We start from the raw sequence: 60,948 nt of genomic DNA, 5'->3' as shown, positions 1-60,948 counted from the left end.
TGGGAGCAAATTTACTATGCACTGTGTAAATAAGGATTTTATTTTGTCCAACATCCAGCTTCATTGGACGGGGCCAAGTCCTGATGTTATGAGAAAGAGAGAACCTCTCTCTATCGACTTTCACCAAACCATGCGCAGGTGGTGCTGTGCTCTAAACCACCGAGCCTCTTGGGCTTGCCGATCAGAAGGTCAGCGGTTTGAATCCCCACAAAAGGGTGAGCTCCCGTTGCTTTGTCCCTGCTCCTGCCAACCTAGCAGTTCGAAAGCAGCCCAGTGCAAGTAGATAAATAGGTACCATTGTGGTGGGAAGGTAAACGGCATTTCTGTGCACTCTGGCTTCTGTCACAGTGTCCCGTTGCACCAAAAGTGGTTTAGTCATGCTGGCCACATGACCCGGAAAGCTGTCTGTGGACAAACGCCGGCTCCCTCGGCCTGAAAGCGAGATGAGCACCGCACTCTCATAGTCGCCTTTGACTGGACTTAACCGTCCAGGGGTCTTTTACCTTTTACCTTACCTTGCATCATGTCCCGCTTTACATTTTCTCTAAATTAAAAAGGCCCCCAAATTGCAATCTTTCCTCGTGGGGGAGTTGCTCCAGCCCCTCAATCATTTTGGTTGCCCTTGTTTGAACCTTTTCCAGCTCTATATCCTTTTCCAGGCAAGACAACCAGAACTAGACACAGTATTGCAGGTGCGACTGCATCATAGATTTTAATAATGGCATTATGATATTGGCAGTTTTATTTCAATGACTGCGTCACAGAATTCACCTTGTTTCACAGCTACCACTCAGTGACACAACATTTTTGTTGACTTTCACAACCCAATACCTCTTTCCTTGCCAATTCAGGCACCCTAAATGCAGTGCTTCTCTCCCTGATGGTATGCCGCAGTACAGAACCTATAATATATAAACCACACAATCCTCTTCCTCTTGTTATGTTTTATTATTGACTCAGTAAATCACATAGTTGTATCCAGTGCTTTTTTTCCTGGGGGTACTCAAGGATACGCAGTACTGGCATATTTTTTCTAGAAGAAAAGCACTGGCTGAATCCTATATTTCTTTACTGGTAGTTGTGACGCCTTTTTTTTTTTTTTTTTTAAAGCATGCAATCCTTTTTCCTTCTTACCACTTTGAGCAATCTGATGTCATAATACATAGTTTACGTGCTACTTGTTTTGACATGTTAGGAAAGCATAACAGCTGCAGCAGAAGCTACAAACAGAATATCAAAGGAGACTATTAGCATCAGTGAATACCTGAGCCAAAATCATGATATCAGACACTCCTCAGTGAAGACTGCACTTGTTTTACAAATGGTTGAGTTTTAGCAGCTGTTATCGGAAACAAGACAACCCCTAGTCACTAGAAATGGGCAAACTCTTCCTGGGTTGACTTGGGAATGGAAGTCTCTCATAGTCTGCTGACTCCCAGCATGCTGTCAGCTAGTATATTGAGCTGATGTAGAAGAGGGAAGGAATAATAAAATCTTCCTCTTGCAGGGAGCGTCAGGATAACAGCATTACGAAACATCAAGCAAAGCAACATGTAAAGAACGCAACATTAATTATGTCTAATCTACGGACAAGAATGTGCTGTGAACAAATGCAGCTCACATTTGCTTCAAAGAATTCCATTCCTAAACACTGAGAGAACGCGGGAACTGAGAGAATTTCTGTATCTGCATCCACTTAGTTCCCCGACAACCGGGCTTCTATCACATTTTTTATTTCAGAATATATGCTTTCCCCCTTAGGACTCTTCCTGTTATCTCTTAGCTCAGTTGTGCTAATCACAGGCAACGGTGAGGTCGTGTAGAAGTGGGTTGTTTCGTGTCAGAGTCAGCAGCTGAGGGAGACAGAATATCTCCTTACTGTAAAAGAAAAAGACTGAAGTTAAAGGATGCTAACAAATCCAGTGATAGGGTTGGGAGGTGGGGAGGTTTTTTGGTAAAGGTCTATTAAATCAGCCAACATGGTGACTAGAAGATTAGACAACAGTTCTCATCGTACAACTTTTATTGGCCCTTTTGAGAATTGCAGTCCAACATCTGCAGCCCATCAAGCTGGTCACCCACTGCACATCTGTCCTGCGCAAGTCCAGAGCCACAGTCCCTCAGGGGCAAGGGGAAGCGGCCACCTCAGGATTGTTCAGGCTGTTTTGTCAGCCTGCCAACCTTCATTTTCATTTTCATTTCACTTTTAATTTGTATACCTCTTTTCTATATTACTATAGAAAAGGCGATTTACAAGCTGAAGAAACAACAAAACAGATAGATCACGCACCTTATAATAATCTGATCCAATACCAAAAAGTCATAATACAAACATAACTTTAAAATATACTACTTGTATCAAATAAAGCAATATTCAGTTGGAATATAATAGTAAACAGTAGAATTATATGTCAGCCAATAATGAACAGTTTACAATAAAGAATTACTAAACTATAATCAATAAAAATAATGGAAGGTCACAATGCATAAAATACCACAAAACATCCAAAACCATGTAAAAGGGTGGGACATGCAAGGCAGCTGTAGTGACAGGTCTAGGTTTTTATATTACCAGTTTCTCCCACACAAGTGGGCATTGTTTGGCCTTTGAGAGCAACCCCTAATGAAAAGGGAAGAAATCCCTCACGTTAACCTCTTGATTATCTGCATGAACCCCAAACACCATAAAATAAAGACAAAAGGGCTTTCCGTTCCTCACTCGGTAAAGTTGCCGGTTGAGTCCTTAGAAATCATGCATCTTGGTTACCTGGTGTCGACAGGCAGGGGAGCAGTACAGAACTGGCCCCAAACAGGAGTCTCCTCTTTATTCCTCCTCCAGGTCTTGTGACGATGCTGCAGCATCACGCTTTTCATCTGGCACAGCGGGGCAGAGTGGGGCAGGAGGCCTTTGCCCGCGGTCTGCTGCTTGGGTCTGCCAAACACAACAAGGGGGTGCGAGGGAGCAACAGGGACTTCTTGTACATGCCCCATTCACATATTTTGGGAATGATAATAATAATAATTTATTATTTATACCCCACCCATCTGGCTGGGTTTCCCCAGCCACTCTGGGCTGCTCCCAACAGAATATTAAAAACACGACAAAAGAACAAACTTTAAAAACTTCCCTAAACAGGGTTGCCTTCAGATGTCTTCTAAACATCAGGTGGTTGTTTATTTCTTTAAAATCTGATGGGAGGGCGTTCCACAGGACAGGTGCCACTACCAAGAAGGCCCTCTGCCTGGTTCCCTGTAGCTCCACTTCTTGCACTGACTGAGGGAACCGCCAGAAGGCCCTCGGAGCTGGACCTCAGTGTCCACACAATATTACCAGCCTTCTGTAAACAGCTCATGTTTCCCCAGCTGTTGTTCCATGTTTCCCCCCTATCCCATTTACCCTGGGGGTGCCCAAACTTTTTTCAAAGAGGGGCAGATTTGATGAAGTGAACATGTGTGAGGGCCGACCACAGGGTCCGGATTGAACCTGCCGGTGGGCTGGATTAGGCCTTCAAAACGGGCTGTGGACATGCCTGATTTACCCCCACCCCGAGCCCACTAGGAAATAGTAGCATAAACTCTGCCAGTGTGCATGCCCTATATTTCTACTTTCCAGTCCTTTGATGGGTGTTTAGTCTTTTGCACGTGCAAGGAGATTCTGGGAGGTTCATCCCTGCACCTCTTCACGTCCTTCCTGGGTGCACCTTCCCTCAGAACCCATTTGTTTGTTTATTTGTTTGTATGTATTTGTGTGTCCCTTCCTCTTTTTTTGACTGTTTAGAGTTTCCTAAGCTATACAAAAGGGAAGAGTAAAAAAAAAAAAGGGAGGTGGGGGAGTAGCAAGGTTTCCTCCTGGGTGCAAAAAGAGGGTGAAATTGCCCAAGATTATTTCCTGGCATGTTTGGGAAGTCCCATCACCTTCCCTTTCGGTAAAATGAGAGAAGTTGCTCCACAATCTTTTGCTCTGTCAGGTTTAGCATAGTAAACAAGCCTGCAAGGATGGCAGCTGGCAGCTGAAGAGCTCTTCTCTCTTGTGGCAGAAAGAACAAAGGAGTCAGATGACAAGCCTCCTGCAGGAAAGAGGGATGTTGCTTGCCTTCCCTCAACAATCTTTATATATATATATATTGCACACATTAACAACAACTACAGCAACAATTTACAGTCCCATGTTTACAGCTCTAAGCAAGAGAGGGTGGCCCCAATAATCAAGAAAGACAACAAGACTGAACCAGAAAAATGTAAACTAATCTCCCTATTCTCAGCAATGAGCAAACAGTGAAATGTTCTGATAGGGAACTGCAAAACTATTCGCCCACCTCTAGGGGTGGACAACTAGGTGGTTTGTTGGGACGCGGGTGGCGCTGTGGTCTATACCACTGAGCCTCTTGGGCTTGCCAATCGGAAGGCCGGTGGTTCGAATCCCCGCAACGGAGTGAGCTCCTGTTTACTCTGTTCCAGCTCCTGCCAACCTAGCAATTCGAAAAATAGGTACCACTGTGGCGGGAAGGTAAATGGCATTTCTATGCACTCTGGTTTCTGTCACGGTGTTCTGTTGCGCCAGAAGCGGTTTAGTCATGCTGGCCACATGACTTGGAAAGCTGTCTGTGGACAAAGGCCGGCTCCCTCGGCCCGAGATAAGCACCGCCACCCCATAGTCGCCTTTGACTGGACTTAACCTTCCAGGGGTCCTTTACCTTCACCTTTTTTTACCTGTTGGTGCCCCCTACTGTTCAATTTGTACTTTAGCAATATTGCAACTACCCCTATCCAGTGCTGCTCATAGTCTAAGGTGTCCTGGGGACAGGGCAGTTTCTCTCCTGCTGCATGCCAATGGGAGTGTTTTTCTTTATTTCAAAGAAAATGCAATCTCACACATTTGTTATTAACATAAATTGAAAACGCGTCTCAGAGAACTTACGAGTGAAGTGCCTGGCCCTGACTGTCAAGGGCAAGCAGATGTGGATGCCATGGGCTGTTTCAGGGATGTGCATGCCAGTGTTTTGAGAAAGAACCACCATCTTCAGACTGGGCCACCCCTTTTGCTGAAAAGCTGGAGGTTGACGCCCACTTCTCTGACTCTGTGGTGCTCAATGTCCCCATGTGGCCCCTTATCCTTGCCAATCAGGCATTCTCCTGGCAGGATGCTACTAGCTGGCAAGTAACACTTTCAAGTACGATGGTTGCAGTCCCTGGGAAGGAATCGCTGCTTGCTTTCACCTGCCAAACTAATGAATAATAAAGACGTGTCTTTGGTCTGTGTGTTCCTTGGCTGAGTTTGGTGGAAATATGGGAGGACTGGGCTGATAAGGGAAGTGGTTCATAATACAATAATGTGCTTCTAGGTGAATGATCTCAGTGGGTGGATCTTCCCCAGGAAATTGACAAAGGTTCAAAGTAATAACCCTCTGTTATTTAGGGGAAGGGGAAGGGTAAAGGGTCTACTCTTGGGTGGAAGTTTGTGCTGCTGTTATATTCCACAAATGTGACTGTGGCAGAGAGTCTTGTGAAGATACCTAGGCTGCAATCCTGTACACATTCACCTTGGAGTAAGTCACATTGGACTTAATGGGCCTTACTTTTGAACAACCATGCAGAGGACTGCACGGTCAGCTAAGCAAATCTTGAGAGGAAAGGGGGACAGAGAGAATCGTGAGAAGCACCTCAAAATTGTCCGTTGTTACTTACATGATGATGCTGGTGCTGAATGAGGAGTTGCTGCTGAGAAAGGAGATCTCAATGTTGGTGTCCGAAGTCCTCCTCGTCTGCAGGCGAAATTCTACCAGGCTATGATACACTAGGCAACAGAGATCACATTTTGGGCAAAAAGCACTGAATATCTTTAGACTCCGGCTTTAACAGAAGATGGCTGCTAATCTTTTGCAAAGCCATCCATAATTTACCCCTCTTCAAACCTGTAGCAGGAAACCCCCCCCCCCCAATCATTCAGTTTGTACAAACTTCACACACACTCACACACTACATACGCTACGCTTCTGTTATAAATTCATAGAAAATCAACCATACATCGGATTTGCACTGTTCCACTTTTATTTTACTCCATGAAGGAAGGACTACAAAATGGGTAAGGTTTGATACAGGCCAGCCATAATCCCTTGAACATCCCAGCACATCCACAGGAGCCCTGCCCAGTTGCTATGCCAACCCTGATGGTCTCAGACAGAAGACCATCAACAACACAAGGGACTGCATACACGAGTGGATTCAACACGGACTATAACAAAAGAACAGTGATTGGATTCCCCCTCAGGGGGCAGGAAACTGCGACTATCTTTTGTCTTCTGAAAATGACTCATGGGGAGGGGGAAAGGGGGAACCAGCCAGGTGACAGGACACTCAGGTTACCACCACCACCACCCCTCCCTCAACCCCTCCTTTCTGTGATGTATGCATGATGTTTCTGGGGGTGGGCTTGACCTACAGCAGGGGTCTGCAACCTTTAAGACAAAAAGAGCCACTTGGACCCGTTTCCGAAGGGAAAAAAACTGGGTGCCGCAAAACCATTGCGACATTTAAAACAAATATATCTCCGGAGCCGCGATCTGACAGCGGGCAGGAAGGTGACGTTGGGACGGTGCGTGACTAACGCACGCACCGCCCCCATGCGACGTCAGAGCCAGTACAGCGCACGCCACAGTGGGGAGTGTCAGGGCGCACAATGTGCCTCCTCCCCTCGCTAGTATCCACCCCGGAGCCACGGCAAAGGTGTAAAAGAGCCACATGCGGCTCCGGAGCCGCGGGTTGCTGACCCCTGACCTACAGGATGGGAATTTCAAAAGTCTTTATAAGACCTGGCACACCATTTTTTCTCTGTCTTTCCTCTCTCCTGCAAGTGAGGGGAACACCCTGTTGCAACAGTTCAATAAAGGCCAAGCCTACAGGCTGCTGATTTGCTCCAAGTTATCCTGGTTGGTGTCTTTGTTTTTTTGTCCAAGGGAGCCCTCGGATTTTTCCGTTAACAAACCATTTAACTGCTCCTTTGTTAAAAGTTAGAGTTAGGAACGGACATAATCCACAGCTCTGGATGCATTTTACAATTTTTTCGGAGCTGGTTCCTCAGCATCAGAGACCTTAACACTACAGACTGAACTGTTCTATCTCTGACCATGAATGTTTTTTACTGGAGCCAATTCACACATTCAATTCCAGCCATCAAGTGTAGAGAAATCAATTCACGCAGCCAGCATTAGTGAAGCATTCGCCCCCACGAGCCCCTTTCAGATCTTTCAATCGTACATGCTACATGTGCAGGGGGGAGTAGGATCATAGCAGCTGTTTCCACCCCTGACCTACACGTTTATCTGAAGATCTGCATAGATCAGGGGTTGCCAGCATGGAATCAGCATGACTGAATGTACCTCTTACGGGGCCTGCGAATGGTCTCAGTAAATATACCCTCCAAATCCATAATGCATTAGACTGTTTGCTCCTCCTGCTAAATTCCTGTTTGCATTGGCTCAGCCTCTCCTACGGTGAACATGCCCCCTTCAACCTACCCACAGTTCATTGGATTCTAGGACAGGACACCTGTTTTAATTTCCATTCTGAACAGAAAAGAGGTGCAAATAGCATCTATCTGTAAGTATGCCAATGGCTGGCATAGGTTTTTTTCCCTTTGGGGACCAATGGGAAGGGGATGCCCCCACGTTTTGTGGCCCCATCTATTTTTCTTTTCTTTTAAGATGTGGAAGCCATTTTCTTTTATGCTGCACCCTCCCTCCTGCCATTTTGTGTTAGGCCGTGGCACTGTGGCAGCCATTTTGTACGACTAACACCCAATGCGCTTTCCTCAAAATTCCAAAAGTGCTCGCTCTGGCCCCCCAAAGATTGGTAGTAGATCATGGCATTGTGCTCCACCCATGCCCTGCAAGTTTATTTGGTAGTAGATCATGGCATTGTGCTCCACCCATGCCCTGCACAAAGCCTAGATATGTGCTCTGGGTGTCTAGAGGTCTCCCATGTGACTGTGAAAAAACACAGCTCCCAATCATATGGAGAGAGATGCGCATGGGCAGGCTCTATGCAGGCCTTCAAACAAATGTGCACAAGTCAGATGTGTGAGAAGAGTGCATGAGAGCCCATTCCTTACACTACATCTGTAAGGGGCTCTCTGTGGGATTTTGATATTCTCTGCTGTTGCCTTGAAATAGCAAGAAAATCTCAGCCCTCTGGATGCACTCACCACAGTATGGAGCTGATGCAGCTGTGGTCAGGTAAACCTTTACCTCTGTCGATAGTTTCCCCACGTGGACTCCTCCATTGTCTAGCAGTCCTAAAACAAGAATAAATGAAGTTTCTAGTCCTTATGTCAGTGAAATACGTGACCTGGTGAAATTCAATATGTGAGAGGAAGGCTGAATAAGATACCCAGCAGTCAAAGGGGGGGGGAGAGATTTTCAGTCCTCAGCATAGCATAGCTAGCAGATGTAGAATATACGGTATGTGAAATGAGAAAAGACATCTCTCTTGTTTCGCTAATTGTGCATGGGTATACAAGCTGTCAAACGCATCTCTTAGAAGAACTTGGGTTTAGGGTATTTGGTTTGAGAGAAAGAAACAGAGCCTTTGCAGACATGTACGCTGTATCTATGTATGCGTCACGATGGGCGGGGTATAAATAAATAAATAAATAAATAAATAAATAAATAAATCATCATCATCATCATCACCACTGAAGATATTTCTGTCACTTTGTATTAAGCATAAGCAAGATCAGAATCTAGATCACAAAACAAGACCATCTCTCGGCTCGTTTCTCAGACATCCCTTTGGTGATTTTATTTTCCATTGTCTGAGCAAAGAGAGGGAATGAGAACAAAGCAGTTTTGTTACTAAGAGACTGTTATGGTCACATTTGCAGCTCAGGGCAGCACACATGAATTTCCTCTCCTTTTATCCTCACAACAACCCTCTGAAGTAAGGAGACGGACCAAACGGTGACCTCTGAGCTTCGTGGATACGCTGGGAATTGTGGCCAGGTCTCCTCAGCATAGCACAAGACTGGCTCACGGAGGAAGTATATGTAGAAGCTTCATAATTTTGAAGGTAAAAATACCAACTGGGATCAGGGGAGGTGTTTTGCTACTCCTCTTCTTTGGTGTTAGCTGTCACCACAAGTAAGAGACTGTTTGCTTGAGCTGACACCCGGCACCTTGCCAAGGGCTGCCTCCTGGTCCAAACCAGGAAAGGTCTGTGATTAGTGAAGCAAAAACCAGCACAGAGCCTAAGGCCTGGCTGCTTCTTTGAAGAAGAGGAAGTGGTAAACTCTTTCCTCCGAACTACTGTTCCGCAATGTGAAGCAACCCATCTCTCTCAAACAGAGAGACCTGCTGGTAGCTCTGCGAAGAAAAACAAAAACACCCCAAGAACAGTATATCTGAAGGAGCGTCTCCACCCCCATCGTTCAGCCCAGACACTGAGGTCTAGCACCGAGGGCCTTCTGGTGGTTCCCTCAATTGAGAGAAGCCAAGTTACAGGGAACCAGCCAGAGGGCCTTCTCGGTGGTGGCGCCTGCCCTCCCACCAGATGTCAAAAAGAACAACAACTACCAGACTTTTAGAAGACATCTGAAGGCAGCCCTGTTTAGGGAAGCTTTTCATGTTTGATGTATTACAGTATTTTAATTTTTTTGGAAGCCGCCCAGAGTGGCTGGGGAAGCCCAGCCAGATGGGCGGGGTATAAATAATAAATTATTATTATTATTATTATTATTATTATTATTATTATTATTATTATTATTATTATTAGAACAGCACCTGTACCTGCGTTTCCCCCTCTCCTTACAGACCTAAGAACAGCTGGGGTGGAGGCTGGGAGGTCTGGTTCTCTCCAAGCCTTTAACCAGAGAAGGGATCAGGTATTTTCCATCCCAACACCTGCCCAGCCTTAGTCGGAAGGGATGTGGTAGGAACTGGTAGGGAATAACCCATCCCTGTGATATCTCTGTGGCGACCAGAGTATGGAAAAGCCAAGTGGTAGTAAAAACCAGAGAAACTCTGGCTTGAGCTCAGTATAGAGTACAATGCAAGACAAGTGGCTTTTCACTTGAGGGTGTATCAGAAAGACAAAGACAGTTGTAGCTCGGAAGTCAAATGGAATCCGTTCCGGAAGTCCATTCAACTTCCAAAACATTCACAACCCAAAGTGCAGCTTCTGATTGGCTGCAGGAAGCTCCCGTCAGACGTTTGGCTTCCAAAAGAACGTTCGAAAACTGGAACACTCACTTCCGGTTTCCGATCATTCGGGAGCAGGAACTCCCAAGGCGTTTGGGAGCCGAGGTACGACTGTACTTCATTTTCAGTCTCTTTTATACATGAATGCCTACGGTACAGATAAAGGCACACAAATTGGATCTCCAGACCACTAAATGTGGATCCCAAACTGGACTGCAGTTCTAGATCTGATTATCGGTCACCTCAAATGATGCCATGTGCGCAGGCAGGCAGTTCATGGGTACCAAACACACTCATTTCGGTTAACCTGTGTCGCTGCTCAGGAGGGGGAGATCACCTGCCTGGGTTACCTGTCTCATGTTTCCCCTCCTGCTGCCGCCTGAGAGGATGGCCACCAAGGTTGGCCAAGGGCTGACTTTTCTCACTCTGCATGGCGTCAAATAAGCCCGCTTCAGAACCCTTGCTTTGAGACTGGCTTGTTTAGCAACTAACCATTTAAACCAGAATTTCTGATTTGCACGCATTGCGGAGAATATTTAACTCTGAAAGGATTCTCAGCAGACCTCTTTCTCCTGGCCGCACAGGAGGCAGGAGGGTGTGAGCCCGGTGCTGCTTTGCTGAGGCTGATTCATACAGTGCCAAGCCACAGTCTGAAGGCAAAGCAACTCACGAAACAATTGGCAGGGGGGCTTGCATCGATTCGGGCTATTTAATCTTACATCCTGCCATTCAGAGTTTATGTCTGCAATCCCATCTATTTCCTACCTGCGTAGAAATTACAACATGATTGTTAAGGACAGTAAGACTTCAGCTCCACTCCTGACAGTCAAGACTGGATCCCTGACACCTCTCCTACACGCAAAATTTCCAGCCAAATTCTGGATTTCTGGATCCCTCTGCATGCCTGATGCTGCTTCTAATTCACCCAAGAGACAAGCTGAGCAACATACCTATTGTTGGACAGGAGAGGGGGAAAGGGGGAAAACAGTCCAGGCAGTGGCCAGTTAGGAAATCCTTGTAACTCGTGCAAGGGAAAGCCATCATGGGGCAGGGGTCAGTCAAGGCGCTGATGTAGAACTGCACCGATCTCATATGGTCGCAGATCAGGTAGTTATAGCCTGAAGAAGAGGAAAACAGCATATAGAATGAGGCAAGCACTCCTGATTATCAACTCAGCGGGTGGAACAGCATTTCTCACCTTTGGCAAAGACTGTGCATCCAGAAGCCCTGGGTTGCCATACGTCTGGGAAAACCCGGACAGGTCCTCTTTTCGGGGGCCAACACACCCATCAGGGTGGATTTTAACATTTTAAAGGAAATGTCTGGGTTTTTTTTCAGATTTTGGGGGGCTTGGAATCCACCCAGAGTAGAATTGTTGTTGTTACAACAGAAAGTGTCAAAAATATTTATAGGAATCTGATCTCAATGTAAACATCACCATAAATACATGGAGCACCATATGGGGTAAAATATATTTTAAGGCTCTATCAGCCCATATTATTTTACCACTTAGTTACGTTTCTCTAAATAAGTATCAGAGAAAATTCAATAAAACTAGTGTACATATAACACACCAGTTAAGCTATGAAACTCAATCCCACATGTGGTGGAGAGTCTCTACAACAATTAACTTTAACGACCTTTGGCTTTTTAGAGATTTAAGAGGTACCCGTATTTCTCTTTCTGCTTAGTTTCAATGTATCAATGTGGGGTTTTTTATCTATTTGTTTGCCCTGGGCAACAAGATAAAGTGACCGACAAATTTAATAGAAATAATAAATTGAGGAACTTGCTGCCATGGGTTGCATTCATTGCTAAGTGAATGTGGACATCAGTGCAAAGATTTCTGCCCTTGTGCATCCTGCTGCCTGAGGCAGCCGCCTCACCTTGCCTTGTGGGTGGGCTGGCCCAGCTGGCAAACCTGCTACTACTTTGACAGCACTCACTGGACTTGAATAGAGGGACCTCCTGATATAGTCTGCCTCCATTTCATTGAAAACTTGCAATGATAAATGGTCAGGAGTGATGAATGGCAATGAAAAGCAGCTTCTATTAGTAAGCTTACCAGATGATATAAAACGGGGACATCCAGGCTGATCTCTGCCGCCATTGACATAGTAATCAATGTGGCCAACAGGTATCCGGATACCAAAATCTGAAAGAAGACCTGAGTTAGGATTGCACTTCTATCTCGCATTCAAAATATTCCATCTGGATATTCAGGGCAAAGTCCCAGTTAGAAGGGTTGACCACAAATGGAAAATCCATTAACCTAATTCACAAAACCTGTGTGTGTGTGTGTGTGTGTGTGTGCGCGCACACACACACACATATGGGGGAGGAAGAGATCTTATCATAAGAAAACCTGGCGTGCTCTGGTCCAGGGGGTCACAAAGAGTCGGACACAACTAAACGATTAAACAGCAACAAAACAATGTGGTGTGGATCTATAAAATAGACTTTTTTATTACAATTTGTAGATTTTAGTAATGTTACTATAAATGCTAAATATAACAAAGGGAAAGTATTAGCACTCAGAAATTAATAACATACACTATCAAAGCACACACTAACAGTGACCCAGCAGTTGTTTATAACTATTCTTAACTGATCATTTTATTGTTTTAACCTTTTTGCAAAGTGCTCTGAGGTTTTATTGCACCCACATTGTGTGTTGATCTTGTGAAATAATAATAATAATGATGATAATAATAATAATAATAATAATAATAATAATAAACAACTTAAATACAGTCGTGCAATTCACTGTTGTGTGCCAGCCAGAATGGGAGAAAGACTACTCGTATAGGGGAAAAGGCACTGTTATATGTACCCCAATCTCTGAGTGGTGAGAGACTTCAGGGTTGTGAGAGCATATCATGGGTTTGATTTCACTGGGATGCAGGTCACTGGTTTCTTTATGATATATGGCTTTAATTACACACACATATAAGCTGGAGGGTTTCACAGCATTAACACTCCAGCCAATCTTATTTCCCAGTTAGCTTTCTTTGTACTCAGCGCAGAGAACAAATCTAGCCTCTCTGTGGCTTCCCAGCTCCAGGTGAGACTAGATAAAGGCCAGCCCTTGCTCTCCTACCTATAAGAGGACATGTTCTCCAGTCAGGCAAGCAGGTGGAGGAAAGACCTGCCCTCTCCTTCTCAAAGCATCACTAGCTTCTATGCCAAGACACTTGTACTTGAACAACATTTTAGACAGGTAAAAAGGACTTAGCCGGGGGCATTAACTAGTTTGACCACTTCAGCAGTTCCTTCTCCTACAGACTACCATCTTACAGATATAAAATCATAGGCTTTGAAGGGACCTGGAGGGATCTCCATCTCTCCCCTTTGCTTATTTTATATTATAAGCTCCTTGAGAACAGGGGTTTGCCTACATTTGCCTGTGGAACTCTGTAAGGCACAAGATATACAGTCATACCTTGGAAGTCGAACGGAATGGAATCTGTTCTGGAAGTCCGTTTGACTTCCCAAACGTTCGGAAACCAAGGTGCGGCTTCTGATTGGAGCTTCCTGCAGCCAATCGGAAGCCGCATCGGATGTTCAAGTTCCAAAGAACGTTTGCAAACCGGAACACTCACTTCCAGGTTTGTGGCGTTCGGGAGCCAAAATGTTAAACTCGCAATGCATTCGGGATCCAAGGTACGACTGTACTGATGGCAGTCACAAAAAGTGAGCAGCCAAATTATCTTCTCCTGGCCAGGAATATAGAGTGGTAGGGACAACATTCACAAAGTGGCCACCTTGATTAGAGAGCTTGGACCTCCTGCAGGTTCACCACCGCAGGAAGCAGGGTGTTTGGGCTGGTATCTTCATAAAACTCGGCTCCAGCTCTCCCCATTGCAGAAGGAGGGGCAAACAAAGGGCTTGGGAAGCATCATGGGATTGGCCAGTGCAACCAACGTACTGTCTGCATCCGTGTGAATGGCTTCCACAAAGACAGCATCTCCCGGATCTAGGCGCTCTTCGCGGCTGGCCTTGGTATACTTGGGCCCTGCAGGATCCAGACCTGGAATATGGAGGAAAAACAAGAGTACTACTATGGTCTGGGAAGTCTGTGGCTAGGGCTGGATTCTAGACACACCAAAGAGGCGATTCAGTTCAACGCGTGGTAAACTCATACAGGGAAATCCGGTAGGGAAAGATGGGACTCCATCTAGTGCCATCTAGTGTCAGTGTTATATTGCACATACAACACATATAAAACACTTTTTCTTTACCAATCTGGTCCTTGATCTCTCAACTACAGTGGTACCTCGGGTTAAGTACTTAATTCGTTCCGGAGGTCCGTTCTGAACCTGAAACTGTTCTTAACCTGAAGCACCACTTTAGTTAATGGGACCGCCACAATCTCTCCACTTCCTCCTGACCTCCCTTCCAGATACGCCTGCCCACTCCCTACCCTGCTTTCAGCCAGTCAATATGTCTAGCTCCACCTTATATGGGTGGGGGTACAGATTGTGATGTCTCCGTGATGCAGGGACGGGCGGAGAGATTCTGCAAACTCTCAGAGGTCTTTGCTACAAAGTCCCCCACCTTTGGAAACTTTCTGGCTGAAATATACTCAGAGTCGAGAGTGGATTTCATGCTCTTTATTCAGCTCATAGTGGTGAGGAGGAATGAATGAATGTCCCCTCAAAGTATCTGCTTTATATACATTATTTACACAATGGGAGCACGTGATTGGCTAATTCCGGAATTCTCCTGTAGGCCAATCAGGTTGTGGATTCACTTCCATCTTGGAGCTGGATTGGGTGGCCCCTGCAGACCAATCAGACTGCTGCATTGTTCTAGGACCAATCAGACTGCTGCATTCTGAATCCTATTGTTCTAGGACCAATCAGACTGCTGCATTCTGAATCCTATTGTTCTAGGACCAATCAGACTGCTGCATTCTGAATCCTATTGTTCTAGGACCAATCAGACTGCTGCATTCTGAATCCTATTCAACTCAGTACATAACACTGGCCCTGTCTGCTACTGCAGACAGTAGTCTGGATGCCCTCAGTAGCTTCCCACCCCATGCAAGAGGCCTCTCTCTAGGCTCAGGGCTGATCACTAGATGAGAGCAGAGGGCAACCCTGAGGCTTCAGTGGTTGGGTCAGAAGAGCCCAAAGATGCCCCCATCTTGGCCAAACCTGAATAATAGGCTGCGAGAGGAACAGGAGCAATGGCGCCCCCTCAGCCCGGCCTCCATTTTGCTTGCCTCCCGCTGGGCGACCTTCCAGGAGCCACCACATAATTTTGCTGCCCTCCTAAAATGCTCCCTGAGGAGTGTGCCCCCTTTTACGTCCCCCTCCAGACGTGGCCCTGGTGAGAGAAATTATAAATATAGCGACTAGAGAGCCCTGGGTGAAATATGCCCAGAGTCAGGTTTCCGCTAGCACTCTGGGTTCAGCAACTTTGGCGTTCAAAGGAGGAAAAGGTTTTGATGTTGTGCAAAGTGTGTAATTGCAGTTCCTTCCTCTGCAGGAAGATCTACTGCAAGGAAGACAAAAGCAGACAAGAAAATGTCTCAGGAGAGGTGCACTGATGCTCCTTCCAAATATGTAAAGGTTTGGGGTGGGTATAAATCTCTCTTTGCCTCATCTCGCCCCTCAGAACACCCCTTTGGGGGGACTTAAACAGGCATACATATTGCGGCTTTAAGTTCTATGGACTGAGCCCCAGCTCAGCAGGTCTCTAGCTCAGCCAAAGTGCCCTTGCAGCAGTTTAGCCCAAGAGCCAGACTCTCTTATGGATCCTGGATTTTTTGGCTTGTGCTATAATCCTCAACATTTTGTAGTGGCGTCCTACATTTTTCTCAACATCAACTTTTTTTCTTAATACACTGTGCCAAATAGTTTAGCTATTCCAATTAATTCTATAAATATTGAACTAAAGAGGCATCCGTATCCTTTCCAGCCCTTGATTTTGTGAATGTGTGTGTGTAATTTTTATTAATTTTTCTGTTTTACAATTTAAAATACTTGTTTTACATCCTTAAGATATCAATGACTTTCCTTCTTCTCTTTCCATGGTTCATTTTACATATCATAAATCCCTGCATATTTTACAAAAACTATACCATTAAGTATTCCATTATTACATCCATCTAAACTGTTGAATTTATCTGAATTCTGCCAGCGTTTTCAGCTGTATACAATTATTTCCCATATATTCAATATATTTCCCATATATTCAACAAACGTTTTCCAATCTTCTTTCAACACGTTCTTCTTGTTCTCTTATTCTATATGTTAAGTCTGTGAGTTGTGCATAATCTGTCAACTTAAGTTGTCATTCTTCTTTAGTTGGGACCTCACTCATTTTCTGTTTTTGGGCTAACCAAACATGGGCTACAGTGGGAACATACATAAATAATCTCAAAAAAGGTTTAAGAGGTTATCCAGCCCTTGATTTTTGATTGTGGATATGTCAAACTAGTCAAACCAGTAGGATTGCTAGAAATCACCTCGACAGGTGTAATGGCAAAGTGGCCAAGAATCCTTCATTTCAGATTTTTTTCCCCATGGGCTCATAGAATCATAGAATCATAGAATCATAGAATCATAGAGTTGGAAGAGACCACAAGGGCCATCGAGTCCAACCCCCTGCCAAGCAGGAAACACCATCAGAGCACTCCTGACATATGGTTGTCAAGCCTCTGCTTAAAGACCTCCAAAGAAGGAGACTCCACCACACTCCTTGGCAGCAAATTCCACTGTCGAACAGCTCTTACTGTCAGGAAGTTCTTCCTAATGTTTAGGTGGAATCTTCTTTCTTGTAGTTTGGATCCATTGCTCCGTGTCCGCTTCTCTGGAGCAGCAGAAAACAACCTTTCTCCCTCCTCTATGTGACATCCTTTTATATATTTGAACATGGCTATCATATCACCCCTTAACCTCCTCTTCTCCAGGCTAAACATGCCCAGCTCCCTTAGCCGTTCCTCATAAGGCATCATTTCCAGGCCTTTGACCATTTTGGTTGCCCTCCTCTGGACACGTTCCAGTTTGTCAGTGTCCTTCTTGAACTGTGGTGCCCAGAACTGGACACAGTACTCCAGGTGAGGTCTGACCAGAGCAGAATACAGTGGCACTATTACTTCCCTTGATCTAGATGCTATACTCCTATTGATGAGGCCCAGAATTGCATTGGCTTTTTTAGCTGCCGCGTCACACTGTTGGCTCATGTCAAGTTTGTGGTCAACCAAGACTCCTAGATCCTTTTCACATGTACTGCTCTCAAGCCAGGTGTCACCCATCTTGTATTTGTGCCTCTCATTTTTTTTGCCCAAGTGCAATACTTTACATTTCTCCCTGTTAAAATTCATCTTGTTTGTTTTGGCCCAGTTTTCTAATCTGTCAAGGTCGTTTTGAAGTGTGATCCTGTCCTCTGGGGTGTTAGCCACCCCTCCCAGTTTGGTGTCATCTGCAAATTTGATCAGGATGCCCTTGAGTCCATCATCCAAGTCGTTGATAAAGATGTTGAATAAGACCGGGCCCAAGACAGAACCCTGTGGCACCCCACTAGTCACTCTTCTCCAGGATGAAGAGGAACCATTGATGAGCACCCTTTGGGTTCGGTCAGTCAGCCAGTTACAAATCCACTGAGTGGTAGCATAGTCAAGACCGCATTTTACCAGCTTCTTTACAAGAATATCATGGGGCACCTTGTCAAATGCCTTGCTGAAATCAAGGTAGACTACATCCACTGCGTTCCCTTCATCTACCAGGCTTGTAATTCTGTCAAAAAACGAGATCAGGTTAGTCTGACATGACTTATTTTTCAGAAATCCATGCTGACTATTGGTGATCACAGCATTCCTTTCTAGGTGCTCACAGACTGTTTGCTTAATGATCTGCTCCAGAATCTTCCCTGGTATTGATGTCAGACTGACTGGGCGGTAATTATTTGGGTCCTCTCTTTTCCCCTTTTTGAAAATAGGGACAACATTTGCCCTCCTCCAGTCTGCCGGGACTTCGCCTGTTCTCCAGGAATTCTCAAAGATGACTGCCAGTGGTTCTGAAATCACATCTGCCAGTTCTTTTAATACTCTTGGATGCAGTTCATCTGGCCCTGGAGACTTGAATACATCTAGACTAGCCAAGTATTCTTGTACTATCTCCTTAGTTATTCTGGGCTGTGTTTCCTCTGCTGAATCATTTGCTCCAAATTCTTCAGGTCGGGCATTGTTTTCTTTATCGGAGAAGACTGAGGCAAAGAAGGCATTGAGGAGTTCAGCCCTTTCTGTGTCCCCTGTTTGCATTTCACCATCTTCTCCTCTGAGTGACCCCACGGTTTCTTTGTTCTTCCTTTTGCTACGAACATACCCATAAAAGCCTTTTTTGTTGCTTTTAACCTCTCTAGCAAGCCTGAGTTCATTTTGTGCTTTAGCTTTTCTGACTTTGTGTCTACACGTGCTGGCTATTTGTTTGAATTCCTCTTTGGTGGTTTCCCCCCTTTTCCATTTTTTGTACACATCCTTTTTTAATCTTAACTCAGTTAAAAGTTCTTTAGATAGCCACCCTGGCTTCTTTAGGCACCTTCCATGTTTCCGTCTCATTGGTATTGCCTGAAGTTGTGCTTTTACTATCTCCCTCTTAACAAACTCCCAGCCATCTTGAACTCCCTTTCCTTTTAGTATTACTGTCCATGGGATCTCACCCAGCACTTCCCTAAGCTTTATGAAGTCGGCTTTCTTAAAGTCGAGAAATTGAGTCCTAGTATGCTTGGCTGCTCCTTTCCGCTGTATAGTAAACTTCAGAAGAGCATGATCACTCGCGCCTAATGATCCTTCCACTTCTACCCCACTAACCAGGTCATCAACATTGGTTAGGACCAGATCTAAAATGGCTGTTCCTCTTGTTGCTTCTCCCACTTTCTGAACAATGAAGTTGTCTGCAAGGGCAGTGAGGAATCTGTTTGACCTTATGCTCTTGGCTGAGTTTGACATCCAACAAATATCCGGGTAATTGAAGTCCCCCATTACTACTATCTCCCTTCCTTTTGCATGCTTGGCCATCTGTTCCAGGAAGGCATCATCTATGTCCTCCGTTTGGCTTGGGGATCTATAGTAAACTCCCACAATGAGGTCACTGTTATTCTTCTCTCCCTTAATTTTGACCCAAATGCTCTCACTTTGGCTTTGAGGTTCTAAATCTTGGATCTCTTCACAGGTATACACATCCCTGACATATAACGCCACTCCTCCTCCTTTCTTGTCTGGTCTGTTTCTTTGAAATAGATTGTATCCCTCCATTATTACATTCCAATCGTGGGATTTATCCCACCAGGTTTCAGTGATTCCTATTATGTCATATTTAGTTTGCTGTACCAGGAGCTCAAGCTCATCTTGTTTATTTCCCATGCTTTGCGCATTAGTGTACAGACATTGAAGTCCATTAATCATTCCCCCGTGTCTCTTATTTAAGGATTTTCTCCTCCCACCACTAGGTCTGCATGCTCTTTGCTCCATTCGGTCTATGACATTTGGATGATCATCTTCATCAATTGATAGACTCCTACCTTCAGGAGCACTGTCTCCCTCCCCCACATTAGTCAGTTTAAAGCCCTCCTGATGAGGTTTCTGAGATTTTTTGCAAAAACATTCCTCCCAACCGTTGTGAGGTGCAGCCCATCGCTTGCCAGAAGTCCATCTTCAAGAAACTGCATTCCGTGATATAGGGCTAATATAGACGTTTTCCCTTTTTATTCTCCTTACCAGTAATCCTTCCCAGTCGGCCTTCAAAGAAATGGCCTACCAAACCCCCGGCATGGGCTCCAAGGCTCACCCCAATAAGGTGGATGGATTTCTCAGGCACCCCCAAGTCCTGAAATGTTAGGATGAACAGGATTAATTGACGCCATTTCATCGTATTTCTTCCCTAAAGCCCTCCAGAAGTTCCGGTAGATCTCATCACTGCTGCCTTTCCCTTTTTCTTGCAAGCCTTTTGTTTTAATGGTCACTAGCAACAGCTCCCCACATGTACAGCACATAGGAAAGCATCAGAACAGGGGCTGGTTAGAAAGCAAATCTATCAGTAGCATAGCATGTGTTACTGGCACCCCGGGCAAGGCAAGGATTGCTTCCCCTAACCTCCTGGCAGGCGTTGTGCAGGAGGCAACAAGGGAACTTCTGCGGTGGCTGCTCCTCATGGAGGCTGCTTGCCAGATGCTGTGTTCACCCACTCAGCGAGCTCCTGCTGGGAGCATCAGCTGGTGTTCTTGGGCAGGCTTGGTGGCATCCCAGCTGCACCAGAGCCACAGCTGCAGCAGGCCTAGGAGGAGGGTGGTGGAGAGCTGGCCGAGGCACCAAGCACAGCCTTCCCTGGCCATCTCTCCCTGGCCGCACAGCACAAGGACAGGTGCCAGCCGATCCCAGCTGAGTGGGCAGCTCTCCTCTCCGTGCTCCCACCACGGGGTGCATGCTTTTCTGGCCAGCAGCAGTTCTGCCTGGGGCAGGTGTCCCTTCACTGGCCATGAGAAGGAGGCACCGTTGCAGCCCTCAAGATCCAGGCCGCGCGTGACTTGCCTCCCCGCAGCTCTGGAAGGCAGCAGCCACACGAGGGAGCCTGTCGTGGGGGCGTTGGGTTGTGCCACGGCCCCCCTTGCCCCACCATGCTATCCACTGGAGGCTACAGAATGAAAAGTTGAAGAGGAAGAAAGGAAGAGAGGAATTCGCACACTGAGAGAAAGGAAAAGGAGAAATCCCCTAGGGCTTCTGTTGAGCTTTCTAGCCCCTCTGCTTCACACACACACACAAACACACACAGTCCTCCCCTTTCCTTCCTATCAAGTCTCCAGCTGAACCCAGAAGTCTCTCCTCCCTCCTCTGTGGGAAAAGGATCAGTTTTGGGCTTTAAAGAAAGTTAGAAAGAGAGAATAAAAGGGTCAATATTTTTAAAAGTCATAACAATTAACCAGGAACAGAGAGGAAGGGGATGAGTGGGGAAGCTGTTACAGGAGGAAGAAATGAATATGAAAGGAGTATGGAGCAGAGATGGAAAATGGCAGTTTGCAGGGGGGAATAGGACACAAATTTAGTATTAGAGGAGAAGAAATGACAGGAAATGAGTAAAAAGTTTGTGGGGTTTTTTTGAGAAGCACGGAGGGGCAGGGAAAATATAAAATTAAATCTTTTCAGAACTTAGAGCCTCTGGACCTGCAGATTCCTTCTATAATAGGGAGTCTGAGACAATGTCTTTACCTATCTTAGGGAATGCTGAAAAGTGGAACACCCTTTCAGGGAGGGATTAGATATATAGAGAAAATTATGTCCGTAATTGCCAGTTGATTGTGCTCCTCTCCACCACCATTTTATAGCTGGTTGGCCCATTTTCGTGAAACACCCAAACTCAGAAATCCATTTCCACCTACCAGCAACTTGCGAATAAAACTGGCTATTTCTAGTGCCAACTTCATCACATTTTCCACTGCGGCGTAATAGGCTGCTGTGCTGCCGTGGACCCAGTCGACAGCAATCACGTTGGCTTGGGCTGCCTGCAGCAAGGCCTTGATCAGCCCGTCTGTCCAGGAGGGCTTTGTGCCCAGGACTCTGAGAAGACAGAAGCAAGGGAAGAAGGCAGGAGCTCATGCAATGCTGACTTTTGCACTGGGGGGGCTGGAGCACTGCACCCCCCAAATCTGGAGAAGCCTGAATTCCAGCAGATAACTGTGTTTCGTTTTGCATAGTGTTTGAGGAAGTACAAATTCGGGAGTTTCACAAGCTATTAAAATGTGAACCGAACCAAACTCTTCCGGCATCCCTCGTTGCTGCTCATGCTTCTTGAAGATGCGGCCAGCAGAATACAAAGGGTGAGCACACTGGCCAGAAGGCAGGCCCCAGCAGCCCCTTAGGCTTTCTTGTGACATGCAAGGGGGTTCATCTGAAAACCCCGACTGCTAGGTTTCCGATGGCTGGTCTTGTGTTTTTCCTTAATAATGATTCTTCCCCACCACAATCTATTTTTCTTACATTCATCTTCACCTTGGGCCATCGAAAGTCCCCACACAAATGGAAAAGCTGTAAACAAGGGAAATGGCTGCCACTTAATTTAACTTTAGCTTGACCATCCATTTTTTTTGTATGTTTGTACCTGAAACCGTGGATTATTACTTTGGTTCCCAAGGTGGCATTGAAAGTGGAGTTCTGCAGGTCCTCCCGTGTGGAGAGCAGCTGTCCACAGCTGGGGTTGGAAGAGGAGAACAGGAGAAACTGAACTTTGAGACTGCTGCCGCGCAGCAAGCTTGCAGACTGGAAATCGGTGCACGCTTGGCTTCTTGCAATATTTTCAGACCCTGAAATGAGATGTAAGCAAAGTATGCACAGCCGGCTGTTATGTAACAAAAGCACTAAATAAAACTTGTGTGGTATTATTAAATGCTGCTTAAAACACCAGTGATCCGTTTCCCCAGTTTGCATAGCTTCTCTGAAGCTTCCCACATCCCATCTCTTTAACTATGCACAAGAAAAGTTGTTGAAAGTCTTAGAGACAACTTTGGATGAATCGTTTTTGTCTGCACTCTTCTGGGAACAGTGAAGATTTCAGCCTGGATTCTGATCTTATTTGGCCAACACTGGGGTGGCGGGAGGACTCTTATAGACAATTTATGCTGTGAAAGCTTCAGACTGTCCCTCCAATGCTACTCTCTCCTCAAGGATACAATAATATGTCAGGGGATCAAACAGGCCCCCCCACCCCACCCCAAAATCACCACCTCAGCATTCCATGGCTCAGCTTCCCTCCGCACAGGTACGAAAAGCTACTGCATGCAAGACCCTGGTGGGGTGTTTTGAATAAATCTTATTTTTAATCAATCTTATTTTTTTGCTTTCAAACTGAGAGGTGCAAGGGCCACCCAGGTTTGGTTTTAGATGATGATGATGATCTACTGTTAGTATAAGATAACAGAATCTGACAAAAGAAATAATATTAATCTTCCTCTGTATTTTCACCTTTCCCCCACCCATTTCTTCAAAAGTAAATAATCCATCTCCTTTTCAAACTCTGTTTGCCCGACTGCACAAAGCTTAGTTCCCAGCGCACATATTTTCCCACTGCGCAAAATGTTTCTGGCCAGGCAGAACAGATCCTGAGGGGGCCAAGTTGCCTCCCTTTGCTTTCCTGCAGCCCGTCTCCTTTAACCTGCGCTACTTGGGCCTGCAAAAAAAGAGGAGCACTGAGCATATGGTTGAGAGCTCAGCTTGAGAGATCACCAGTTGTGCACACCTCCTTTATCTCAACCCACCTGCATGTTCTGCATGCCTTCGTTTGCATTACTGTTTGCTGAGCTCACTGTCAAAATGCACCATGGTCAGAGGCATCCTGGCTCTCTCCACGTCTGCCATTCAAACTCCTGCCAGTATCTTCCTTACCTGCACCAACAAAGATGAAAAGCAGTCGTACCATGATCGTTAAGAGAGGACATCTCCTTGGGTCAGTAACCATCTTCCCTGTTGGGTCCTTCCTGGTTGTAGTAGATGAACGGGTGTGTGAACTAAAGCCCAGCGGATCGGTTTGGGGTCTTGGTTAATGGTCAACAGGCACTGCGGCTCGGGACACTAGCAGCTCCTTTCCCCTTTGCAGCAATCGGTTGAATCCAGGCGTCAGCTCAGTAGGAGGGGTTCCCAGTGCTGTTTTCTATGCATTTCAATGACCCCTCTGTTCAGACCGCTGGACAAACACTGGTGAATCAAAGCCACACAACCATCTGGCAGAGAGTCAAAGCCCTGTTTACTAACTCTGTTTCAAAAGATAGGGATGGAATGAAGCGGTTGATTGGCGGCCTCAGATCAATGGCAAGAGGCTGCGCAGAAGACGCTGCAAACAAGACAGGAGAAAGTCTATCTCCAAAGGCACTTTGTGCCCAATGAATTAATTTCTCAAGCTGCTGCAACAACTGCCCAATTAAGGCAAAGGATTGATTGCCCTGAAGGTACACCACCAGAATTTGCCCTGCTAGGACTGTGTGAAGCAATTAGGATTACCTGGAATGTGTGAAGGACTGCACCTGAGGAAATATTAATTTTTTGAACCTTTGATAGCTCTCTTGTCTGTCCCCTCGTGTCTGCCTGTGTTATTTATTGGTGGATGGGGATAAATAAAACTAGGTATCACAGGAGCCAGCTCCGAGGGGCCGTGGGGTTCTTTGGCTCCCTCAATGAAATATTTGAGGGGGCCGGGCCCCCACACAGATGATGTGCATTCCCATTCAAATGGTGCATGTGTACTGCACCATGTGATCAGTTATGTGGGGACCCCCACAATAATTTATTCAAGTTGGCACCCCTGCTAGGTAGAAGGAGTTTTAGTTTGCCTTAGCAGCTCAAAATGTCATTGCACAACAAGGCGTTCTGTGTATTGGGGACCGCCTTATGTCAAGATGCACTTCTATACTACTGGACTACTGCAACGCGCTCTACCTGGGGCTACCTTTGAAGGTGACCCGGAAACTGCAATTAATCCAGAATGCGGCAGCTAGACTGGTGACTGGGAGCGGCTGCTGAGACCACATAACACCGGTTCTGAGAGATCTGCATTGGCTCCCAGTACGTTTCCGAGCACAATTCAAAGTGTTGGTGCTGACCTAGAAAGCCCTAAATGGCCTCAGCCCAATATACCTGAAGGAGCGTCTCCACCCCCATCGTTCTACCCGGACACTGAGGTCCAGCTCCGAGGGTCTTCTGGCGGTTCCCTCATTGCGAGAAGCCAAGTTACAGGGAACCAGACAGAGGGCCTTCTTGGTGGTGGCACCCGCCCTGTAGAACGCGCTCCCATCAGATGTCAAAGAGAACAACAACTACCTGACATTCAGAAGACATCTTAAGTCAGCCCTGTTCAGGGAAGTTTTTAACATTTAACGCTGTACTGTTTTTAACACTTGTTTGGGAGCCGCCCAGAGTGGCTGGGGAAACTCAGCCAGATGGGCGGGGTATAAATAATAATAATAATAATAATAATAATAATAATAATAATAATAATAATAATAATTATTATTATTATTATTATTATTATTATTATTATTATTATACTGTTTGCATTTTTTGTGTTTTTGTGATGACCAATGGTTTCTAACAAATAAACCTGGCTAGCTGCTGACTCCCTGTACTGCTCTGCTCTCTCTCATTCTCTCCATGCCATCCTTCCTTTCAGTTTTCGGGTGCGCTGGTCTCAGAGCAGGCTGGCAGGGGAAGAGGGAAAACCCAGCTGGGGGAGGGAGTTGCAAGAAGCATCAATAACTGGAGAAAGAGTGAAGCCCCCATGCTGCCAGGGGGCACAGATCCTGCCAGCTCCACTGTTCTATGAGTCTATGCCCAGCATGCACATGCTTAACCACCTCCCCTGCCGACAGCATGTCTGGTGGCTGTTTGGAGGGACGCCATGAGCATACTGGCCCATGGGCCTAGGGCTCATCCCTGCAAAGAGGAATCCTGGACCCGCCAGAATTTCCCTGTTGTGGATTAGAGCATGGCAGTGCTTCATGTGCTTCAGTTTTCTTCGCCTCATCCTGTCGAGTCCTGGCCTTGACAGATACCCATGAAATCATTATCATCCATTAGTTTGCCAGCACTCCCATCACCGCCATTAAACTAGGGAGTTTCCCAGTATGGGGAGAATCCGCTAAGGGAAGTAAATCCAATCTAAAATCCCACATTAACGGAGGCACCTTGTGCTTCTGTTTCTTTGAAGGCGTGTGGTGATGTTTCATAGGTGCCACCTAGCACCCCCCCCCACCCCCCCCCGGCTCCCGTTCACTCAAAGGGAAAGATGCAGCATTCACAAAAGGCATTTAATCTGTTTAAAAGAGCCTTCTGGGGCAGAACTGCTGACGTGCTGCGCCAAACAGTCGCGTCAAACACCATTTTCTTCGTGAATGTGAACAAGTGAGAGCAAGAAGGGGGGGGGTGTGTGTGCCGGGATGGGATTTACAATTACAGTGGTACCTCAGGTTACAGACGCTTCAGGTTACACACTCCGCTAACCCAGAAATAGTGCTTCAGGTTAAGAACTTGGCTTCAGGATGAGAACAGAAATCGTGTGGCAGCAGCAGGACGCCCCCATTAGCTCAAGTGGTACCTCAGGTTAAGAACAGTTTCAGGTTAAGTATGGACCTCCGGAATGAATTAAGTACTTAACCTGAGGTACCACTGTATTCAGTCTGCAAGATCCCAATACAGTGGTACCTTGGGTTAAGAACTGAATTCGTTCTGGAGGTCCGTTCTTAACCTGAAACTGTTCTTAACCTGAAGCGCCACTTTAGCTAATGGGGTCTCCTGCTGCCGCCGCGATTTCTGTTGTCATCCTGAAGCAAAGTTCTTAACCTGAAGCACTATTTCTGGGTTAGCGGAGTCTGTAACCTGAAGTATCTGTAACCTGAAGTGTCTGTAACCCGAGGTACCACTGTCCTCTCCTTTTCCTCCTCATACTGAAATCCTGCCCCTCAATGGGGCCAAACTTAGATTCACAAAACCTTGAGGGGTCTGCCTGCGTCCCCCCAGAATAAAAGCACTGGATAATTCCCCCAATACAACACCATGTCTTGCAGCAGCAAATACAGTGGTACTTCTGGTTATGTACTTTATTCGATCTGGAGGTCCGTTCTTAACCTGAAAATGTTCTTACCCTGAAGCACCACTTTAGCTAATGGGGCCTCCTGCTGCACGATTTCTGTTCTCATCCTGAAGCGAAGTTCTTAACCCGAGGTACTATTTGTGGGTTCGCGGAGTCTGTCACCTGAGGCGCCTGTAACCCGAGGTGCCCCTTTACCAAGGCGGGTCCTCCCTTCCCTCTGGGTGGGAGATGGGAATAAGATACCGGGGGGGGGGGGCGGGTGACCCCCTCTCCCCAGACCTGCTCCCCCCCCATCTGAATGGCGGCGCCCCTCTTTTATTGGGGGTCCAAGGCTCCCCCCCCCCTTGGGCCTTGGCTCCCGCGCCTCCTGAGGCGGCCAGTTCCCCAGGCCGGCGCGAGGAACCCCGCCTCCTCCTCCCCGGAGGCCGCGGCGAGGGCGCTTCCCGTCCGGCTGGCGGCCATGGCGGGTCCGCGGGGCGGGAGGGCGCTGGCCCTGCTGCTGCTGCTGCTGCTTCTGGCGGCGCTGCTTCGGGCGAGAGGCCCCCTCGTCTGCTCCGCCGCCGCGCCGTCGGGTAAGCGGCTCCTCCGGCCTCTCCGCGGGGAGAGCCAACGGCAGCTCTCGAGTCAGGCCGGGCGGGGACGGGGAGCCGAGCTGGGCCTCGGGGGTCTCCCTCGGCCACGGCAAGGCCCGCCGCTGCTTAGCGAGAGGGGGGAGCAAAGGCCGGACCCCAATCGCCCTTGGCTCCCACCCAGCGCTGATCCGAGCGAGGGGCTCCCTCTGGAGGGGCTTCCTCGGAAGGAGCAGCTTCCCGGCCGGGGCTCCTCCCGGATCCTGGCTCCGAGGCCCACCTGCGCCCCCGATCTGGACCGGGCTCTGTGCTCTGGGGAACAAGAGGGAAAGGACCCCCGACAGCTGAGTCCCCTTGCAGGCGACTCTGGGGTCCCGACACTCATCTGGCTTTGCTGGCCGAGGGAACCAGTGCTTGTCCGCTTCCGCAGACACTTTTCCCGGTCCATGTGGCCAGCAGGACTGAGCCACTTCTGGCGAAACCAGAAACGCCATTTACCTCCCCACCAGAGCAGTATCTCTTTATCTAAAGGTCAAGGTACCCCTGCCCGTACGGGCCAGTCTTGACAGACTCTAGGGTTGTGCGCCCATCTCACTCAAGAGGCCGGGGGCCAGCGCTGTCCGGAGACACTTCCGGGTCACGTGGCCAGCGTGACAAAGCTGCATCTGGCGAGCTAGAGCTGCACACGGAAACACCGTTTACCTTCCCGCTAGAAAGCAGTACAGTGGTACCCCGCAAGACAAATGCCTCGCAAGACGGAAAACCCGCTAGACAAAAGGGTTTTCTGTTTTGGAGGTGCTTCGCAAGACGATTTTCCCTATGGGCTTGCTTCGCAAGACGAAACGTCTTGCTAGTCCTGCGATTCCCCCCCCCCCCCCCGCTTTTTTCCAGCCTTTTAGCAGCTCAGCCGCTAAGCCTTTAATAGCCGCTAAACCGCTAATAGCGCTAATCCGCTTAGCCGCTAATAGGGTTGCTTCACAAGACGAAAAAACCGCTAGACGAAGAGAATCGCGGAACGGATTCTTTTAGTCTTGCGAGGCACCACTGTACCTATTTATCTACTTGCACTTAAGGGTGCTTTCGAACTGCTAGGTGGGCAGGAGCTGGGACCGAAAGACGGGAGCTCACCCCGCCGCGGGGATTCGAACCGCCGACCATACGATCGGCAAGTCCTAGGCACTGTGGTTTTACTCACAGCGCCACCCGCGTCCCTATCTACTTATCTACTTGCACTTTTTGGCATGCTTTTGAATGCTCGGTTGGCGTTGGCGGGAGTTGGGACTGAGCAACTGAAGCTCACCCTGTCGTGGGGATTCGAACCACTGATCTTCTGACTGGCAAGCACGAGACATAGCTGTCAACTTTCAGATTTGAAAATAAGGGATCAGCAGCCTCACCTGTCCCGGGGACAGTCTACGGGATATCTAACAATCCGGGTTAGCAGCGGGAAGCAGCACTGGAATAAGGGAATTTCCTGCAAAAAAAGGGAAGGTTGACAGCTGTGGCTCGAGTGGGTGAGTGGTTTAGACCACAGTGCCACCCGCGTCCCTACCTTATGCTCTGGTTAGATTACTGCAATGCCTTCTACGAAGGGCTGCCTCTGAAGACAGTTGGGAAACTTCGGCTAGTGCAGAATTCAGCTGCCAGGTTGCTCCCCGGATCGGTTTGAGCATCTTACACCGGTCCTGGTCCGACTGCACTGGCTACCAATTAGTTTCTGGGCCCAGCGCAGTCCGCAATACCTCCAGGACCGCCTCTTTCCGTATGAACCTACCCAGACCCTGAGAGCATCTTCTTTGGGTGCCTCCTCCTCGAGAGGTCTAGAGAGTGGCAACACAAGAACAGGCCTCCTCTTATCTGGATTGAGCTTCAGTTTGTTGGCTCTCATCCAGTCCATTACGGAGGCAAGGCACTGGTCCAGCACTTCCACTGCCTCGCCTGCAGATGTCAAGGAGAAAGAGAGCAGAGTCTCATCCCTTTACTTCCTCTCTGCAGGAGAGCTACGCTCACCTCTTTTAATCTGCCGTGTTGACAATAACAGCATCCAGGTGTTCTGCATGCCAGGCTTCCAGCATCCACCTGTGACCTACCACTGGGAATTAAAAAATACATTTCTTTCTGACCAGCCTGTGGTCAGCATTAAGGGAAGCCTAAACCTTTCTGAGCAAATCACATGTACCATAACCACCGCCACTTCAAATGCCAGCACATCCATCAGTGTGCAAAAGTGTTACCTGTCAGGTAAGTGTTTATCCCGTTGGCCTTTATCATTGTTTGCTTGTTTCCCACCATTTCCCTTCAGGGTGCATAAGGTGGCACACCAGGCCGTGTCAAGCTGGTATAAGAGGCCCAGGCTAGATGTACAATGTAGGGCCCATCTCATTCATCTTTACCAAAGGGTCCCCCTTTGCCACTGCCATGGGGACTTGGAGTTGGCCACCCTCAAAATTGTAGGCCCGTGCCAATTGGCCCCCCTGGCTGCCTCCACTGCTCTGGCTTGGTGGCGCCCGTGATTCTTGCCCTCCACATGTAATTCTCACAACAAACCTGTGAGGTAGATTGGGCTGAGAGGCCACGACTGGTCCCAGGTCAGGGCTGGGTGGGGATTTGAATCTGGGTCTCCCAGGTCCTAGTCTGACACTGCTGCACAACACTGGCTCTTTATGGAACTTTTAAACTTCCCTTCATTACTTAGTGAATACAGGTTGTTATTCAGCAAGATACATTACACACACACACACACACACACACACACACACACACACACACAACACCACCACAGGGAAGCAGCATCAGTTACCTGCTTCAGACATCTCTTCCCCTAGGCTTTCCCTGCTCATTCAGGTGCACCCTGACTTTTTGTATTTTACAATACTTTATTGCATGTTTACTGCAGTTTTCAATAGTTTATTGTATATTTGTAATGTCTTTTTCACATACTGCTTCAGGTTGTGTGTTTGTGTATAGGAATGGCCTTAAATAACAATATAAAATCAAACACTAAAAAATATCCAACAACAGTCGGCGCTGGTGGGTCAGAACCCCCAGACTGCAGCCTAACCCAAGATGGGTTACACCAGTAAGGCAACTTTTTATTATTATTTTTAAGTAAGAAAGTTGAGGGGAAAGTCCATAAATGTCATGGTTTCGCCCTCAAATTCCTGGGAATTATAGTTTGGTATCTGCATTAATAATTCTGTTAGAGACTGCCACCCATCCCTCAACCATCAAGCTTCCCAGGGGTCTTTGGGAAGAAGATATATCCCAAGAGAGAGGGAAAAGGAGCAAAACAGAGTGTGGATGAGACAGATTGAGAAAGAAGTACAAATGCAGTAAAAAAATTAAAACTAGGTTGCCTTTTGCATGTAGGGATTAAAGGTGGGTTCTTGGTCTTCTACCTTTATACCATTGTTCGGCAAGAAAGTTCAGCTGAACATTTTTGCATTGAAGGTGTTGAGTGTTTGGGGTTTCTTCCCCTCTGCATCCAAAAACATTGACCTGATCCATGAAATCAATCCAAAAGTATTGATTTGAGACGGCTCTTTTTTAACCTGTTGTTTTCAAATTTTCTTTCTAAGGAATTTCTGCTAACGGAAGAAATAGACGCATCACCCGAGTGCTGTTCATAATATGTGTCATCATGATGGTAGTAGTAAGCTGGTTCCTCCTGTATAGAAAATGTACGTCTGTTCTTTATGGACTAACTTCTACATGCTATATAACACTCCTTTAAAAAAGTTCTGTTTGAAGCCCATGGAACGAAACACCTACAAAATATATATGGGGCAATATATTTATTAGCATGGCCAGTGTTAAGCATCCTGGCAGAGAGCTTTTGATTTGCACGTAATTTCCCTTCTTTGGTGTATATAGGAACGTAAGAGGAGCCCTGCAGGATCAGGCCAGCATCCTGTTCTCACAGTGGCCAACTAGATATAATAATAATAATAATAATTTTATTATTTATACCCCGCCCATCTGGCTGGGTTTCCCCAGCCACTCTGGGCGGCTTCCAAAAGATACCCCGTCTTACATGGGGGTTACGTTCCAGGGATAGTGCATCAAGCCCAAATCACATCTAGTCAAAACAACCCCTTGGAATGGCCCTGCGGGAGCAATCTTCCCTTCTGGAGCCAGCGCACGGAACTGGCCTTACCCCCCACCTCAAGCAAGACCAAGAACTTAAAAGCTCTTCTTCCGTTGGGAAGACCCTGCACACAAAAAAGCACTTTTAAGCTGTCCGGCTTCCGTGCATTTAATTTGTGTGAGTTCAGCCTGCTGGCCATCAACAGCAGAAAGTTGAAATTGCAAAGGCAAGTTGCGAGTTGAATGTACCCTTTATGGCAGCGCTGCGCCTCCCCGCTGTCCCCCGAGCTTGTGGGGCTGGCCGGTGTCTGCCCGAAGCGCGGGGCGCTCTGCTTCAGCGCGCCCCGCACTCCGTGCAGCAGGCTGCTATCCGCAGCCTAGGGAGCCCTGCGGGAACTCCCGCGGGCTCCCCAGGCTTGCTGATAGCTTCCTGAAGCCTGGAGAGCAAGAGGGGTCGGTGCGCACCAACCCCTCTCGCTCTCCAAGCTTCAGCGAAAGCCTGCATTCGCCCCATAGGAAGCACACAGATTTCCCCTTCATTTTTGGAGGGGAAAAAGTGCGTCCTATAGGGTGAAAAATACGGTAGTTGCTCTGCAGTGCCCTCTGGTGTCACATTTTAAGAACGCATGATTAATGTTCTAAGCTAAATATAATATGACCCTTACATTTTGAAACATTTTCTTAACCCTTTCCTAACATTATAAACCGTGAATGTAGATCCGCCCAGGGAATAAAGGGAGCTGAAATCCAACATAATCTGGAGGGCCACAGTTTCTTCACCTCTGTTTTAAAGCAGGAGACTGAAATGTTCACAGAAGGTTAAAAATAAAAGAATGCTTGAAACTAGGCTTTATTTCACCCATGTCCAAGTCCCAGTTTGGCACAGACACACCCCACACATTTGTGTACAGACAGACACATTTGTTTGCAAAGGGCATAAAAAGCTGGTTTGAACAGGGACGTAGTAGTTCATATGAACAGGGCAAAACAGCCTTAAATCAAAACGTCTCCACAGCTGTTTCAGTTTTTAACTGCAGATAAAATATGGCCCAAGGGGCCAAAACGACACGGACCACCACATTGCCAGCTGCACCTGAGAGCCCAAAACTCCATTAGCATCTTTATTTGAAAAGGTCTTATGCCATGAGCTTGTTGAGGAAAGGCGGACTATAGATCTATAGTCTATAGGACTATACAGTCAAACTTGGTTGTCGAACGTAATCCGTTCCGGAAGACCATTTGACTTCCGAAATGTTTGACAACGGAAAACTGAAAGCGGAAGCCTCATTACAATAGGGAAACTCAAACCGGAAGCTGCATAGGATGTTCGGTTTCCAAAATTTTTTCAAAACTGGAGCAGTTGCTTCTGGGTTTTTGGCGTTTGGGAGCCAAAACGTTCCAAAGCGGAGGAACTGAGGTTTGACTGTATGCACTTACCGTATTTTCCGCTCTATAGGACGCACTTTTCCCCCTCCAAAAATTAAGGGGAAATGTGTGTGCGTCCTGTGGAGCGAATGCAGGCGCTTCCCCCCACCGCCAGCCCCACAAGCTTGGGGGACAGCGGGAAGGTGGTGCGCCGCCTTTGTGCTGCTCCCTGACCTGGTCTTAGAGGCTTTTCCCCAAGGAGGGAGAAGGGACTGACTGGCTGTTTCAGTCCCTTCTCCCTCCTGGTCAAAACGCCTGCAGGCTCCTGTGGGCTTTTCCCCCACCTCCCGCAATAGCAGGGAGAAGGTCTGGGAGAAGCGCACAGGCTGCGTGCAGCCTGTCCGCTGCTCCCAGAGCTGGGGGGAGGGGGAATCATATTTCCCCCCTTGATTTCTCCCTCTGAAAACTAGGTGCACCCTATGGTCAGGTGCGCCCTATGGAGCGGAAAATATGGTATATAAATGCCCTACTGCCTTTTAAAATAATTATTACAGCAAAGCCTAAAAGTACAGGAAAAGAGGATTCAGTCTTCAACGCTACTTAAATTACAAATGATTTTAATATGTGTTTTAGTAACCCGTCTTTCTCCCAGCATCCTTACTATCATCTTACCCACCTCTTTATGAGCATTTTGTTCTTGCTGTGGGGTATTTTTAATGCTCCAAACAGACCTTTCCTGAGAACGTGGGCAAGCTGGAAGATGTGTGGAACCACAGGGAGGATTCTGCTTTAAAAATTGCACTTCAAGCCACTTCTTCGTGTGTTAGTGGCCCAGAAGAAAGGCAGTTGCATGTGCCTAAATGTGCAGTTGCACACCTCTCTTTCTGGAACCCCCCCCCCCCCAGCAGCAAATATATGTCAGGCAGTGGTGGTGGGGGGTGATTTTGAGTGGGGGAAATGATCCCGAAAGGGAAAGGATCCTCTGCAGCTGCTCCAATCACATTTGCAGTCTCTTGAGATTGCCCTTCATTAATCTGCTCTGTAACGCCAGCCTGGCCTTAAGGATAGTTTCATAAAAATGTATTCTTGTTCCTCTCTGTTTCAGCAGCTCTGGCAGCGGAAAGATGAAAACAGCTCACATTGGAGCAAAGGGGGAGAACCGGCGTGTAGAAGAAGGAATTTGACAGCACAGCTGATTTCTTTGGCTCCTGTTCTCTGCTTTTGACTCACATCTGGAACAATTATTTCATGAATCCATTGTATGGATTTTGTTTATTATATATTATTGATCCAGCGGGATCCACTTTCTTTCTTTTCTTTTTTTTAAAATATATTTATTGAAATTTTAAATAGTAAAACCAACTTCCCAATCAGCCAAAAAAGAAACACATCATCACCCAGCGGGATCCACTTTCACCTCTTCCACATTTTTGCACTGAAATTTCAAAGACGAGAAGACATTTTGTCAAGTGGCTGTTCATATTTGATGCCGTGAGCTGGGTTTTTATTTTATTTTATTGCCAATATTTACTTTTAACGAAGTTGCAAGAAATTGGTAAGCAGGAATAGAGCAAGTTAGAGCTATTGAGATTCTTACAGTTACAATTGGCTGTTGTTTAAGGAGAATTAGACGTGTGCCGGTGCCTGCTCCCGATTTTCCTTAATTTCCATAAATATGTACAAAATATGCACAATTGCCTTCTTAATGGCGTATATTTTATCCTCTCCTGCATGACTTGGTTGCATCCCTCTCCAGTGTCTTAGGTGATAAGGTTTCTTCAAGATTTGTCAAAGCACATTGGAATAGAACTGTTTGCACCCCAAAGCACTGAGAGAGTCTGGCAGCACCTTAAAGGGCATTTATTGTGGCATAGCCTTTGGTGGACTGTAGACCACTTTGTCAGGTGTGCAGAATGTTATTTAGAGATAGAGATATAAATGTTAGGGGTAATGTGCACATTTCCCAGCCGATACCCATAATATCCAGCAGGTCTTGGGGAATAGCTCAGGTGACCTTCATACATTCTGCTTGCTTGGGTTTTTTTTTTTAATCTCTAATTCAGAAGTGCAGGCTGCTGTTCCTCAGGCTGCTTTTGACTGCCTAATTCTGCATCTATCACAGCCACTGAGCACTGGAAGAAAGGTTGGAGCTCCAGATAAAGATTTGTTTTCTTGGTGCAGGTGCAAATATTTTTATTTATTTACATTTTTAAATGTATATGCTTTATTTAATGACTACAGGCATTACTGTGTGCATGCAAACTCTAAAATATAATACAAGTATTAGTAAAAATCTCATTGTATTTATTAGATATTCCTACAATATCTTTAACACCAGACCTTTAGCATCACAGTTGCATTTCATCGGTTGTATGCCATCATCTTTTGAAAAACTTATGTTAAATATCAGTCTGTTTTTCTTAAATATCAGAATTTTCTCTGAGATCTCAATTCCAAATAAGACCTTTTACTTATGAAAATGTATAAATTTGTTTCCTTTATAGCAGCAAGCAGTCTTCTGGCATTTACACTGTTATACCTAAGTTTTTAAAAATTATTATTAAAAAAATGTATATAAGATTGTTGGATTCTATTGATTCATTTCCTCCCTAATCTTTTTATATGGGTGTATCATCCCAAGTTCATGTTACAACTTTCAGCTGTTCTCTTTCTTAATTCTTGCTCTCTTAGAAGCTGACTCTATTCCAAAGATTTGCTGTACTTAATATATACAATATCTGCATTTGATATATTCTGATTTTCAAATAGTGTTTCCTCAACAATCGTTATTGCCGTTTGCCAGTACGCTTTAGCCTTCCTACACTTCTATCTCATGTGAAAAAACCCCACTTTGGGGGACAATTTTCACCAGGATCGTGGAAGGTTTAAAAGTCTTTTGCCTACGATCACCTCCCTGCTGCTCAGCTGAGTGGGGAAAAGGAGTACAGACTGCGGGGGGGGGGGGGGGTTTATTCTTTTGCCACATGAGATTAGGCAGTGAGCCAGAAGTGGCCAGGAGGTCATAGACCTCCCAGTTCTGAACTAGAAATTGAAAAGAAGGGCATGTTTTCAATGCATGCCAACCAGAGAATGTGCTTAATGCCCTGTGCAAGAGCTGAGATAGGCACATTTCCCAAAGCCTGTTGGTGATTCTGCATATTGGCTGAACAGTGTCCAGAATGCCGAGATACGTACTCAACAACCCTCCCAAACTTCCTGGGGATTATTATCCATCTGTCATGGATGCCTTAGTTGATGTTCCTGCATAGCAGAGGGTTGGACTAGATGACCCTCAGGGTCCCTTCCAACTTTATGTTCATGATTCTATCTATGTATCCAGTTAATGTGCAGAATTTCTTACGTAAGCCTCCTGGTCAAAGAGATAAAATGTTTATGTTTCTTAGATATACCAGTTCTTAGCGTTTCAAATTCAAGCTGGAGTGCTGGTGTGGCTTAGATATATTCAAAACATCTCTTTCTCTGGGTGGCTTAAGAACAAGGCCTTTCTCTCCATTTTAGCCCCATTCCAGCTCCACTGCAGGCCCCTGACTCCTGAGATGTGTTTAAGTTTTGAAAAGCTGATTTAATTTGTATTTATACTTCTTGTCACCTGCTCAGGAGATGAAGGGCAAGATATAAGTCTGAAAAATAAAATGCCTTATATTTTTAAGGTATGTAACAACACAATGTATGTAAATGCTTTGAACACTCAAAGGTGCAACTAAAATGTACAGTGGTACCTCTAGAAGCGAACGGGATCCGTTCCGGAGCCCCGTCCGCATCTAGAAGCAAAAGTAACTAGCGGCGGCATGTCTGCGCACGCATGCGTCACTTTTTGCCGCTTCTGCGCATGTGCGCGACATCATTTTGAGCATCTGCGCATGCGCAAGCGGCGAAACCCGGAAGTAACGCGCTCCATTACTTCCGGGTTGCCGCGGAGCACAACTCGAACATGCTCGTCCCGAAGCACATTCAGTCATACCTTGGTTCTCGAACTTAATCCGTTCTGGGAGTCCGTTTGACTCCTGAAACCTTGGTTCGAAAACCAAGGCGCAGCTTCTGAATGGCTGCAGGAGCTTCTTGCACTCCAGCGGAAGCCGCGTCAGACATGTAGCTTCCAAAAAACGTTCGCAAACTGGAACACTTATTTCTAAGTTTGTGGTTTGTGGGAGCCAACTTGTTTGGCATCTAAACCGTTCAAGAACCAAGGTATTACTGTACTAAGTTTGCGGGGGGGGGGGTTGTTTTTTTTCATCTTCTTAAATTTTAATCAAAAGCTGTTTTGTACCAAACGCTAAAATAAACTCCTACAGTCATTTTCGAAGTAGTTCTCTTACTCACACTTGTTCTTGTGGCCACAAGGCTTCATTCTGGGAAATGAAACCAAAGAGCCACACTCCGAAACCCCAGGACTGCTGGCAGGGAGAGATATCACACTAAGAATGTGCCAGGCCAACAAGAGGGTTCAACTGCTCTTGAGTCTTGAAGCTTGACAAGAGGGAGCATGTGCTCTTCATTTTTCAAAAAACATTTAAGAACGGAATATGCACAAGGGGGACCCAAAACAAAATGTTGCAGCATATCTGCAGCCCCTAACACGAACGCTCCTGTGGCGGAAATGAAGTTTTTCTTTAAAGAAAAGAAAGGAAAAAGAACATGCATGACATGGCGGGATTTTTAATCTCACAGCCCAAGATGCCACCACCCCAATGCTCCATGAGACAAGAAGCTATTATATTAAGGGCTCAGGAAATCATTTCCTCCCCCGGTTCAGTGTCCTCTTTTAAAAGCAAAACTTTCCGTGTTTCGTGACTTGGGCATCGTAATTACAGGCTTAAAACTCAGCTCGGTTATTCCCAGGACTTTGTTTTTTCAGCCGGAATTTACCGGAACTCGTTTCCACACCTCTTTTTCTAGAAAAAACAGCTCTGCTTGTTCCTTTTCTCAATTCAGAGTGAAGCTGTTGGGGGACAGACGTGCATCAAAATACAGCATTTCATAAAACAGCAAAAAATAAAAAATGAACAGTTAAGCGATTTACGCCCAGGCTCTGTTTCCAGTGGCCAAATCCTGGCTATGTTCAGGAAATTCTGGACGTATGGCAGCCCGGTCACAGGACATGGCAAGAGAAATGCAGGATAGATGTTGCCTGATGTCTCTACACTGCTTCCCAGTGCTGTGGAGACCAGGAGCTTGCAGGAACTCTGAGACCATCCTTAGTGGGGGGAGAAAACTACCGTTATCAAGTTTCGTTTTGCGTTTACATGGCAGGCAGGAGCCAGAAAGACACCTGCAGAGGTTGAGCAAAATCCTCACTTGGTTATAAAGGTAAAGGTACCCCTGCCCGTACGGGCCAGTCTTGACAGACTCTAGGGTTGTGCACCCATCTCACTCGAGGCCGAGGGCCAGCGCTGTCCGGAGACACTTCCGGGTCACGTGGCCACCGTGACATCACTGCTCTGGCGAGCCAGAGCCGCACACGGAAACGCCGTTTATCTTCCCGCTAGTAAGCGGTCCCTATTTATCTACTTGCACCCAGGGGTGCTTTCGAACTGCTAGGTTGGCAGGCGCTGGGACCGAACAACGGGAGCGCACCCCGCCGTGGGGATTTGAACCGCCAACCTTTTGATTGGCAAGCCCTAGGTGCTGAGGCTTTTACCCACAGTGCCACCCGCGTCCCAAGACTGGTTATACACTTGGTTATACCAGATGTGAAATCTTGATTTTGAATGATGTCTATAATTTAGCAGCTCACTAGGGGCCCCTCTAGTATATTGCATGATACAAGGAGTGGCCCAACAGACCCAAAGCTTTAAACCCAACAAGGCCTACCTTGGTCAACTGGTGTCACTGTTTCCTCATTGCTTGGAAACCGATGCTATTTTCCCATTACAGTACTAAGGACACACAGTAGAATAACACTAGGCTATGATATGTCTAATGTAACTGGACAAATATTTGTCAGCCTGCCACAAAAACAAGTGTCCTTTGGCACTATTATAGTAATTATTCTATATTTATTTATACCGCTGCCTTTTTCCCTGACGGGGACTCAAAGCAGCTTACAGGTAAAAATAAAATGCTGGTTTCATAATTTGTTGGAAGTTGCCCAGAGTGGCTGGGGCAACCCAGTCAGATGGGCAACATATAAATAACAGCAGGATAAAAAGAATTGTTTAAAAGCATTAATAGAATTAAAACTACATCTATGATATATTAAAAACAAATTATTATTGATAATAATATTATACAGACAATCACACCGAAAACAGCACAGCGCTAGCCCTTTTATTATGTCCTCTCAAGGCAAATCTAAAAAAATGTAGTATAAACACCGACAACTGGGAAACACTGGCCTGCAAGAACAGCCATTACCAAAGGTTTTGAGATGCTCAAACTCAGGACAGAAGGGAGAAACGCGCTAAGAGGAAGGCATGCTTGGCAAACCCTCACCATGATCAACTCCCGCCCAGAAACCTACGTCTCCACTGCGGAAGGACGTGTGGATCCAGAATTGGCCTCCACAATCACAGACTCACTTTTAAAACCATGTTTATGGAAGACGATCTTACTCCGTTAAGTGGGATCGCCAGAGAAGAGAGAAGAAGAAGGATTAAAAGTAATCAGTTCCCCAAAGCCTTTTAGAACAAGAAGGTCTTTGCCTGGCCAGCAAGGAGGAAGCTAGTCTAGCTTCTCTAGGGAATAAGTTCTGAAGTCTGGGAGCAGCCACCGGTGGAAGGTCCCACACCCCACTTTTTAGACAATGCCCTCAACTTTCTGTAGGTCCAGAACTCATGGAAGGAAAGGTCTCTAAGGGAGCAGGCATGGCACATAGCATTCACCAGGTGGCTCCCTCTGCAAAGAATTGCAGCACTGGCACCATTCTCAGATCAGAGTCATTGTGCTGCAGGCATATTTATAGACCTTATCAGGTAGCTCATGTATGCCAAGTTATTAAATCAACAGGTGTCCTTTTTAGGTGTCTGGCACTTATCACGAGAGAAGCCTTCTTGCTGTTTGCCTTAAATAATTTTATTTTTTCCTTAATAAATAAACTTTCATTTATTCTATCTGCTCAGCTGCTCTCAATGTTCTCTATATCATAAAAACCCACACAAGTAGTTTTCAAAAACCTTACATTTCTCTTTGTTACGAATATATTTCTATTTACATAGGTATTCCCTTGAGAATGTAGAAATCACAATGTGCTTTTGGTGGTTCTGTTTAACTTTGGGACTGATGAGGTTCTATTAGAAGGAGAAACTGGGAACTCAGAACAAAATAATGTAGTCTTTACCTGGTCATTTCAGGACTTGGGCCAACCCGAATTGTGAGTTGTGTAGCATTTGGTGCTTGCATAAGACAATTTCTCCCCCTTTCTCACTGTCCCACAGTGCTCAAGGGCTTGGGTTTGGCCTGAATATTCACACTTTATTACTACATAGCTGGAGAGATTCTTAATCTCGCGGCATGCATCCCCCTGAACCCACCTGCAGGATACTTGCCCCCAAGCTGTTGGGGGATCAAGCACACCAATTCCCTTTCTATCTCCCTCTATCTTTCATCGGTAAACTGACATTGTTGGCATTCCAGGGCTCCACTGCCCTCGGCCATCTATCCACTCAGTTGCAACACTCACAAGTGCCTTATTTGAGAGTCTGCTTAAAAGCCTGTTGGCTAAAAGTGGGGAGTACGCAGATCTGAAAGGGCCACAAAGCGTAAACCACCCAAAAGGCATGCTGAAGAGTTTGCTAAAACAGTAAAAGCACCTACAGCTTATGAAGTAGCGGGTTGACATAGCAGACGACACACAGATTTCTCCAAGTGGTTCTTTATAGTAAGCTGGAACTGAACTGAACTGAACAGCTCAGCCCAGGGTTTCCCACCTAAAGTAACTGAGGTGGACCTGAGTGAAAACTATATACAGTGGCACCTCGGGTTAAGAACTTACGGTAATTCATTCCAGAGGTCCATTCTTAACCTGCAACTGTTCTTAACCTGAAGCACCACTTTAGCTAATGGGGCCTCCTGCTGCCGCCGCGCCACTGGAGCCCGATTTCTGTTCTCATCCTGAAGCAAAGTTCTTAAGCCGAGGTACAATTTCTGGGTTAGCGGAGTCTGTAACCTGAAGCGTCTGTAACCTGAGGTACCACTGTACCCAATACCCCTGGTGGGCAGGGTGAGCACTTCAAGACATAACACAGCTGTTGTTAGTAACTCAGAGAAGGTTTGGGAGCCTTCAAGCTTCCCAGAGGTCCACAGTTTAACCTCGGAGGATGCTGCGCCATGGTTCAATGCCACGAAGGCTGAACTTGATTCCTTAGAGAGGAACAAGACATGGGAACTAGTTCCAGGCCTGCCCAGGCCACAAAAGGTTTACAAAGTTCAGTTATTGCAAAAGTTTTTCAGTGTTAGTTTTATGCATTTTTTAAAATCGCCATGGTATTTAACAATAATATATTATGTCCTTTAGAAGAGAAATTATGAATTGTAGAATTTTAAATACCCGTCATCATCCTTGGGTTCCCTCAATTTTATTTATAACACTCTTCCATTTTCTTCTACTTGTGAGGGTGGGGGATGGAGGAGCTGAGGGCCTCTTTTCATCGAAATCCGGCCCTGCCCACCCCAATACCTGACAACTGTATGTTGGAGAGTCTAACACACCTGGAATCGCCTTGAGCCAGAATCCCGCCAAAAAAGGCTTCCTGCTCATGGGGAGCACTTCCAAGCAGCTTGTAAGCTAAGGGCAAGTCTCTTTTGGTTTGCTGGTGCTGTTTGATGAAGGCTAGTTAGGTCTGAAATAAGTCATGAGCTCAGACAGTTGAGCACTGGACTCAGGATTGTGTCCCGCGTTGCAGGGAAAAGATCACCCGAGGAAGTTCATGGCTGAGCGGGGATTTTGGGGGTACGTACTGGAATCTAGGTTTTCATCATGTATGGGGTGTGGGTCTCAAAGAGAAGAGAAAAGAAGAGAATAAGTATATTAGCAGATGGTGAGGTGAATAATGTAGGTTTCAGTAGAAGTCAAATTGTAGCAGAATGGAAACAGTGCTTCTTGCAACGAATACAAGATAGGATGGAAATTGCTGCCTTCTTACATCTCTTGTGCAGATACATGGCAAGATTCTCTTGCCGTGCCTCTGCTCCAACCCTAACATTGCACCAGCCCTCAAATATACCAACACAGGATGTTAGTATTCGCTGCTGATACAATGCCACAATGTTTGCAGAGTAAAGCAAACACAACGATAGGCCTCTGTTTCAAGGAACCTGCCTTCTTAAAACCAGACGGCAGGAGGAGGTAGCCACAGAAGGAGGGGTTAGAAGCACAAGACACAAATAACTACTACAAATCGTAGGAGCAGGCAAGCAAGCTGCACAATTTCCTCTGCTTTATTGTTGTTTAGTCATTTAGTCGTGTCTGCCTCTTGGTGACCCCCTGGACCAGAGCCTGCCAGGCACTCCTGTCTTCCACTGCCTCCCGCAGTTTGGTCAAACTCATGCTGGTAGCTTCAAGAACACTGTCCCACCATCTCGTCCTCCGTCGTCCCCTTCTCCTTGTGCCCTCCATCTTCCCCAACATCAGGGTCTTTTCCAGGGAGTCTTCTCTTCTCATGAGGTGGCCAAAGTCTTGGAGCCTCAGCTTCAGGATCTGTCCTTCCAGGGAGCACTCAGGGCTGATTTCCTTCAGAATGGAGAGGTCGGATCTTCTTGCAGTCCATGGGACTCTCAAGAGTCTCCTCCAGCACCAGAATTCAAAAGCATCAATTCTTCGGCTATCAGCCTTCATGGATCACTGCCTTGCCGTGGCGAAGGGGCTTGAAGAACTCAGAGAAGCTATGAACTATGCTGAGCAGGGCACCCAAAATGGACAGGTCCTAGTGGAGAGTTTTGACCAAACGTGATCCACCTGGAGGAGGAACCGGCAAGCCACTCCAGTATCCCTGCCAAGAAAACTCAATGGACAAAGACAACAAAGACAACAGGCAGTCACTCTAGTGTGGTGCAATTGAAGAGGAAAAATGGAAGCAAGCAGCCACAGAAGATGGCCATGCCCCTGCCCAGAGGCATAATTAGGGTCCTTTGTGCCCATGGCGAGGAGCTGTATCGGCTCCCCCTCCCAGGAAAAAATCTGATGAGTAACTGAGGAATGTTCCTGGAGGATGGTGCACCTCTGCCCACACCATACATTGAAAGCACATTTATACCAACCACATTAACAAGTCATGGCTTCCTCCAAGGATCCTGGGAACTGTAACTCGCCCCTCGCAGAGCTAGAATTCCCAGCACCCTTGACAAAATGCCTGTCCCAGGATGACTTGGGGGGAAGCTGTGCACTTGGAACGCAGTGTGCGGATGCGACCTAAGAGGGGCAAAAAAAACCCCTCCAAGTATTGCTGAGGGGGTTTCTCTTTGCAGACTACAAGTGGGGTGGGAGGAGGGTATTTCAGCTTCCTTTGCAGAGCTGTGGGGAACTTGGGTGCCTTGGGCCGGCCTGCACCGGACACTTGGCTTCAAGGGCTCCGCGAAATCCTGCTCAGCGCCTCACCTAACACGGAAAGGTTTCAGGCATGGGGAAGCCCCACAGGCCTCAGTGCATATGTGTGGCCAAGGAGTGGGAGATCTCTCTTTACGGTGTCCCAGTCAACATGGGCACAGGAAAGCTCTAAACTCAGCAGATCACTGGGTGATCAGATACAACGGTGGCCGTAATCCAGGTCATGAACAGAACCATTTGACAGAACCACGGGAACCTCCAGGGCAGAGTTGTCTTTGTGCGTTTGTGTGTGAGAGAGAGAAGGTTGTGAGACCAGAGGGCAGAGATTCTGTGCGGTGCTGATTTTCCCCGGAATCTGCTTTTCTGCTCCAGGCAGCCATTAATCTAATATTAAGCCCCTTAACCTTTCTAATTGTTCTCTTTCAGTGCCAGCTGGTTGCTTATTAACCTTTCAATCTCTTCTATAATGCGGTTACTGCTGACTCCGGTTAGTCCTGGCTCCACAGACAAATTACCTCCAGCGGCGAATTGTTTGTCCTCGTACTTGCCTGCCTTTCTCCCTTTTAATAATAATAATAATTGTCCCGAAGAGGCCAGTCTGAGCCGGGGTGACTGGGTCGGCCTCTATAAATAGCCCCTTATTAACCTTGCTTCCTTTGTAGATGAGACTTCCTTGGTGCACTTTGCTGCATCCCATCTGAATACCATCAGTAGGACCTGCAGGATCAGACCAGTGGCCCACCCCCACCCCACAGGGTCCAGCAACGAGTATCCAGACACACGGCAGCCTCTACCTGGGAAGGCAGATCATAGTCAACATGGCTAGTAGCCACGGCTCGCCCTTTCTTCCATGAAGTTGCCTAATTCTCTTTTCAAGCCATCTTGAGGTTGGTGACCATCCCTGCCCCTCGTGGAAGCGAGCTCCATAATTCAACAATGTGCTGCAGGAAGAAGGACTTTATTTTCTCTTTCCTGAAACAACATTTGGCTACACTGGATGCCCAGCCTATAACACTCTGTGTTAAGGGATACGCATAAGGTATACTTGTAAGTAGAGATGTCATGCACAATATGATGAAACAGTCTTTCTTTGTGCAGGTGGCGCTGTGGTCTAAACCATTGAGCCTGTTGGGCTTGCCGATCAGAAGGTTGGCGGTTTGAATCCCCGTGACGGGCTGAGCTCCTGTTGCTCGGTCCCTGCTCCTGCCACCCTTGCAGTTCAAAAGCACACCAGTGCAAGTAGATCAATAGGTACCACTCCGGCGGGAAGGGAAACGGCGTTTCTGTGCGCTCTGGTTTCTGTCAGAGTGTTCTGTTGCACAGGTTTACTCCTGCTGGCCACATGACCTGGAAAACTGTCTGTGGACAAATGCCGGCTCCCTTGGCCTGAAAGTGAGATGAGCACAGCACCCCATAGTCGCCTTTGACTGGACTTAACCATTCGGGGGTCCCTTACCTTTACCTTTTTACCTAGCACATGTAATGGCACCCCCATCATTCAGCCTGGACTCTGAGATCCAGCTCCGAGGGCCTTCTGGTGGTTCCCTCAGTGGGAGAAGTGAAGCTACAGGGAACCAGGCAGAGGGCCTTCTTGGTAGTGGCACCCGCCCTGAGGAACGCCCTCCCATCAGATGTCAAGGAGATAAGTATGCAATCTTTAGAAGGCATCTGAAGGCAACCCTGTATGGGAAGCCTTTTGATGTGTTATGTTTTATTATGTTTTTATATATGTTGGAAGCTGCGCAGTCAGATGGGCAGCAGGGCGCACACATTATTATTATTATTATTATTATTATTATTATTATTATTATTATTATTATTTGCCTTGAGGCCTTAATGATTGGAATCAACCTTAATGATCCACTCTAGTTCATATATATCTGCCAGCTATGGATAACACTGCATGCATTTGACGGACGTTATGCCACAAAAAATCTGTTCAGTCTCTAACGTGCCCCAGGACTCTTTGATGTTCTTCAGCAATACATGGCCACTCCTCTGGACGATGCTATGAACCATAGGACTTCAATATCCAGGGTCACTGCAGCCGGACTCCTCGCCTTTCTGATGTTTCCATCCCAAATTGGGGAGGAGCCCTCCAGTTCCTTTGCTGCAGTCAGACATCCACCAGCCTGATCGCGTCGGAGTCTTTGAAGAGCAACAATGCCGCCTCTGTCCTCCCAGATTAGCAGCTGAGCCGGAGCCGGGCTGGAGTCACGTGCCCTTTGCTCTGAGCCGCAGTCTGCACAAAAAGAGCGGCTGCCTCTCTCTCCCCCGCTCCCTAGTTGTTGCTGCCATTGTGTATTTGCCAACAAGGTTCAATCTCCTTGAAGTTCATCATCTGTGGCTTAGACTTGCATTAGACGGGTGAGGGAGGATGTAAGGTGAGGCCTGCTAATAGGGTTTGAACCAAGGCCAGAAGACACCAGAAGTTTCCCTAGCCGTTCCTTCTTCTGTCCCAAGGCAGCCTGCTGCTTGCATCAGCCCCCCTCCCCAAAATTCATATGCATAAAGGTAAAGGGACCCCTGACCATAGGTCCAGTCGTGGCCGACTCTGGGGTTGCGGCACTTATCTTGCTTTATTGACCGAGGGAGCCACGTAAGCCGCTGCTGGCAAACCAGAGCAGTGCATGGAAACGCTGTTTACCTTCCCGCCGGAGTGGTACCTATTTATCTACTTGCACTTTTTGTGCTTTCGAACTGCTAGGTTGGCAGGAGCAGGGACTGAGCAACGGGAGCTCACCCCGTCGCGGGGATTCAAACCACCGACCTTCTAATCGGCAAGTCCTAGGCTCTGTGGCTTAACCCACAGCGCCACCCGCATCCCTGCCCATAATCCTGCCCATATTGTTGCTGGCATCCATCTGTCTCAAGAGAAAATGAAGTGCACCTCCAGGGATGAAGTCAAACCGCTGCATTAGCAGTACTGAAGTGACCACCCTGGGGGACAAGCCTGGGCAGTGTGTCTGGAGGTCCTGGGCTGCCCAAACGACAAGACCCACCCCTCTCAGCCTCTGATACGAACCAAAGGAAAGCAGAGCAATACATCTGGCACCAGCTTGGCTGCAGGAGTTGTCGGAAGGAGGCGTACAAGACACCATCCAGCCGTCTTAGGGACTCCAGATTTGTGTAGGATTTACTCCTTAGCCTTTTCCCCAAAGATGTCCCTCAAGGCAGCAGAGGCTTAGGATCAGAGTTTTCCTTCTCCTTGATAGGCTCCCTTCCCAGGTTGATGAGCCCCATCACTTCCCTCTACAGCAGAAGCCACTTTCTAGACCATTGGACCCACAATTGGTCTCGTCGGCTTGTATGTGAACCCGGTCTTTGGGTGGGTGTTTGATTTTCGTTGTTGTGTATACTGTGTATATACGGACAATGACAATAAATTTATCTATCCACTGGAGTCGGTTTTCACATGCAGGGGAAGTCCCTGACTCCCTCAGCTGGCTTAGCAGGCCAGTCAAAGCTGTTTCCCAGGGTGTCGCCGCAGTCACATGCTGGCAGCTTCTAGGAGCCACAGGTGGGAGCTGAGTGCAGGGTGGGGACCAAAGGTGGACAACCTACCCCAGATGGAGCATGGCGTGTCTTCCATCAGAGGTACTACTCCTCCCCAATCACCCCATACATCCTAACCCTAGAAATGTTGTTGTTTAGTCGTTTAGCTGTGTCCGACTCTTCGTGACCCCCTGGACCAGAGCACGCCAGGCACTCCTGTCTTCCACTGCCTCCCACAGTTTGGTCAGACTCATGCTGGTAGCTTCGAGAACACTGTCCCACCATCTCGTCCTCTGTCGTCCCCTTCTCCTTGTGCCCTCCATCTTTCTCTTCTCATGAGGTGGCCAAGTCTTGGAGTCTCATCTTCAGGATCTGTCCTTCCAGGGAGCACGCAGGGCTGATTTCCTTAAAACCCTATAAATACTGTGATAATATAAGCATGGCAGTTGTGATGCCTTTAAAAAGCAGAAGGGAACACTGCACTAAGAGCTGATTCACCTGTGCAAGAGAGACCATATCCCACAGGTGGGCACTCTGTGGAATGCCCTCCTCCTGCCAGCCCTGTCATGTCCCTGCCCAGTCATGCAGGATGTGTCTGTTTTCCTGCATCTCCTTTATGGAGAAACCCCACAGAATGTGGACCACATGTGCTGGGCCTTTATACTGGCGTCACATCTACACCACATGCTGAAAGCACTTTTAACGCAGATTTAAAGCACATGGCTTTCCCCAAGAATCCTGGGAACTGTAGCTTACTCCTCCCAGAGCAGCCGTTCCCAGCATTCTTAACAAACTAGAGTTCCCAGGATAATTCACAGTGGGAGCCATGCGTTTGAAATGTGCTTTAAATGTGCAGTGTGGATAGGACCCATCTCCCATCCTTAAGCTAAAGGCCCTGTAGTGATTGGCCCTTGCACACTTGGTTCTGACCAAACTAAGCCTCCTGGAACACATCAGATGGTTTCATTTGGTCCGAATCGAGTATCCCCTTCCAGAGTTAACACTAAATACATTATTTCTGGTAAATGAGGCACCATAGCGGCTAGAGGGACATGAATATTTGCGTCCTGGGCTTTTGAGACTCGTCTACCCATGTGCTATCTGAAACCAAAGGGGGGCATTGGTTGACAGATGTGAAATATTTTTCAGCTCTCCTCCCCCCACTCTTTCAAAAGGCATGTGAGGAGGGGCCCAAACTTGTCACATCGCTGTCTGTGCATGTTTTTGAAGGGAAAGGCTCTCTTCATTTATTATTTGATCAGCTAGCCAATCCCCATCCTCCGTTACACCTCTGAGCAGGTCACCCGTGAAGCAAGATGAGGAGACCACCTCAGGTGGCAGGATCTACCTTGGCAGCAGATGTCAACCTTTATTCCCCGCTTATTCTTGATGTAGATTTTCACTCAGCGTTTCTTCCCTGGTGCAGGGAGCTACATTTTGGGGTTCGCCTCAGGGTTCAATATGCAGACCCTCCAAGTCTCCCTATTTTCCAGGGACAGTCCCAGATTTACAGAAGCAGTCCCAGTTTCTGATTTGATCCTGGAATGATCCCCTTACGACGCCCATATTTTCACTGGAGAAATGTTGGAGGGTATGCGAGCGCAACTTTAAAAGAAGCAAAAGGCTTGTCTGCAGGATATAATCAAAGATGCTTTCAAAAGATCCTACTGAACACTGGCTACTGACGAATTTAAGCCAGGGGTAGCAACCTAAGGCCCAGGGGCCGGATGCGGCCCAATCGCCTTCTCAATCCGGCCCACGGACGGTCTGGGAATCAGCGTGTTTTTACATGAGTAGAATGTGTCCTTTTATTTAAAATGCACCTCTGGGTTATTTGTGGGGATAGGAATTCATTCATTATTTTTTTCAAAATATAGTCCGGCCCCCCACAAGGTCTGAGGGACAGTGGACCGGCCCAAGGCTGAAAAAGGTTGCTGACCCCTGATTTAAGCGCAGTTCTACTGTTTTGTACAACAGCCAGCCAGCCTAGCTCCTTCTTTCCAGTATGGAAATAATGACTTGAAACAGATAAATCGTAATCAAGTAAATGGTAATCAAGTAACTTCTCCTAATGAATCAGCTGAGGAGCCATCGCCCTTTTCCAAAGCTAAGAGAGGCTCTGGACGCCTCCAAAGGTTCAAAGCTTTATGGCACTTCCTGGCACCTGTGACTTTTTTTTTTAATGACTTCTGGAAACTGATTAACCTGGCAGCCTCAGCCTCTGAAAGGTAATGTTCCTGCAGCAGTTAAACATTTACCCACCTGATGATGTGACACGAAGAACAAAAAGTTCGGAGAGGTGTGTGACCTCCCTGTTTGAAATGAACTTTCCCCTTTCTCGCGGAAAAGTAAAAATAGCCCTATAGACTATTGTCTGCATCGCCCTAGGATTCCACCAGCTGGCTCGTAACTCTTGCCTTCCTTGTTGGGCGAGAAGTCAAGCCCTGCCGCTCACAAGGCCAAAGTACACTGTGAAGGAACAGAAAGTGCTGCATTCCACATTAGCAGCTATTCCTAGCTTCAGAAGAATCTGTGTGTAGAGAACACCCTACAGTACTTCAAGATTTCAAGGAAGTGTGTAGCCGCTGCATCCGTACCAACTCTGTTTAAGCCTTTGAAGGACTGGTAGTGAAAAGCTGCAAACGACAGGCTGTGAAACATGCAGAATGCATGCCCTCCAACATTTCTTCTGTGAAAATTGGGACTTTGTGTTAAATAATAATAAGTATGTTTCCAAGCACAATTCAAAGTGTTGGTGCTGACCTTTAAAGCCCTAAATGGCCTCGGTCCAGTATACCTGAAGGAGCGTCTCCATCCTCATTGTTCTACGCAGACACTGAAGTCCAGCTCCGAGGGCCTTCTGGCGGTTCCCTCATTGCGAGAAGCAAAGCTACAGGGAACCAGGCAGAGGGCCTTCTCGGTAGTGGCGCCCTCCCTATGGAACGCCCTCCCATCAGATGCCAAGGAAATAAACAACTACTTGACTTTTAGAAGACATCTGGAGGCAGCCCTGTTTAGGGAAGTTTTTTATGTTTGATCTTTTATCATGTTTTAATATTCTGTTGGGAGCTGCCCAGAGTGGCTAAGGAGACCCAGGCAGATTGGGGTGGGGGTATGAATAAGAATAAGAATTTACTATCTATACCACACCCATCTGACTGGGTTGTCCCAACCACTCTGGGTGGCTTCTAACATATATAAAAACATGAAAAAATTTCCCTAGACAGGGCTGCTTTCAGATGGCTCAGGGGTCAGAGAACTCTATACTCTCCAACATTTCTCCGATGAAATTAGGGATGCCCTGGCCTAAGGGAAAGCGGGACATTCCAGGATCAAATCAGAAACTGTAAGTCCGGGACCGTCCCTGGAAAATAGGGACCCTTGAAGGGCCTGAGCATGTTTGCATTAAGAGGCATACTGAAGCAAGGGGTTTGGACTAGATGACCCTTTGGGTCCCTTCCAACTCAACAATGCGATGATTCTGAGAAAACCCAAAGCAGAGAGGTTTGCTTAGCCTGCTTTGACGCTGTTGGTCTCTTGGAACACTGACCAGGCCTTAGCCTGCAGAAAGCCAAATCTTCTCACAGGCTTAGCTGTCATCAATAAAAGCAATAAAATAAAGTGGATTTTATTTTAAGTTGCCTTTGGGTGCTGGAATATTTGTAACTCTTGAGCCCTGGGATTGTGGCATGTTAAGACACTGACTGGAATGAGGCTGAAGGTTTAAGGAAAGCAGTTCAGATGTGATTTTGAGAAGGGGAAGAGGAACGCCAAAACAACGGAGACAGTTTTAAAATGAAAGATGGAACAGCAACTATGCTGTGCATAAAAAAAGAAGAAGGCAGAGTTTGCAGCAGCCGACTTGCTTCAATGCGTTAGGAGGCGAATTCTTGGTGCTTCTGTTGCCCTGATATCTGTGGAACATTTCAGCATTTGCAGCTGCATCCAAATTCCATGACGTGCTGAGGAAGAAAATAGCCTGTCATCACCCAGGAGGTGGAGGCTCAGCCATGCAATCCTTCCAGGGCGACAGAGATTGCGCAGACTTTATCACACGCATGAAAACAAAAGAAAGGGGAACGGTGACTAACTGGGGGAGGGCGGCTGGAATGAAAGTGGGCTTTGGCTGACAGAGAGGTCACTCACGGGTTGGGTTGCTGGCGTGACATGGGCCTATTCCAGGATTTGGAGCCATTTTCGCAAGAAAACTGCCATGCCTTCACAGAGTCCTCTTTGGCAGGCTGTCTTTGCTCCTGGTGAACAAATGAAGTTTCATCGCAATGGCCAGAACTGAGTAGCACAACTAAAAGTAGCCCTTTGGCAGGTAAAAACGTAAAGGACCCCTGACAGTTAAATCCAGTTGCAAACGGCTCTGGGATCACGGCGCTCATCTCGCTTTACTGGCCGAAGGAGCCTGCGTTTGTCCACAGACAGTTTTTCTGGGTCATGTGGCCACCATGACTAAGCCACTTCTGGCGAACCAGAGCAGCGCACGGAAACGGCGTTTACCTTCCCACTGGAGCGGTACCTATTGATCTACTTGCACTTGACGTGCTTTTGAACCTGCTAGGCTGGCAGGAGCAGGGACCGAGCAACGGGAGCTCACCCCGTTGTGGGGATTTGAACCGCCGACCTTCTGATTGGCAAGCCCAAGAGGCTCAGTGGTTTAGACCACAGCGCCACCTGCGTCCCTCCCTTCGGCACAGTCTGGGTTTATTCTTTCCTGGGGCTGTGTCTATGTGTTCCTGTGTGCGCATTGACAAACCTGAGTGCTTTCGATTTTATACCACTGAAATCTATCTCAGTATTTGGTGCTTGGGGATGTATTCATGTTGTGTCCTGTTGTCCCCTCCCCTCAAGGAATACCTCCCCACCCACCATAATTTAGGGGAACCCAAGGTCTTTTGCGGGTATGTCCACAGGTATTGGTTTTGACCCTCCTCCACGAAAATAGCTGTTTACATGGCCATTTTCCTATGTCATGGAGGCTGAAATTTCAATTCAAGATATTAACTGATATGCATGAAATTTCAAATATATCTATATAATCCCTAGTGTAGTAAAATAAGACCTTTGGAGCAGGCATTTTCCAAAAAAAAGTTTTTTATCAACCATCCTAATACCTAGCTTTATGAATCATATAAAATCAGCCTCTTTGCCAAGTTCCTCCATCCCAACGCCATTTTGCCCTTGGAAAAAGGACTCTTTCGCCTGCCACCTCTCCAAGCTTGAAGACATGTATACAAACCTCCTACCCCAGGAAATGCCCAGAGGTGACAATTGCTCCAGACATGCAAAGGAAGTTCTATTGTACTTTGGGTGGTGGGTACTTAAGACATGTTTGCTTATGCTAATCTTATACTTGGGTCTTGCCCTGACATATCTGTCTATGCTAATCTTGTGTGACCCTCCCCTTTTGTGACATGTCAGTGATGTATCAAGGATGTATTGATGCTCAGGGGCGCCGACTTATAAAAAATATTGGGGGGGCCCATACCGGGGTCCTGCCCCGGGAAGTTTTCTAAGCGAATGATCAACGGGAGGTTGTCTCGCCTCGGCTTTCCCCCTTCTGGCCAGCGGCGGCGGATTCTCCCTTCCCGAGAAAGGGGGCGGCGCTGGCGGGCCGGGAGGGGCAGGGGGCATCGGGGGGCGCCGGGGGCCGCGATGGCGGCGGAGCGCGAGAGGCGGCGGCGCAGCGAGGGCCGGGTGGCAGCATCCCGGGTGGAGGCCGCGGAGGAGCGAGGCGAGGGCAGGCAGCCCCCGACCCCCGAGGGGACTCCCGCCCGCCTGGCCGCGGCGCGGCTCCCCGGGCAGCCTAGATCTCGCCGCCGCTTCGCCGCCTCCGCCCGCTTTCGCGGGGAAGCAGTGCGCGAAACTAATAAATTTCTTAAATTATTGGGGGGGCAGAGCCCCCCCAAACGAATTTTTGAGGGGGCTCGGGCCCCCTCAGGCCCCATGGAGTCGGCGTCTATGTTGATGCTGCTGTGCAAATTGTATTCTGGGATATAGTGGGAAAGCTTTAAAAGTCAATGTCGCCCCCTGCTCTGGGTTCACCTGCTGCTGTTGAACCTGTTGCGCAACAATAAAGGATCTCAGTCTACTGTTTTGCTCCAAATTGCTTGGCTGGAATTTCCTTCTTCTACTGACCGCATGCACCCGCGGGGGACTTGTACCCTGAGGAGCTGGCCTGTTGAGTAGTCTCTCAACCCAGAATTTTCCTTAACAGAGACAAAATGGAAGCAGGGGTGTGTGGCAATAGATGGCGTCCAGTGAAATGCTACCATGCATATAAAAAAAGCTGACTCACACAATGTGCTACAGTTGGTAATATATTGTTTTACAATGGATTTTCTCCCTTTATCGGATTATCTATGGTTTGCGGAAATCATAATTTAGCAGAGGGAAATGTGGGCTGCTACTTGGATGAGAAGGATGTTATATCGGCGCTGAGGGGAAAACAGAGACAAAAACCACTTCAAATCCACATTAAATTCCAGTGCGGATGAGCCCTAGTAGCCATCAATAGTCTAATCTATGAACAATATGTTGATCACATCTAGAAGTTTAACTATATGCTTTGTGCTGAAGTGTTTCCCATTGTCTGTCCTGACTCAGGCGTCTGGTGTTTTGAGAGAGAGACAAAAAAGGTACCTCCATTCACTTTCTTTACATCATTATTTATTTTCTAAACCTTTATCCCCCTTCTCCTTTTTCCTAAACCAAAAAGCCCCAAACATTTCCCTCTTTCCCTTGTAGGAAGAAGCTTCATAGCTCAGGAGTGATTTGAACCTGGGCGCCTTTGGTCCAAGGCCAAGATCCACCAGTCACTGCACCCTGATGGTCACCAGACCTTGACTTCCTGCGCCCAGTTTCAAACTGAGCACCCAAGTCACTGGAGCAAAACATGCAGAGCTCATCCATGAAAGCAAGGACACCTCTTTTCTCCAGGTTGCTCTGCGTCACCAAAGGCTTGGGCTTGCGGTCCTCTAGAGCCCCTCTGAAGGAAGTATTCCAGCTGCAATAATTGACAGGGAAGCTCAGTTACTCATTATCTCCTTCGTATTTGGTCACTGGGTAGCACTGGGGGAAATGTGTCCAGGAGGATGTGAGAACCTTTCTTTTTTCCATCTCTGCTCAGCATTTCTTTGCTCTGGGACTCTTTGTACTTTTGCCACTCCTTCTGCCTGACTGAGTAACCAGATTAGACTCTCATAAAGAGCAACCGACTGGGGAAACCAAGGGGATGTGATTCTGGGTATAGAGCAATTTACTTATCAACAGGTGTATTGCTGAATGTTTATGAGGAAGCCTTTGGATTTCCAAGGCTAACTTGTACTATCACCTCCCTTCGCTTCTCGTCTCTGCTTGGTTATGGGGACTTTCTCTGCCCAGCAGGTTGGGAAGTCTCTGCCTTGCAAGGAAAAGAGGACAGTGTGGAGAAGATCTGGACAGGTCATCCATGGTGTTTGGGAAGCCCTTTTTGCTTGGGCGGAGGGATCATGAGCCTACTGAATTCAGTGAGATCTCCACCACTGATTTCAGAAGGATTAGAAACACAATTTTAAAGTCAGTGAAGGACAGGATCCTGGGATTGAGCTAATAATTATCTGCTCACTTGAATTATGTTGTAAGTGATTAGATCACGGTGAGGAACATTTTTTCCCCAGAGACCACATTCCTCCATGGGAAATCTTACAGGGGGGTCATAGCGATGGAGGGAGGGAGCAAGGTATCTTTGTACAGTTGGCTACATTCTCGGCATGCAAAAGTCAGAGGAGCCTGCACCTCCCCACACCCCGCCCCATCTTCCACTCAATTAAGCAAGAGGCATCATCACATCAGAACCAAGTCAAAGTGTGGGTGCTGACCTTGAAAGCCCTAAACGGCCTCAAAGGCCCAGTAGACCTGAAGGAGCGTCTCCACCTCCATCATTCTGCCCGGACACTGAGGTCCAGTGTCGAGGGCCTTCTGGCTGTTCCCTCCCTGCGAGAAGCCAAGTTACAGTAAACCAGGCAGAGGGCCTTCTCAGTGGTGGCACCTGCCCTGTGGAACACCCTCCCAGCAGATGTCAAAGAGTTAAACAACTACCTGACATTCAGAAGACATCTTAAGGCAGCCCTGTTTAGGGAAGCTTTTAATGTTTAATAGGTTATTGTATTTTAGTGTTTTGTTGGAAGCCGCCCAGAGTGGCTGGGGAAGCCCAGCCAGATGGGCGGGGTATAAATAAATTATTATTATTATTATTATTATTATTATTATTATTATTATTATTATTATTATTATTATTATTACCTAAGAAGTGCCAATGGCCCGTCTAACCCAGCATCCACCAGATGTCCGTGGGAATCCCAGAAGCAAGATCAGAGCCCAAGAGCTTCCTCCCCTCTTGTGATTTCCAGCAACTGGTGTTCAGAAGCATTACTGCAAAGCAGAGCCATCACGGCTGGGAGGCATCAATAGCCCTCTCCTCCTTTTCTGATGTTCTTTTAAAGCCACCTAGTTTGGTGACCTTCACAGTCTTCTGTAAGAGCGAGAAACTGAGCCTTAATGCAGCGTTGCCCAAACTTGGGTCTCCAGCTGTTTTCGGACTACAACTCCCGTGATCCCTAGCTAGCAGGACCAGTATTCAGGGATGATGGAAATTGTAAACATATAGGGAATGAATGAATGAATGAATGAATGAATGAATGCAATTCAGCGTAAACAAGTGTAAAGTGATGCACATCAGGACACACACACACACACACACACACACACACACACACACACACACACAGTGGTACCTTGGTTCTCAAATTTAATCCATTCCGGGAGTCTGTTTGACTATATATATATATATATATATATATATATATATATATATATGCAGGTTTTGGTGTTCTCGGGTGTCTTCCCGTGTAAAAGTTGGGGTGTCTAGGCGACGTTTCGACGAGGTCTCACTCGTCATCTTCAGGCTGGTGCTTTCGGCTTCTTGTTACTGGAACAGTGCTTTCGGCTTCTTGTTACCAGTAACAAGAAGCCGAAAGCACCAGCCTGAAGATGACGAGTGAGACCTCGTCGAAACGTCGCCTAGACACCCCAACTTTTACACGGGAAGACACCCGAGAACACCAAAACCTGCATTCATGTACCCGTGAAAATCTACGAAAGCATATATATATATATATATATATAAAATCTTAATTTCACCTATACCATGGCAACCCTACCTATACCCTACTGGGGGTCTGAACTGGCAGTGAGTGACCAGGAATGAGGCCTTGGGGCCATAGTGATTGATCCCGATCCTGTGAGCAGCTACGGTAGAAGTTGAATTCCCTCTTAGGAAGGGAAAATAAAACTCTGGGTTTCACAATGTGTTTGCATGAATCTACGGTGCGAGCAAACCTGAAATCTTGTGCTGGTGCTGTGTAGAAATCACTAGGACTCAGGGATCTCTCCCCATTCATTTCCGCCTGCAGCCGCCTTATATAAAGCAGTGAGACATGGCTTGCCCTGATACTGTGCCCTCGGTTCCTTCTTTGTCTGCTGAGATTGGGAAGAAACTCAATACCGAAGTTAAGCAGAGTTTCCTTTGCTCGGATTCACATTTCATGTGCTCGGAGTTCGGCACACGATCCCCTGGAAGGTACCGTGATACCTTGAATCTAGTATCAGCTCAGCGCCTGTCACCTGCCTCCGGTTGCAGCTCTGCGCAGGCAGCAGCAGCCTGCTGGATGATAACAAGCCTAGATAGGCCTTGGCTTTGTGTTCCTCTGAGGAGGTCAGTCCTGGTATCTGTTACTTGCCAGCTCAGTGCACAGCCAGGGCCAAGCTGGGGCTGGGCGGGGGAGAGCATGCTTCGCGCAGGAAGGAGGTGGTGCGGAGCAGGAGGCCAAGTCATCTGATCCATCATTGATTTATTCTTCTAAAATGTACTCTTGCGGCATGTCAATGAACAGCTTGGCGGAGGTAAGGAAAAGAACAGAGGCCTTTGTCCACCACCTAGCAGGAACAAAGGGCTGCCTTTGAGCTCGTGGGCGAGAGTCTGACCCAGCAGAGATCAGCTGGCCTTGGCTTCCTGCTCTGCAATTATTCAAGGCTCAGCACCAGGCAAAAAGACGGAAGGATTCCAAAATGCTCTGGGGATGTGGCAGCCGAGGGTCTCATAGATGCATGAGCAGATTCCCAGTGCAGATACAGTGGAACCTCGGTTCCAGAATGCCTCCATTGTCATACGTTTCAGTTCTCAAACGCCAAAGACCCGGAAGTAAATGCTTCCGTTTTCAAATGTATTTCAGAACCCCAATGTGCAACGCAGCTTCCACTGGGTGCAAGCAGCTCTTGCAACCAATGGGAAGCCGCGCCTCGGTTTTCGAACGTTTCGGAAGCCAAACGGGCTTCCAGAACGGATTTCGTTTGAGAACAGAGGTACCACTGTACACAGAAAGTGTCTTCTTGTGATTCTGGGATTCCTTTGAGCTTTTCCTCACTTTCCCCCACATCTTAACTTATAGCCTTTTGACAGCCTTCCCTAGATTTCTTCTAAGTTACAGCTTCTCCCATAGATCTGTAGATGCTATATGTATGTAAATGCCATACACATGGAGGCAAAATGACGCCCACACCACTCCCCCCCTCCCTGATCAGTCGTAACTCTCTAACCAGTTAGCAAGCGAATACGGGTATTGAAAGGTATTGGTGCTTGCAAAAGAGAGAAAAAACACACCTCACTATTTATTTAGAGGTTTCTGACTCATGCTATTCAAGGCAATAAACAATTTTAAAAGCACGATTTCATATAAAAACAGGCATAAAACATAACCTTTTTAAAATCTGCGAGAGGAAGTTGGAAGAGAACTCAAGGCAGCTTTGGAAATCCAGCCCTAAATTGCTTAGTAATTCAAGATAGCTAATGGATGCAACAGAAGGGGTCAGATTCCAAGAAGGGGGGGCGGGGGGGGGGGGGAGATCTGCCTACTGTAAGCGGGCAACTATAAAGTCCAAAAGGACAGGAGGGTTTGTTTGCACTTAACCTTGAATTAGATAGCACTTTGCTAATAGCAGGGCCTGCCTGAGCTCACCCCTCCTTACCTGAAAGGAGGTCTGTGTAGGAAGAATTCACCTATAGCAGCTGTCACCTGTCAAGGGGCCCAATGTGCGCCGAGACATGGAAGGTGATGTAGAATGGAGAAGCCCACCTCCTGCTGCTGAGCTAGTAAGGGTGAGAGACAGCAGCGTGTTGCTACCTTCACTGCCCAGGGCCGGCCCACCCATGAGGCAAGGAGAGGCAACTGCCTCAGGCGGCAGGATCGGCAGGGGCAGCAGTTCCGGCCTCCAAGAGGCTGTTGCTGTGGTGGCAACAGCTGCTGTGGCGTACCAGACCTGCTGCTTCCATGCCACCTCTGCAGCGGCCTCTGGGCAAACAGAAGGCACCGCTAGTTGCCTCCCATCTCTAGGGATGAAATGGCTGGGGCTGCCCTCTGGGGTCTCCTGAGCTCTGCCCTCCTGAGCAGGGCTGTTCCCCACCCCGCCCACAACAACCTTTGATTCCCACTTGAACCATCAGGTAAAGTTGATTCGATTCCCCCCATTCCTGCTTGTTCCCAACGGAGGTCTCCACTCACCCCTTCCTTCTCTGTCTGGGGCGGGTGTCATTCTGCAATTTGCCTCACGTGTCAGAATGTCTTGGGCTGGTCCTGGCATTAAAGGTAAAGGTACCCCTGACCGTTAGGGTCCAGTTGTGGACGACTCTAGGGTTGTGGCGCTCATCTCGCTCTATAGGCCGAGGGAGCCAGCGTTTGTCCGCAGACAGCTTCCGGGTCATTTGGCCAGCATGAATAAGCCGCTTCTGGCGAACCAGAGCAGCGCACGGAAACGCCGTTTACCTTCCCGCCGGAGCGGTACCTATTTATCTACTTGCACTCTGACGTGCTTTCAAACTGCTAGGTGGGCAGGAACAGGGACTGAGCAACGGGAGCTCACCCCGTCGTGGGGATTTGAACCGCCGACCTTCTGATTGTCAAGGGTCCTGGCATTGCCTCTCCCTTTTCCCCAGGGGCAGCTGAAAGGCTGTTCTTGGGGACAAAATCACACAAACCCTACACACTTTCCCCGCCTGCTATTCTGTGCCTGGCTGTGATGTTTTGCGTTCTAAAGGTGGAGGAACTCTTGCTGATACTAACCATCTTGAGCAGTAAGAAGACTGAACCAGAAAAAGGAAAGCTCATCTGGTTAGTGTGCAGTGCTTATAACGCCAAGGTTGCAGGTTCGATCCCCATATTGGACAGCTGAATATTCCTGCCTTGCAGGGGGTTGGACTAGATGATCCTCAAGGTCCCTTCCAGTTCTACTATTCTATGAAACTTTCTACTGCATGGTCCAGTTTTACTGAATATGCATCTACTGCACACTGCTTCCCTCCACCGGCTTCTCACGGGACCCTGGGAAACAACTCTTTTCTTTGCTCTATTCCCCTTGCATGGCGTTGCTTTCAAAGTCTCAATTCCAATGCATTGTTTTTTTCTGTCTCCGTACTTTGGGGAGAGGAGTGGGTTGGAAATACTGTTATTGTTGCTTTCTTGGTTTTGTTATACTTGAAAATCAATTAAAAAGGTACCTTGGTTTTCGAACAGCTTAGTTCTCGAACGTTTTGGTTCCCGAACGCTGCAAACCCAGAAGTGACAGTTCCAGTTTGCGAACTATTTTTGGAAGCCAAACACCCAATGGGGCTTCCGCGGCTTCCAATTGGAGCTTCCTGCAGCCAATCAGAAGCCGCGCTTTGGTTTCTGAACGTTTTGGAAGTCGAACGGACTTCCAGAACGGATTCTGCTTGACTTCCAAGGTTTGACTGAATGTTTTGAGGAGCCCACGGTTCAGGAGCTCCTGTTTAAGGCTCTAACCAGCCTGCAACAAGTCATGTAGCAGCATGGGTGACTCTTCCTTGTGAGCGCCACATACCTGACCCCCCCAACACAGCTGGGATGGAAATCTCAGACTGGGGGGACCTTTGTACTCTAGCCAGGCTGTGCCCTCTTCAAGTGCTTTTCCCTGACTGAACTGTGATAATACCTCTCGCTTGCCAGGATGCACGATGGAGATAAGGGTGAAGGGGGTGGAGGAATCTCTGGAAGTTTGCCCAGACAGAATGCAGCCTGCTGTAAGAAGCGGAAAGTCACATCCAATTTGCCGCCTGCTTCCCTTGGCTCTGGCCCTCTCACAATCAGCGTGCTTTGCGGTTCTCAGGATGAAGAGAGATTGCCTACCCATGCCATACATGGAAACAAAACCTCTGAATGCTCTACAGGGGAGGAGGAAGGGGTTTCATGAAAGTGTGGGAAGTTCCCCCTTCCCCCTTCCGAATCCTCCATACAGTGCAACCTCGTGGCACTCATTCTTCTCTCTGCCACACCAACCTCCCCCCCATTAATCAATTGGGAATTACAACACAACTCTGTTTTCCCCCTTCTCAACGTCCTGTGAACTCACAGATCTGCTGGGCCATTTTGGAGTATTCTTTTCTTTTACAAACTAATCTACTTCTGCCCAGTTTCCCAGCTGTGCAGGAACCACTGTCTTATTTTGTGTGTGCGCCCTGGTTTCATTCCAAACCAGAGCCCAAGTTTGGCATTTGCAAGTGTATCCTTAGCATCTAACAGGAGCGAGTCGCTAGTCCCTATCTGAGCATGTGAGTAAGGGAAATCTCATGGGCGTGGGCCAATCGGCACTCTTCCTATCCGTCTACATTCTTCCCAATCCCTGCTTTTTCTCCTGGCTCATTTCGATGTGCCCTGCCAATGAGGAAAAGGGGACACAGAAGGCAGAAGAGCCAACCTCACCAGGATTTTCAAGAGAACAGGGCGGCGGCAGCTCCAGGAACACCTCCAGGCCCCCCCCCCCCAAAAAAAAGGTGAAACAGGTGACAGACTTTACCTAGACAGACACAAATTTGATTAGTGTCAAACCTCGGCTCCAAAACGCCTCCATTTTGGAACATTTCAGCTCCCAAACGCTGAAAACCGGGAAGTCAATGTTTCGGTTTTTGAACCTTTTTTGGAAGCTGAACATCTGACACGGCTTCCGCTTGTGTGCAGGAAGCTTCTGCAACCACTTGGAAGCCAGCGTCTCGGCTGTCAAATATTTTGGAAGCCAAATGGGCTTCTGGAACGGATTACCTTCGACAACCAAGG

At 47.3% G+C, this 60,948-nt stretch overlaps 2 protein-coding genes across 6 annotated transcripts; one reads left to right on the top strand and one right to left on the bottom strand.

Moving 5' to 3' along the window:
* Positions 1–929: 929 nt before the first annotated feature.
* On the bottom strand, positions 930–24,347 carry PLA1A (phospholipase A1 member A). Of its 3 annotated transcripts, none has more exons than XM_028712384.2 (11): positions 23,600–24,344; positions 22,289–22,490; positions 21,570–21,747; positions 19,915–20,023; positions 14,119–14,220; positions 12,256–12,345; positions 11,141–11,308; positions 8,201–8,290; positions 5,686–5,794; positions 2,768–2,932; positions 930–1,878 (listed from the first exon to the last, which is right to left on the bottom strand). In XM_028712384.2, exons 1-11 carry the CDS (start codon positions 23,619–23,621, stop codon positions 1,794–1,796), a joined length of 1,320 nt encoding a protein of 439 aa, XP_028568217.2. In that variant the 5' UTR covers positions 23,622–24,344; the 3' UTR covers positions 930–1,793. The 3 variants fall into 3 exon arrangements, with proteins under 3 accessions (XP_028568217.2, XP_028568216.2, XP_028568220.2); XM_028712383.2 differs by having other exon boundaries at positions 23,569–24,343; XM_028712387.2 differs by lacking the exons at positions 930–1,878; positions 2,768–2,932 and adding an exon at positions 3,805–4,067 and having other exon boundaries at positions 23,569–24,347.
* A 2,838-nt stretch (positions 24,348–27,185) lies between these two features.
* Positions 27,186–35,362, top strand: LOC144325947 (uncharacterized). 3 transcript variants are annotated; one of them, XM_077921139.1, is made up of 4 exons: positions 27,186–27,336; positions 29,329–29,574; positions 30,912–31,013; positions 33,893–35,362. In XM_077921139.1, the coding sequence occupies exons 1-4, from the start codon at positions 27,225–27,227 to the stop codon at positions 33,910–33,912; spliced, it is 480 nt and encodes a 159-aa protein (XP_077777265.1). In that variant the 5' UTR covers positions 27,186–27,224; the 3' UTR covers positions 33,913–35,362. The 3 variants fall into 3 exon arrangements, 2 of the variants coding, with proteins under 2 accessions (XP_077777265.1, XP_077777264.1); XM_077921138.1 differs by having other exon boundaries at positions 33,890–35,362; XR_013391116.1 differs by lacking the exon at positions 27,186–27,336 and adding an exon at positions 27,388–27,864.
* The last annotated feature ends 25,586 nt before the right edge of the window (positions 35,363–60,948 follow it).

Source organism: Podarcis muralis, chromosome 17 (genome assembly GCF_964188315.1).
Source record: "Podarcis muralis chromosome 17, rPodMur119.hap1.1, whole genome shotgun sequence".
NCBI classification, from domain to species: Eukaryota; Metazoa; Chordata; class Lepidosauria; order Squamata; family Lacertidae; genus Podarcis; species Podarcis muralis.
The sequence above is the reverse complement of the archived record's forward strand: the minus strand, read 5'-3'. Positions and strand labels throughout refer to the sequence as shown.

Bases quoted from the DNA above. Each gene is read 5' to 3' on its own strand.
- PLA1A (XM_028712383.2), bottom strand. From the start codon at position 23,641: ATGGTTACTGACCCAAGGAGATGTCCTCTCTTAACGATCATGGTACGA. The intron at 12,346-14,118 runs GTACGTTGGTTG...GTCTTCTTTCAG, and splicing joins CATTCACACGGATGCAGACA to ATTTTGGTATCCGGATACCT. The intron at 2,933-5,685 runs GTAAGTAACAAC...TGTGTTTGGCAG, and splicing joins TTCAGCACCAGCATCATCAT to ACCCAAGCAGCAGACCGCGG.
- LOC144325947 (XM_077921138.1), top strand. From the start codon at position 27,225: ATGGCGGGTCCGCGGGGCGGGAGGGCGCTGGCCCTGCTGCTGCTGCTG. The intron at 27,337-29,328 runs GTAAGCGGCTCC...TCCTCTCTGCAG, and splicing joins CTCCGCCGCCGCGCCGTCGG to GAGAGCTACGCTCACCTCTT. The intron at 31,014-33,889 runs GTACGTCTGTTC...TCTCTGTTTCAG, and splicing joins GTTCCTCCTGTATAGAAAAT to CAGCTCTGGCAGCGGAAAGA.